General features: G+C 41.9%; 3 protein-coding genes across 9 annotated transcripts; 2 read left to right on the top strand and 1 right to left on the bottom strand.

Moving 5' to 3' along the window:
- Positions 1-2413: 2413 nt before the first annotated feature.
- LOC134626738 (E3 SUMO-protein ligase ZBED1-like) lies at positions 2414-4053 on the top strand. Its single transcript, XM_063472675.1, has 3 exons — positions 2414-2699; positions 3099-3727; positions 3817-4053. Exons 1-3 carry the CDS (start codon positions 2414-2416, stop codon positions 4051-4053), a joined length of 1152 nt encoding a protein of 383 aa, XP_063328745.1.
- A 6017-nt stretch (positions 4054-10070) lies between these two features.
- On the bottom strand, positions 10071-21683 carry LOC134625416 (centriolar coiled-coil protein of 110 kDa-like). Its single transcript, XM_063470638.1, has 14 exons — positions 21524-21683; positions 20594-20804; positions 19853-19981; positions 17258-18416; positions 16972-17093; positions 16531-16708; positions 13207-13316; positions 12431-12547; positions 12176-12277; positions 11980-12096; positions 11549-11622; positions 11401-11466; positions 11222-11281; positions 10071-11077 (listed from the first exon to the last, which is right to left on the bottom strand). Exons 2-14 carry the CDS (start codon positions 20756-20758, stop codon positions 11002-11004), a joined length of 2475 nt encoding a protein of 824 aa, XP_063326708.1. The 5' UTR covers positions 20759-20804; positions 21524-21683; the 3' UTR covers positions 10071-11001.
- Positions 21684-29734: 8051 nt separating this feature from the next.
- Positions 29735-56313, top strand: sun1b (Sad1 and UNC84 domain containing 1b). 7 transcript variants are annotated; one of them, XM_063471821.1, is made up of 23 exons: positions 32565-32908; positions 35283-35380; positions 44104-44310; positions 45494-45741; positions 46911-47186; positions 47318-47452; positions 47898-48026; positions 48712-48795; positions 49481-49591; positions 49740-49859; positions 49962-50055; positions 50770-50828; positions 51345-51535; positions 51642-51917; positions 52009-52101; positions 52468-52559; positions 52663-52807; positions 52920-53234; positions 53384-53468; positions 54586-54701; positions 54807-54974; positions 55068-55160; positions 55271-56313. In XM_063471821.1, exons 2-23 carry the CDS (start codon positions 35304-35306, stop codon positions 55385-55387), a joined length of 3231 nt encoding a protein of 1076 aa, XP_063327891.1. In that variant the 5' UTR covers positions 32565-32908; positions 35283-35303; the 3' UTR covers positions 55388-56313. The 7 variants fall into 7 exon arrangements, with proteins under 7 accessions (XP_063327896.1, XP_063327891.1, XP_063327895.1 ...); XM_063471820.1 differs by lacking the exon at positions 32565-32908 and adding an exon at positions 34757-34876; XM_063471826.1 differs by lacking the exons at positions 32565-32908; positions 35283-35380 and adding an exon at positions 29735-29826.
- Positions 56314-57933: the final 1620 nt, after the last annotated feature.

The following is a 57933-nucleotide window of genomic DNA, read 5'->3' as shown; positions in this document are numbered from 1 at the left end:
ATGGGAGTTTGCCCAACCAGTCTACATGTGTTTTCTGGACCTGGAGAAGGGATTCAACTGTGTCCCTCAGATTGTCCTGTGGGAGGTGCTTCGGGAGTATGGGGTGTCTGGCCCATTGCTACGCGCCATTCAATCGTTATACTGTCCAACCGTTGCAAGAGCTTGGTCCACATAGCCAGGAATAAGTCAGACTCGTTTCCGGTGGATGAGGGACTCCACGAGGGCTGCCCTTTGTCACCGATTCTGTTCGGAATTTTTATGGACAGAATTTCTAGTTGTACCCAAGTGATGGAAGGCTTTCACTTGGGTGGTCTCAGAACCTCATCTCTGCTTTTCGCAGATGATCTGGTTCTGTTGGCTTCATCAAGTGATGGCCTCCAGCTCACACTGGAACAGTTTGCAGCTGAGTGTGAAGTGGTGGGAATAAGAAGCAGCATCTCCAAATCTGAGGCCATGGTCCTCAGCTGGAAAAGGGTGGAGTGCCCACTCAAGGTCAGGGACGAGTTCTTGGCCCAAGTGGAGGAATTTAAGTATCTCGGGGTCTTGTTTGTTTTTTTTGTTTTGTTTTTTTTTGTTGTTTTTTTTGTTTTTTTTCACCTGTCCCGTTTGGTTCTTTTGCCATCAGAATTATTGTCTAAAGGCGAAGAAAGATGCCCAACGGATTTACTTTACCAAATGGACCATCCCAGCCTTGCCGTAATGGTCCATTTGATTCACCTTTTATGTTTATTTTATTTTCACTTGCTGAATACGGGACAGACTTGACTGGTGGAAAGAAAGGGGAGAAAGAAAGAGGGAAAGAAAAAATACTGAGAAGAGGGACGGGGAAAAAGGGCAAAAAACAAAAACCAACAGAATAAGCAGACAAAAAATACATATATCGATCACCTGGATCACCTGTTGAGAAAGAAAAAAGAAAGCAAGCAGAAGAAAACGAGTAATAAACAACATCACAATGATATATGAGAATATGACAGTAAATACTAAATATTAAACATTATTGTGCAGCACGTGAGATCGACAGCGCACAGTGTGCTTTGAGGTAGGAGCCAAAAAGGGTGTAGTTTGTGTGTGTGATCACCTGTGTGTACACCTGTGAGCATGAGCGCGCTTGTTTGTTTTTTTTAAAAGGTTCCTTCATGTAATGATCTGCTAGAGGGTGTGGGGGGCCACTGCCCCGTCCTCCAGGGCATGAAGCAGGTATGGAGGAGATCAAAACTCCAGACATCCAGAGGCCCCCAGAACACAAGAGACCAAGGAAGACCAACAGAGGGGCAGCCGCGCCACTATCCCAGAAAGAGCTGAGGAGAGTCCCAGATGAGGGGTCACTCAGCAGCCGCGGAGCAGAAGCCAGGGGGGGTTGCAGTGACATGCCCGTGAGCTCCGCCGGCAGCCAGCTGCGCCTGAGTGACCGAGCCCCGGGCCGAGAGGCCGAGGGCACCCCATCTCCGAAGTGGCCCGAGCGAGCCCCAGGCTCCAGGCCCCGATAAGCAGCTGCCAAGGAGTGAGCCGGTGGGTACCTGGGCGCCCACCCCCGGACACAAAGAACCACCAACGCACCGATGTCTGAGGGCGTCCGCCACTGGCAGGGGAAGTGGTGGGGGGAGATAGGTAGGGCTGAACGATATATCGCATTTGCGATAATATCGCGACATGATCAAGTGCAATTTTCTAACCGCAAAGGCTGCGATTATACTCTGTTTACGTGACATGCGCGAGTAAAACATGTGATATGATCAAACGAGATTGTCTAACCACAGAGGCTGCACTCTGGTCACATGACACGGGGAGCAAAGTTTTGAAACAGTCTACCGAGAGTGAACTAGCAAGCAAAGCTGTAGCCTACACAATGGCCTCAGGTTCAACAGAACCAGAGCCTGCGGGGATGCTAGTACCAAAGAGGAACTGCACATCAGCCGTGTGGGAATATTTTGGGTTTAAAAGAGATGATGTCGCACAGAGTCAGGTACTGTGTAAAACCTGCCTTGGTAGAGTTTCTACATCTCGGGGAAACACTACGAATTTGTACCAGCACCTTAAGACTCAGCACAAAACAGAGTATGATAGATGTATGGCTAAAAAATCTAGTAGTGTGCAGAATAAACCTAGTAAGGTTACTCGGCAAGGATCACTGACCGAACTGTTTGAAGGTGTTATGCCATATGAACGCACTTCAAAACGGCACGTGGAAATCACCAAAGCAGTAACCCACTGCATCGCGAAAGACATGATGCCCGTCAATACGGTGACCAAGCCTGGGTTCAATAATTTGGTAACTACACTGGATAAGAGGTACAGAATGCCCTCCTGCACGTATTTCAGTCAGACTGCAATACCCGAGCTACATATGCAATGTAGGCGGAGGGTTGCAGCGGAGTTAAAGGCTGTTGAGTTTTTTGCGGCGACAACAGACATGTGGTCAAGCCGTACAGCAGAGCCCTATCAAAGTCTGACGGTGCATTACATTACCGAAGACCTCCACCTCGAAGCTCGCAGCCTACAAACGGCCTACTTCCCCGAAGACCACACAGGGGAAAACATTGCTGCTGGCCTGAGAGAGGGGCTTGCGTGTTGGGATCTCCCTGAAGACAACCTTGTCTGCATAACGACGGACAACGCGTCAAATATGGTGAAAGCAGCACAGCTGAACGAATGGACCAGGCTCCAGTGTTTCGGACACAGATTACATCTTGCTATTGGTAAGTTACTGCCGTGAGAGAGAGAGAGAGAGAGAGTGTGTGTGCGTGCGTGTGCATGCATGTATGCGCGAGCCTGTGTATCACTCTCTCCCACAAACACACCATACTATTATTTATCTTGTTCTTTACTGCTGTTAATTCTAGATATGTTATGTCAACCCCACACTGATGTACCCACCTCTTCTTATGTATTTTCTTTTTTGTTTTTGTCTTATGGTCTTATGTTCTTGTATGTCATGATGTATGTAACAATAGCTTTGGCAACACTGTTCCCATAGTCATGCTAATAAAGCAACTTTGAATTTGAGAGAGAGAGAGAAATGGTGAAACCTTGCATCATAACTGCAATTGTATGTCTAACACTAATTTTACTTTTTACTTTATTTTTTTTCCCTCCAGAAAATGCAATCAAAGATGGTAGAGTATCAAGAGCAATTGGGCTGTGCAAGAAGTTGGTGGGGCACTTCTCGCACAGTTGGAAGAAAAAGGCAGCACTCACTGAGGCACAGAAGGAGCTTAAGCTTCCTGAGCACTCTCTCATTACTGAGTGCCCTACAAGATGGGGGTCCAAAGAGAAAATGATTGCAGGAGTGCTGGAACAGATGAAAGCCATATCGCAGGTATTGACAGGTGACCGACATGCACGCTCCCTCATCCCAACCTGGCAGGATGCTGAAGTGTTGGAGTCCATTCATAAGGCACTGCATCCTCTCTCCGAATTTACTGATGCTCTTTCTGGAGAAGAGTATGTGAGCATCTCCTACCTCAAGCCAGTTCTCCATCTTCTGGCAACATCAGTCTTGGCTGAAGATGCTGAGGACACTGATCTGACTAGATCAATTAAAACCAAGGTCCTGGCATACCTCAACGACAAGTATAGTGACCTCAACACCCAGGAGCTTTTGGATGTTGCGTCGTTCATGGACCCTAGGTTCAAAACGCAATACATCAGCGCAGACAACCTTCCTGCCATTAAGGCCCGACTGAAGACAGAAATGGTGGAATCGGCTAGACGTACACATAATCAGGTAAATCCTTGAAAATTATATTTCCACAAACACATAATATTTATATATAAGCTAACTGCAAAACTAATGTCTCTCTTCCCATCTGGCAGGAGAAGAGGTCTCGCACTGAAACTGCTCAAAATTCTCCAAGTGCACAGGCCTCTGGGGGAAAGGCAAAGAAGACTCTTGGTAGTCTTTTTAAAACCAGTGCGGCCTCTTCAGCTTTGCCTCTGCCACTTGAAGATGTCGTGGAGGCAGAGTTGAATAGTTACCTGTTGACCCCTGTCATTGACGGAGAGGATGATCCCTTAGCCTGGTGGAAGGTGCACAACATTCACTTTCCATGACTGTGCAAGATGGCCCGCAAATATCTGTGTGTGCCAGCCACAAGTGCCCCCTCAGAGCGTCTGTTCAGCACTGGAGGGAATATAGTGACCTGCACTCGCTCATCCTTAAAGCCAGCAAAAGTAGATATGCTGGTCTTCCTAGCAAAAAACCTGTGAGCTAGGATGATTATGGCTAGCTGAGCCATACTCATTGTGCACTTTAGTTTGTGCTGTGTTGCTGTTACTTACTGCAGATAATCAAGATGTTCAGCCAGTTTTAATTTAAAGGCGTGTTTGTGTGTGTGTTTATACAATTGCTATTATGTTTGCACTTTATGTGTAATGTTACTGACTGCAGAGATCAGTAAGATGTGTGTATTTTTTATTTATTAGTTTTATTTATTTAATATTATTTTTTAATTTAATGACTGTCTAGTAGTTCACAGATGTCGAAAAACTGAGTGTGGTAAAGCCACTGATTTTTTTATGTATATTTCTGCAATCTGCACATTGTACTGACTTTCATTTTAATGTTTACACCAGGGTTCCTTGTCAGCACTTTATGCTCAGATGTTTGTAAGCTAAAAATAAACTATTGTGTATGTTCAAATATACTGTTGTGATTGAAGAAGTTAAATAAAAATGTCAGTCATCAATTCATGCATCACCTCATGTCATCATAACAGAGGTCTGTCTTCCAGGAAAGAACAGTTTAAAATTAATGTAATATAGTATTGGCCATACTATATGATGTATTGCTTGTCTTTGTTTAATAATACAGAAGACAAAGACCTTAAAAAATAATCGCATATCGCATTGCAATCGCAATATTGGGGCAAAAAATCGCAATTAGATTATTTTCCATAATCGTTCAGCCCTAGAGATGGGCCTCCAAACCTTGGAGGGCCTGAGATGTCCCCAGAGAGGTGGCGTCTGATACCCAACCTGACATATAGACACAGACATACAGGCACACACAAATACAAACATCTATTCCCACCCTCATGCTCTCATATACAATTACTCAACACTCACCCAACGTGGAGACAGACATAGAGAGACACTGTACACACAATCACACTCCCCAAGCGTACTCTAAGCCCCGGGTCTAGGTACCCTTGCCCCTGGAGGGGGAAACTGCACCCAGACCCAGGTGGTGTTACCCTTTTCCCTGTGGTGGGGAGAAGCAGACCGCCCCGACTCCGCAGCAGCAGGGAGGCCCCACATTCCAGACCCCAGTCAGACGGCCAACTCCTCCTCCTAGCCCCCCCGCTCCAGCAGGCCGCAGAGAACGGGGGTGTAGGAAGACTCCAAACCTCCCTCCACCCGCTCATATGTAGTGTTGATGTATGTGTGTTCTAAGGTGCATTTAAAACCCAGGAGGGCATGGAGCTACCTGCCAGAGCAGCAGGTAAGCGTATAGCCCCTCCTGATAGCCCTCAATGTATACGTGTATTTAAAATTGAGAGGTGGGCAACGACGCCAGGGGTGAGGTGTACACCCTGATGGTAATTTGGATCCGTGTAGCATGCCCACCCCCAAGTTCCTATATGTATGTGTAATGAGAGTGTGAGTAATGTGAATGTCTAAGTTGTGGGATAAAATTGAGGCGGAGGCAGCCAGAAGGGGACAGGGGGGGGGATGCCTCCTCTGCACCCTGGTGACACACCCCTACTCAGGGTCTTGTTTGTGAGTGATAGGAGAGGGGAGCGGGAGCCTGACAGACGGATTGGTGCTGCGGCTGCAGTGATGCCGAAGCTGTACCGATCCATCTTGGTGAAGAGAGAGCTGAGTGTATTGGTGTTAGTCTTTCTCCTGTGCTTCCTTAAAGAAAGAGAAACGGTCTTTTAAAAGATTAAATTCATTTCAGCACTTGAAGTTACAGCAGGCCAGACCTCGATGTGAACCAGAGGTCTGCTTCACAAAAATGATGAGCCTGTTAGCAGGTATTACAATTTTATACCACAACAAAAACAAGCGTTATTATGACTACTTCTGGGAAACAACGTGTCCGGTTCTGCTGTCTCCCGAGTGGATCTTCTCCCCCACTCTATCGACATCTGACCTTGTCTGCATCTGCTCCTTGTTGGGTTTATCTAGGCACAAACCCTGCTGGAACACGAGACCAACTAACTGCACGACAAAACAAGGCAAGACAGAGCTCTTTGTCTTTGTGGCTCGCGAGGGAAGTCAGTCAAAGTTGAGGAAAAGATTCCTTCACCTGAACTCAACCAACTTCGACTGATTCCTTCGCTACAGCCCTTTTTATTGTCAGCAAGCAATCATTCATGAATATGCAATTACAAATACACGTGACATTCTTAAACAGGCATATCTGAACAACATCAGTGTCTGTATTCTGTGTGTGTGTGTGTGTGTGTGTGTGTGTGTGTGTGTGTGTGTGTGTGTGTGTGTGTGTGTTTCCAGCCATACTTATACATAGACATACGACCTTTCAATGAACTTAAACTGTATGCAGAAAAGCAGAAGTAAGTGTCTTACTAAACTATAAAAACAGGAACTTGCAATAGGTCATTTAAAGGTGTGAACTCTTGCACTTTTAAGAAAACAGAACATGGTGCTTTCCGAATGTATAACACAGCTCATCTCTGGACTAAGCTGCACTCTAAATAAAGAAAGCACATTTTGTCAGCACAGACACAGATAAAGGAAATGTTAGAAGGTTTAAAATAAATCCTCTGACTGTCTGGCTTTTTCTTCATAATGATAGCCATATTAGGACACATAAAGGCAATGCTTATATATCTATATATTTTAGCACAAATGACAATATAAGAAATATCAATTCCAACACTCCTTTTCCTAGAAAAAAAATAGAGAAAGAAAAACACCTTGCTCCCTAGCCTTGCTGTATTAATATTAGCTGGCAATTCGCTGCCTATTGACTCTCCTTATTATCTAAGTCCGGGACATTCTGTTCAGACTCCCTTGGCCCAGAATTTTTGCATGTTTGCAAATCCCTCTACAGCTCTTTATGTCAGTCTCAATAATTCAATTCAATCATAGCACTGAATTGATGCTTTTGACCCTCATTACACAGAGTGCCAACTAATTAATGAGCAGAATTGCAATGTGTACATAAGAATCACAATAACAACTTTATTTAATAATTTTATTCCTAAGTGTAAAAGTGAAGCTCTCAATTTCTCTCAAGCGGACGATCCATGTCCCTACCCTCACCTATGGTCACAAGCTGTGAGTTATGACCGAAAGAACGAGATTGTGGATACCAGAGGCGGAAATAAGCTACCTCCGAAGGGTTGCTGGCCTCTCAATTCCGGGAGGGGCTCAGAGTGGAGCCGCTGCTCCTTCACCTCGAAAGGAGCCAGATGATGTGGTTCGGGCATCTGACAAGGATTAGTGCAAGTCTGGGTGAGGTGTTCTGGGCATGTCTCACCAGGAGGAGGCCCCGGGGCAGATCCAGGACACGCTGGAGAGATTGTATCTCTTGGCTAGCCTGGGTACGCCTTGGTCTTACCACAGACAAGCTGGAGGAGGTGGCTGGGGAGAGGGAGGTCTGGGCTTCTCTGCTTGGGCTGCTGACCCCACGACCCGGCCCCACATAAGTGAAAAAAGATGGATGGAGGGATGGACGGACAGACGGACGGACAGATGGATGGATGATGCAGAGGGCAGCTAGATGATTCCTGACAGTGCATCACAGAATATCTTTGTGGAAGTGAAAACTCAACTCAAAGCCTTCTTCTTGAAAGATGGCTGTTTTAACTACAGGAAACTAAAAACCTTTATTTATGCTGACGACAGTAGATAAAATGAAAAAAAATATTTCTTGCACAATCTTAGAAAAATGACAGTTATGTAACTTTTTTAAAGCAGTTTGGAACCATTTTGTTCAAATGTGTGCGAGATCTGTGGCTTACGTTTTCTTTTGGTGTGACAGTGTGGACATAATGTAGTCAGTGCAATGTAGGATTATATCACTCTTATATGCATATTACTATATGCATATTTTTTGTATATAGAGGAGACAGACGTAGATTATGCAATTATTTGTAAACAGCCACAAGCTTGCCTTTTTTAACTTTGTATTCACCATGTATTTATAATATATAGCAGTTGTGCCTCTTTTCGAAATGAAATGCATATTATTGTGACATAAAAACATTTTTTGCATGTAGGCTAAAAATCCAGGCCAACTGGATAAATATGGTTTAGCTGCATCCTGACACAGATTACTATTACTGAGAAAATGAATCATAAAGCTTCATATTACCTCATTTTATTGTGTAATGGCTGATGAGACTTATTCTGTTTAATGTTGTGTGCAAATCTGTTGAATATAATACAAATTGATTTGCTCAAGAATGTTTGTATCCTGCTACATAAAAATTATTATAATTAAAGTCTTACTGCTGTAATTATGCTTGGAAAAATCTGTTTGGTCTCCTTCTTCACTCTGGATTTGTGGTGGTATTCAGAGTAGATTAAAAAAATAGTCAATTTCCTCAAAAAAAGGATGTGTAAATACAGTAAATTATTTTTAGAGATTTTTGAGAAATAGACATAACCACTGTTAATATGTGGCTTTATTACCTTATCATAGGCCAGAATTAAATATCTAAGTAGGATCCTTGTTTGAAACCATGCTGAACATATTTACTGGGTCATAAAACATCGGTAAAGCAAACAACAGAAAAGAAGCTCATGTCAAAAACTTATGGCTAAGTTATAGTTAGGTTAGTTTAGCTAGGTTATAATCAGTGTTGGGCAAGTTACTTTGAAAAAGTAATTCAATTATAGTTACTAGTTACTTCTTCAAAAAAGTAACTGAGTTACAATATTCTAAAAGTAATTAATTACTTGAAAAGTAACTATTGCGTTACTTTAAAAAAAAAAAAACGTTTAACCCTCTGGGGTCCAGGGTATAATTGGCCATTTTTAACTACTTTTGATTTTCCCTCCACATTTCACCTTTAAAAACTATTTGCTTTGCCTTGTTTGGTATCATCCTTTTCAGCACAACCAAGTTATTTGCATCCATTTCCTTTTACCTTGATTTTTTAAATAACCATTTCAAACTATTTACAGAACAATCAGCTGTTCTGCATTCAATAAGATGCCACACAAATTATTTGTGCCGCTCCAAAAAAATAATTTCTGTCCACTATAAAGGAGAACATCACAGCCTGATACCTGCAGATCTGACAGCAGCAGGTGTATCACTCCTGTTTCTACCTGGAGACAGCAGTCGCCTCATTGTTCTGACACACAACACAAAACTATCCACAACACTACACACTAACTACAGAAGACAACACATTAACTACACACTCCAAACACGCTAAATGTCACAAATCTCTCACATCTCAACTCGCTCTCTCTCTTTTTCTGCTGTCTTTCTCTCTCTCTCGCTCTCTCTCGCTCCTAAAACTTCCCCTGGTTTTTTTTTTTGGGGGGGGGTCATAAGCAGAGAGTGCTTGCTAGCGCTGTCCTTAGACAGTAAACATGATGAAACTATTGAGGAAAAACACGGCATATATATTGTTTATCATGACTCTGGTTTTACGTGGCCTATCAACACAGTTTAAAAACTGGTATATGTCACCTTGTTGCTTTGTCTTTAAGTGGTCATCTGATTGGCTTACCACGACTACTTTATTCTTCCTCAGCCAAACAGCAGCACTCATGCCATTGTTTTGCCCCCTTAGCTCCAGGTGTTGTGCTAGACAGTGATCGTGATTACCGTCCGCGGGAGCGTGCAGCTGCTTAAAGCTGTAGTGTCCAGATTACTCATGTAGTCAGCTACAGCCGTGCAACTGACATAAAATGCGGTAAGCTGAACACAGCTTCAACCGTCTGTTTGTTGAAAAGTAGTAACGGACTGCGGTTTCTTGTTAGTAACTGTAACGGCGTTGTAACGATAGGAATAGTAATTAGTTAGATTACTCGTTACTGAAAAAAGTAACGCCGTTATTCCCATCACTGGTTATAATTTAACTGTATCGTGAATTAAATTCCATGAAAATTTAAATAATTTCAGATTTTATTCTGGACATTGAAGAAAAAAAACAATCTGACATTTTAAATGAAATAAATCATCCTTTAAAAGACACACACAGCAATGTGGGAGAAAAACATCAATGCTGAATGCTACAAGTGCACAGATATGAAGTCAGCATGGTACTGCAGTGAACGCATCAGTTCACACAATATTTCAGAAATACTATTTTATTAAAATGCCTTATATTGTTTCTTGGTCTTGTAAATTTATTTTTCTTCAGTCATTTCTGAAACAAAGTCCACACTGAATGCCGGCTGTGCATCTGTGGTCGTGTGAAACTACATTAATGTAACAGCATGCCAGAGTGTAAACAGAGATATTTATCTTTTTTCCTTTTCGTTAGGCATTTAAACCAAAGACTAAAACACCCTGATACGACTCAGAGTCAGACTCAGAGAACTATACATTTTATAGTACACTTAGCATAAAGAACGAAACAATGCACGAACTGGTAATTAAAGCCCTTGAAGGAAAACTTAATCATAAACATTAAAATATTGTATTTTCAGGACAACTACATTATGTGACTGTCTGTGTGCAACTTACAGCTATAAGCACTTGATATTAAATATATGCATGCTAAAACATGACAGACAACAAAGGCAGAGTACTTAGGCACAGAAATGTTTTTATGTGTTTTCAATTGAGCTTCTTGTGGCTTACATTTAACTACAGCTACTTATTCTTTCCTTCATCATAACAATCAGCTGTTGAAACTAATTATTTTGGCAAGTAGCAACAGTGACCAACAGAAACCAACAGCGCTGTGATCGTGTTTTTGTCTGTGAATACATTCATGTGAATTTCCAAAGCTAACTGAAGGACAATCATGTGGTTAGCAGCGCTGACTAAAGTTCAGTGGTACAAGGTTTATATTAAAAGACTAAATATTCAAGTTCACAGGTCGGGGCATGTTGTGTCATGCTTTAGCCCAGCGAGTGTTGCTTCTTCAGGTTCTCCGAGCGCTTCACCCTCTCCTCTGGGGTCTTTCTGTACCAGCTCCTAAGAGAAAAAAGTCACACTGTGATGACTTTAAATACGTCAAAAGCAGGGTGTGCCTGAAGACTGCTGTTTTCATGAATATGCGATTCAGGCAATTGGTGTTTTATAAAAAGTGTTTTACAATCTGTACCAGTACAGACTCACCCCTGACGGTTAAGCTGTCCTGGGACAGAGGCATTTTGTCCTTGGCTTGGCTTCAAGACTCTAGGAAAGGAATAATGAATTTATCTAAACAATGTCTGGGGATAAAAATCTAGAAATTACATAGAGGGAAACACAAAATGAATTAAAAAGTAATAAAATCCCACAGATGTGTCTCACACCTGTTGGTAGTGGGGCTTTTTGGCTTCTGCTGCATCTTCCTAGTCTGTGCTGGAGATTCACCAACCCTAAAGAAGTACCACATACACCACTGATCACTGGATCTCAACAGCATGAACGTAAAACATGTGCTTTCATTTCTTGTCTTACTTCTTTTTCCTATCCAGAGACCTCTGTGTGGCAGCAGAAAGAGCCACTCTCTCTTTGGGGCACTTGGCTTTCTCCTGTTGGAGTGAGTATAGTTTATATTTTATATAAAAAAAAAAAACTCACAATACTGAAAAAGTCAAAGACAGTCACAAACCAATTTCTTACAATGATATATTAATCACTGCTTTTGTGAGAAGGTGCTATATTACAAACAATGCATTAATAACAACAAGATAAGCCACGAGTGTCTGGATGAACCTTTCCAGACACAGAATGCATGGCTTCATACAACTTTCTCCAGTGTTTGAACAAACTAAAGCTTAGTTTATAGGCTCTAGAAGGACAGAGGGATATTTTCAGTGACAATAACGGTCACGTTCTCTTGATTAAATCTGGATACTTGATTATTTACTTGACTGTGTTCATGTTACCATGTCTCGTAGCTTCCTCTCCACACGGAGCTCTCTGTCCTGCTGCAGTAATGCTAAGCGATCCTCCAAAGGCATTTCAAAGAAGATGTCATGGATGTCATACAGGGCTGCACGTAACTGAGGGAACAACAAACAAGGAGAAACATGAATAAAGATGGCCCTCTGCTGGCTATAGAGGTTTAGTACACAGCCATACCTGGGCTCTAACTCTCTCCTGCAGGGCGAGATCTTGTGCTGTGTAGGTGCTTCTCTTCTGTAGAGCTTCAGTTTGAAATGAACGGATGAACTCCTGCGTATCCTTAAGGCACACATATAAATATATGTATATAAATACAGAGAGAGAGAGCACAGTTAGACACAATCAGTGTCTAACTGTGCATAATCTAAAATGAAACTTTCTTACACTCATGTAACCCTTTTATTGTGTATCAAGGCATGAAATTGAACTCACCATGATGGTTTGGTGGAGGTGTTTGACTTTCTCTGTTTTAAGCAGTCTGCGTGTGAGGAAGCCGCGAGTGATAGCACCAATTCTGCAAAATGTTTTCTGCTGATCGGCTGTCAGAACCTGGGAGAATGTAAAGAAGAACATGGAGAAAATGTGAGATATTAAGATAAATGATATCAGTCTGCACCTACATACACGTTTTCTGATTTAATGGACAAAAAATAGACTCAATTACAATAAAAGGTGGCCGCAAGACTGCATACCAAGAAGACTTTTAGCTTCTATTTGGTCTTTGCTTTGAAGGCTTACAACAGTTCACAGCGTTATGGATGTAACAGAACAAAAGAAACAATGGTACTTACAATATACATCAGATTTATATAAGATTATCTAGAAACTGCAATTCATACTTTTATTGTAATTATTTATTTTTGTGGTAAAGGTGAACACTCCACATACACAGTGAAATTATATCATAGTTTTCAAGAGCACACAGCTGGTGAACACGCATTGTACATAATGTGGCTGCACATTAATCACATATTGTTTGTGCTGGTAATATTAATAGCTGTTAGGAACATTCCATGTTCATCGAAGCATGTGAGGTCAGAAACAATGTTTTATTTTGCCACAGCTCAGAACTGTTACAGACTGATAGTGATAATCAACACTTTACAGTATATATACTACATGTACTTAAAGGTTTAATGAGCTCAGCCAGTGTGCTGAAGTTTGGATTTGGCTGCAAATGCTATTCCTGTTTTGCAGTGTTTACACACCAGACTTTGCCTCGCCCGAGGTTTGTTAGCCCCCCACGTGGAACCCCACAGATAAAGAGGAGGCTGAAGACATGGAGAGGATGCACTAGAAGGGACAGGACTGGGCAAACCTGGAGAAAGAAACAGCAGATATTTTAAAGACACAGCTGAAACGAGCAGCATATCCCATCAACAAACACTAGCATTTTATTGATTTATTGATTTACTGATATTATAGAATTAGACACAGAATTTAGAAGGCAAATAACAGACAATAACAGTGATCGAAAACATTAAAAAGTAATCACTGTTGTTCTTCAGCGACTAGTCAGTGTATCTGATCTGTTTCTCTACTCCCTGACTTCAAAAGTTGATATTACCTCTAAGCTATATTTGTGCTGATGTGTGAAATGCTGTTTGTATGAAAAACAAAAGCTCTAACAAGAAAATGCACTTCCAGTTTAGTGAGGAAAACACCATCCTTATATTAGTAAAAAAAATTATGTCTCTTACTGTCTTGTATATAATTAAGGGACAGTTCTGGTTCATTTAAAAGGTCATTTCACCACCCTTTTTCTGGTAGCCTATGGTAGTAACTGTTAGGTTGAGGGACACATGACGCTGTAAACAATTCAGCCACAAACTTGGCCTGATCACTTCCAATGATGTTAACCTATAATTTTCTTCCGACCGCTGCATGTGGAAAATTGATCCAGGTCTGCTTTTCACCTACAAGTGACAAAACTAAGACATTTTCATTATTCTCATTACTGCCTAAACAACACACATCTCTCTCTCCTTTCTTAAAAACAGAAAATGAGATTGTAGTTGTTCTTGGCTGAGAAACACAAAACCGTTTCCTATTATTGTTTTTCAGCTACAATGTAAATTTTGTTTCTTTTTTTTCTTTTTTTTTCACTCACTACGATAGCTGGTGACCTGCAGAATCACCTCTCTCATAGTTGGAGACAATTACTATTACACAGCGCACACACACACAGCGACGTCAGGCACATTCACACTCACTTTTTTCATCTGCATAAATAACTCATATGGCCAATGGTATGTGCCATGGTGATCCATAAATATGATCACAAGTTTATTTAGTTATTTTTCAACCCAACAAAACAAATAAGCAAAAACATGATGCTGATGCTATGAACGCTCTACACACATGAATCTAGATGCAAGAAAACTGCTGCGCATCTGAGGTGTGAGGAAGAAACTGAACTCTCAGATAGCTGCATGCTCGAGTTATCATAGCTCTGTTTCCCTCCCTCTGATGCGTTCTCAGCCAGCTCCTGCTCTGATAATGTGTAACCTGCTCATCAGCTCAGAAGTGACCGCAACGCAACCTCACACAGTGGTTGCGTGCTTTGCTGCACACAGTGGCAAAGACTTGCACAGTGACTTTCATATTTAATTCAGCTTCTCCATCTTGTAATTTTAGCTGTTGCATACAGGGTTTAGCATATTAGTTGTTTGTATAGGTGTGCTCTATATCTCAACAATGGCTCATATTAGGATGACAGTTTTTCAAACATTTCAAGTGCCTCTATGCACTTCATCAGTTTAAATATTTTCCTAATTTACTTCATCTCATATGTCATTGTACTGAATTTGAGCTAACCTTAGCTTAATGCAGATAACTTTTAACAATTATAATCTAAACATTTTGTTTCAGCAAGGGGTGGGTGAAAGCCATTCACCAGAGCATGTCTCAACTGCTGCTGATGTGGGCTGGCCTCCTCAGCACATTCTTCAAGGCCGCCGTGCTTTCTGAAAACTTCTAACATTTCCAGCAACCAGTTTACCCTCAAAATCATATTTTTTGCGCCAATGTTCTAAATACTTTGCGCTTCCGGGAACGAATTTCACCATAAACTTCTCGTCATCCTCTGACGCATTCTTGGTTGCTTGGGAACCCATGATAACAACAACAGCTGGCGTCACAGACCACGTGTTCTGCTCCGCACCCAGTCACACAAACACAACAACAACAACAAAGAATAGGCCTATTGTCCACCACAACTGGACCCCGCGGAACTTCTCAACGCTCGACAAAGCGGCGGAGAACTTACTACAGTACCCCACAAAGCGGTGTGTACTTATCGCTCCACAATGCAGCGAAACACACCAAGTTTAGCCCCACTGAGCGGCCACGCACATCGCCCCACTGAGCGGCGAAGGCGCACGGTTATAGAGTTGTACTCTCTCAACTTACTTGGTGTTGCTTGCGTGTAGAATTAGCCTCGAATCCCGTCAATCGTCATTCATCGAGGAGAAAAAACAGACAGCTAATCCACCGGTCCGATGACGAATTCTCACGTCTCGGGACTTTACTGCAGGAACTTCTATAATTCCTGGCTGATGTCAGTCTTTCAGCGTGTCTCTTTTCCCCTCGGTGAATGTCGACTCCAGGGATCCGGCTCGAAGGACCAATAAATGATTGGTCTGTCTAGCACAGACCCACTGCTGGAACGAGACAATTCAACTACAACAGCAAAAAGCAAGACGCAAGTCACCAGCTCTGGTGACTCTGGTCAAGATGTGACCCTGTGAACGACTTCCCTAAACCTGCTGGCCTGGAAGTCCAGCAGTTCATCTAAACAAAAGGCACTTATACTAAAACAGATATACGTGTGTTTGCTATACCATACATCAGAAGGAGAAGATACGACCTCTCTCAGGACCCTAGGAGGTGGGTGATCTATACCAAAACACTCTGAAGAGGAGTGAACGCACTCCCCTCTTCACACTACACAGAGTTGTTACAGACCTCCTAGGATGAGACATTCTTTCAATCTACAAATGATTATATATTTCTAAGCATATATAAATATATATTTCTAAGCATAAATGACAATCCAACAATATAAACCTAACAGTAACTCTCCATTCAAATCATTTTAAGATCTGAAGAATAGTCTGAAATTTCTGGTGTACCATGGATCAAAACATTTTATGTATATTAATTTCTCCGATATATACAATTCTCTCCACAATTTTAAAGGAAAACAATGTAAAGAAAAATTATAAAAGGTATTCAGAAAAATATATGAATATGAAATATGAAAGTCTTCCATATCAACCGTTTTGTTGGAGTTTAACATCAGATAGCTCTGTTCCAGTTCCACTGAAAATGTAATGGTTAAATGTCAACAAAAGAATAAAATAAAAGTATTCAGTATTACATTTGGGGCTTCCAAGAAGAGCAGCAGAAAAAGAAAGTTATAAAAGGAACAATACATAAAAATTTCTCTCGAGTAAATGAACCATGACATTCATGTGTCTTTTGTAAACACTTTTTACAATCCTGAGCACAGAAGTTTATTAAAACGATACCTATACTGTGTCCAGGTGACCGTTCTGATGGTGTGTGGACAGGACTTAGTCCCGGGCACGAGGGGCTCATGATAGGATGGCAGTCATTCACAGACCTACGATTCCAGCCACAAGCATCTGCACTTAGAGGGCGCACAGACCCCTGCTCCTTCAGCCTTCTCTCTGTCTCCTCAAGCTCCTAAACACACCGCACACAACATTATTTGTATTTCACTAATGCTCTGCTCATAGTCTTTTTAAAAAGGCATATAAAACTCAGATGTACAAACACACACACACACACAAAAAGAAAGCAAAATAAAATAAAGAAAATAAAGTTTGGCATTGTAGTTAAACATATTAGGTTTTGGTGTAGCTTTTCATGGTCATTTTTAAAAAAGAACACTTTTTTTCTGATCTACTTCTATATAAAATGGTGACTGTTGTATTCCATGTGCTGACCAGGTGGAGGCGCTGTTGCTCTTTCTCCTGCTCAGCGAGGAGTAGAGACATCTGCAAAGCATGCTCCTTCTCAAGACGTCTTTGCATGTCCTCCAGAGCCTGCGCTCGCCACTGGGTCTCATCTGTTGATAAGCACAGATGCATACCAATAAATCATTTATCTTTTACCATGTCACAGTTTACTCACTTAACATAAAATATATAAATGTGGGAATCAGAAATCTCAGTGGGAGTTACACAGTTGTAAACATAAAAAAAATAAATAGCTTACATCAAAGGCACTCACCTGTCTTGCGGGCCTGTGCTTCAGCTGCATTTCTGAGGACAGTCGGTGTTTTCCTGCCATTGTTTGGCCCCGGAGATTCGTCTGCAGGAGTCACACAGGGCCTCAGCAAAGGCAGTGAAGGATTTTCTACATCATACGACTGGTTTAAAGGGGCTGCAGGTGTGCGCCGACTGGGAGCAAACAGTGTAACTCCTGCCATGAAGCGAGGGAGGCGTTCCTGGCTGCGGTCTATGCGCTCCGCTCCAGAATGGTAGGTATGCAGCTGGCTGTCCATAGTGTGGCAGCGCCGGCGAAAACCTGCAGACAGGTGATCACCCATTGAGCTGGGCACTGAGGCACTGACAGGGTTACAGTTCTCCTTCACTGGACTGGTTCCACAGTGGCTGGATCGACGAATGCCACTCAGGCTGACGCCCTCTATTCCCACTGAGCTCCAGTGAGATGGAGACGTTGAAGCATCTCCCCAGTCTGCCACACCAATGGCTTCCTCTGACCGTCCTGGGCTTCGAGCGATAAGGTCTGCTGGGCCGATAGGAAATGAAAAATGGATGTTGCCTGTGGAAACTGGGCGTGGTTTGCGTCTCTGTGGACGAGGACTTATGCCGGTCTCTGGATTGGGGAGACAAGAAAATGGTTCAGGTAGACTAGGTGAGAGGCAGATGGACTTTTGAGGACTAGAGTCACGCAGTACTTGATGCTGGATTTGAGGCGGGCCGACAGGGCTGTGGTGCAGACTGAATCCAAACTGAATGCCTGTGTCCGTCACAGGGCTGCAGCTCTTCTCTTCACTGACAGAGTCAGTCTCAGGTGGGGGAGACTGGGTCATTGCGCGGACAGCTTTTGATCCCTGCTGACTCTGCTCTTTCTTCACATACTCCCTTGATCTCTTAAGAAGGCTGTCCAAACTAATGTCCTCTTCCTCATCCTCTTCCTCCTCCTCACTCTTCTCTTGGGCATCCACCTTCACTTCCTCCACTGCCTTGTAATCATTAAGCACAGGAATCTCAGAGCATGGAGCAGCACAGTGACTATTTGTCTGAACCCCAAATCCAGCATCTTTGGGGAGCCCAGGCGAGTCAGTGACCAGAGTGTAGCCGTTGACTGTTGCAGATTTAGAAACTGGCAACTTGTCAACCTCTTCATCTGGCACTTTAAGCACCTGTGAAACATAAAAAGCAGTATTTCACCAAAGAATTTCATTAAAACGCATGTAACATCAGCATACAGGCAAATCAAGTGATAATTATGGTCTGTAAATAATTAGCTTATTTGTTGATGTTAATTTTTTAATGAAAATGTGATTACATGCTTGAGCTTTGGTTGTTTCATTGTGAATGATAACAGACAAAATCTTCAGATCACATTTGTTCAAAGACTGGGAATTACAAAAGTAGAGCAAATCTGACACTGAGTAAATGAACAATACCGCTTTGAATATTGAGCTGTTATGAAAACACGTCATCAAGTAAAAAATAGCACGGCACACTGGGGAAAATGTTAGGCCAGATAACCTGTATTCAACTCTGAGTATGTCACCAGAGACACAGGACAGACTGTAATTCACTTTCTGTGCTCCATTATGGGACTGGCACACAAACCTATTTAATATATACTATAGGTCAAAAGCCCCAAAACTATTTTACATTCAGTAAAAGCAGGACGCGATGTCAGCATAATAATATTAGCACGAGAGTCCAGCACTTTTTCAGAGTGCCTACATAACATTATACAACCCCAATTCCATGAAAGTTGGAATGATAGGTAAAAGGTAAATAAAACAGAATGCAATGATTTTCATATATGTCATTGCCAACAGAACATGGAAAACATATCAAATATGTAAACAGATATTTTACTATTTAATCAAAAATATTAGCTAAATTTGATAGCAGCACCACACCTAAAAAAAAGGTGGGACATGGGACCAAAGGCTGGAAAAGTGAGTGGTGCTAAACAGAAGGAGGAAAGAAGGAGAAACAGTTTACAACTAATTAGGTTAACTGGTCAGTAACAACTAATAACATTAAAAGGTTTAGAGGAAGGTTTCCAGAAAAGCAGGTTAAAGTTCTTATATGCAAAGAAGAAGCTTTATATGTACATGGTCATTTAAAATAGACTGAGGCAAAGTGGAAAACAATTCTGTGGTCAGACATATTGAAATTCTTCTTGGAAAACAAGGACACCACACCTGGACTAAAGAGGCAAGAGACCATCTGGCTTGTTATCGGCACTCAGTTCAAAAGCCTGTATCTCTGATGGTGTATGCAGTTCTTACAGCAACACACACTCCTATCTGTGTATTTTGGGGGAAGGTCTTGCACATTTCTTGCATATTTTAGCAAGACAATATGCATGCTGCGTATAATACAACATTACAGAGTGGTAAACATGGCCCTCTCACAGTTTTTGAGACTTGTTACTGCCATCAAAATCTAAATAATTTCCTTTTTTTGCTTAAAATGGTAGACCTTCATTTACATTTGACAAAGTGTGGAACTGGGTTTGTACTCACAAAGCATGTTTTGATCTTATTCTAAGTAGGCCTCTCACCCTATCAGATGACACCCAGACCTGTGACCATAGTGTGCAACTGACCTGAGCCTGATCCAGTATGCCCTGAATCCTGGCCAAAAGCTTGTTCCTCTGCTGGTTCTGTCTGTCCACTTCCAGTTGGACCGCCCTCTGTCTGTAGCCACACATCTCGCTCCGCTGCTCTGCATTCAGCTGGAAAATGAAAATACATTCAGTTGCGGCTTGTGTTGTTTGTTTTTCAGCATTTAATTTTCAAAAATACGCATGTTTATTCAGCTAAAAGAGGCACAGGTTTTCACTTTGTACCTAAAAATGTTATTACAGATGAGAAATATACTGGAAGAATTCAGCCTTCTTCCAGTATATTTTGTGTATCTTCTTCTGGATGGAAGAGAGACTGATGCTGGACTCTTTCTGCAAACTTATTTAGTCAGCAATCACAAGCAAATGGATTTTTCTAACAAACATCAAACAGCCCTGATGTTCCACGTTCGCACTGTTTCCCTTTGCCAGCTGCTGACCTAACAGGCTGTTCCCACAGCAGAGGCTTTGGCTTGTCTTAGCAGTAAATGAAATGGATGCACGAGCAAGTTTACCTAAATGGAATGCATTTTACAGTTTTATGGCAAGCCAAAAAGTCTCTTGTGAGAAGCTCTGTTGTCATAAAGCAGTTCATATATTCATTCATCAGATTTGCTCACAAACAGATGTTTCATTCAGTTTAAACTGTGAACTCTCACATGCATCTACATCTTGTGTAATCCATTTAGCATGGGCTTCCAAGCCTGTCTATCTCTTCCTTACCAGAGGTGAAAGCGCAGCTTTTCCATAGAAGTGGATGACAGAGCGAGCCTTCAGGGAACATGATGGCTCGCATGTAGTCTTCTTGAATTTCCCCTCCTCCTGCAATAATGCCAGACTCCGCAGAAAGAACTCCTCATAGCTTTCCATCTCTGGACACCCGCACATCCACACTCTGAGTAGGACACACACACCATGTAGCCTTGTGGCCCAGCTGTTAAATTAAATGGAGAGCGAGAGATTAAAAGGGAGGGTCCGTGTGAGGCTGCACTACACTGGGGTTTGACTGACGAGACGAAACCATGTGGGTAAATGTGACAAATCACCTACAACAATAGCCAGTCTGTCTGTCCTCGGTGATTTTATCACACTCATCACATTCCTGCCATTCCTTTGCTTTCTGTCATACTTTGCTGGTGCCTGTCTTCCGTTTCCATGTTTTGTGGAAATGCAAAAGGGACTCGTGTGTCTGATCAATACCGTTTCTATTTCTGAAATGTCTGTCAGCAAATGACAGCAGTCTGCAGACTACTCACAGACAGGTGGGGCGTTTGCGTAAGCAGATAGCTCCTGTGTGGATTCAATTAAAACAATGTGCCTTTGCAATAAGCGTGAGTGTCACTGGCTCTGTGCAGCATATCTAATCTATCGGACAGGTTTGAATTCAACCAGCAGGTCCTAATGATGCTGCTGCTGCTGGTCTTCAGCCGCCTAATTACAGTAGCCAATCCACGCTTGATCTTCCATCCGGCAGAGCAGAGGTGGGGATCGTTTTCTTTGTGTATCTAGTATTACAGAGAAAGCTTAATTTCGGCAGCTTTTATGTTAATATTTAAGCATTATCCAGTTTTGCTGTCTTTGGAAGCTAAAAAAGACGTCTTAGTGCAGATACCCCCTGCAGAATGACAGCGGATACCCGGCGCTTATTCTTACCCTACTCAGTGGAGAAACACTAATATCGCCCTCCTGTCTTCCAGCGGGGACTGTCAGACACGGACAGATGTCTCAGGGAAACACAAATTGGCGGCTTTATCGGTGAGCCTCACGTTTCTCTCCTCAATCTCGGTTCGATCATCTTCATCACCATGCTCAACTCTTCCGGGCTCCAACAGCGCCTCCTAGCAACAGCACGCGGGCCACGTTCCAATCTGATCCCCCGAGTAAGTCAAAGGCTCTCGTTCCAATAAGCTCAATGCGACCTGCCCCCTCTTCCCTTCATTTCTCAATGAATGCAATAGAATTAGGCTATAGCCTAGTAGTGCTATTTTATCACACGCTCTTTGTTTTACTATGTTGTTATCTGCTCATAGCCTCGAGTTAACAGTGCTCAAGAGGATAACGAGTTCTTGGCAAATGAGTCTACATAAATATCATTAATATGATCTGCTTGCAGCTATTCTCTACTGTTAAACAAATCTCAATTTAGATTTTTATATATGTATATAATTTATTTATTTATTTATTGTTATGAGTGATTAGACAAATTATTTAATGTGCCAAGTATTAAAAAACAGGATGATCTTGGGGAAAAATAATGTAATTTATGTACCACTCTCCTTACTGTACATTGTGCAGTGTGTTTTCTAGTCTTAAACTTTATGAATGAATTTATGTGGTTTAAGTCCTATTTTAATCACCCTCTTCTGCAAGACAAGCACTAAATATGAAGTGACAAAACAGGTGCGCCTTCTAGTAATGTGTACAACAAATTTACCATATTTTACATCCAATTATGTGCATATAAAAGGGGTGGGAGCCAAGAAGATGATCTGTTGTGTGTATTACACAAAATACACTGTCCTCCGAACCACATAAAATAAAATATTTTTATGGATTTTACATATGCATTAAAACTGTAAGACTGCATAGTTCAGTGCATAGGTTGTCACAGCTAAAGGTGAACAGCAAAATAGTCAGATGTGTATACTAATGAATGCAGGACTAATTTATCTGATGGTTTTAGGTGGTAAAACAAAACATAATAATGAGTTTTTCATTTGGTATAATGCTAGTATTCTTTCTTCACCACGAAAGCAAAGGAAATTATTTTTGATTTTAGGGCTAGCAGGAAGGCACATCAACAGGTGGCAGTCAGCGGTGACTGTACAGAGGATGTAAAGGAGTACAAGTACTTAGGGACAGTGACAGAAGAAAAACTGTGACAGGATTACAGAGAAATAGATTACAATGATTATACTTCAAGAGGAGTTTGAGACAGACATATACTGGTTCTTTTTTATTGATCTTTTGCAGAGAGCATTCTAACTTCTTGCTTTATTGCATGGTATTTTTCACTATCTGTAATTAACAAGAACAAACTGAGTAGGATTACAAACATGGACAGAAAGATTGGCGATCAGCAACAAAAAAGTACGATGCAACTTTGGGAGTCCTGAGTGGTGGATAAGTGGTGACACATCCTTAGCAATGTGTCACACCTTCTTAGTCGTGAAGACACCTTGCTAACATCATGATAGAAGTACAGGGTGCCACTTTTGTAGATATCGTGTGTCCAGGTTCTGGTTCTTATATAGCGCTTGTTTACTCTATCTGAGCACTCAAAGCACTTTATACAGCTTGTACATTCACACCCATTTGCACAAGCACTTTTTTTCTATGCTGTTTCTAAGTGCTTTATATCAAACATTCACACCTCCAGTGGATGCATCAGAGAGCGACATGGGGTTAATATCTTGCCCAAGGATATTTGGCATGGAGCAGACTGGGATCGAACCACCAACCTTCCGGTTAGTAGGTTACCTGAGCCACCTGAGTTATAGCCACCCCAAGGTAACTCTGCTGAACACATCCAGCTGATATAACATGGGTGTGATTTGCACAGAGTTGTGCTTTGTTTTTACTATTACAGCACTTTCTTGTCGTTAATGTCTTTATTGTTGTGGTTGTATTTGCCTGGCCTGGGTTTTTAGTGTCCAAAAGAAAAACTACTTTTCTGAAGAAGATATTGAGTCTGCACACTTGTGAGGAAATTGCTTACAGTGCAATAATACATCCTTATGTCTTCCTTTGTGTCCCACTTATATTTTTTTATTTTTTGGAGTTTTGCTTTTTTCTATGAATTTTCTGAAAGAAGTGCATTAGAAATTGTTGTTGGTTTTATGGTTAGTAATATCCAATGGGTCTGTAGACCTTGGTCTAAAATAAGAGGCTGTATGAGGCAAAGGTCAACACCGCATAAGGTATAATTTAAGGACTAGAATAATGGTTTATGGGTTTTTTTCAGTGATTTATTTATTTTAGTGATGTCCTGAATTTACAGTAGTAAACAGTAAATGATGCTGCAGTTCTCAGAGATCATCTCCTGTGTGCACAGGGGAACCTGAATGCATGGGTTGAGCAAAGCGAACGTTTTCCTTGTTGTCCCGAAGTAAAGAATCATTGTCACTTTCAGTAAAAGTGCCTTTAGAATCCTGCCACAAAAGCAAAATGTTAAGAGTAAATTTGTGTAGTTGAAAAACATGAAGTTCACGTTTCACAACTGGCTACTCGCTCATTGGCAGCTTACCTCAAAAGTCTGGCGTTTGACCCCCACACATGAGTTGGACTGCTCATAACACAGAGCTATATCCAGATTCTTCGGCTCTTTGTTCACCAGAACTTCATAGAACTGGTCACGGTGAGACTCTGGATGGCAAATCCAGAATAAGCTTTTGAATACAAGATAAATTACTTGACATGTCTGATTTTACCTTACCTAACAAGAGTCTGCAGGCTGATGTCAGTTTATCCTTAGAGACATGGTGATTGTGAGGTAGAGGCTTCTCACACAACGCCCCACTGATGAGGTTTTTAACCACCGTCTTTCTGCTCTTAAATGGGGCTTCCTTGATGGATTTCTCAAACTCTGTAAGGTATTTATAGACTGTGACTTGCTTTCCCCTTTGCTTTTGTCTTTTTTTTTTTTGTTATTTTTATTCTTTGCTGTCCCATTTGTTCAAAATGTGCTACTGGGTTGTCAGTAACCATTAAAACAGCTCTAAGTCAAAATTAATTATTTTCCAACATACCTTGTGCCACTATTAAACAAGTCTCACAGTAGGTGTCTGTTAAAAATAGAACAGTTAACAGAGGCACTCTCCAGCAGAAACCGAACTATATATTATCTGATGACTGAGGAAACCAAGGTGACTGTAGTGTTTACTTACAGTGATCTATCTCTTCAGGCTGCACAGGAAGAAGGAGGCACACAAACAGCACAAAAATAGCAATTTTCATGGTGACTGTACACCAAACATGTAAACTGTGAACACTGTAGCAGCTATCTGCACACTACAAAACAGACAAAAACAAGTCAACTGCACCCAGGCTCAGCTGTCTTCCCTTTCATAAAATGTTGTCATGTGATCTTAGGGACAATGGGATCACATCACCACCATTCCACAAGTGACAGGTGTCTTGTTTTTCAGGTTTTCATTTTCTAAAAATAATGCCCAGAGTCTGAGTTCTGCTCTGGATAGGGGTCTGTGGGTCTGTAAAGAACACAGTTTAGCATAGGCTTGATAAATGCATGCATCATTAAATGACAAAAGATGAATTAAGAGGTACAGTACTTTTAATAATGGGTGTGGGTTGGGTGCATTTGTTCATTGTTCATTTGCCATTCATGTTTTTATGATTTTTTTTTTTACAACAACATAAAACAGTAAATTAAATTCTATTAAAAAATGAGTTTCAACACTGATAGAAAATGTAAATTTTAAGTCTTTTCATACAGAGACAAGATTAGAAATGAACATATCAAAGGGATGGCTCAGGTAGAACAGACAGTTAGGCTGGGTTGGACATGTGCAGAGATGGAATGGTGGATAAAAGATAAGTCTGTATTTGTCCCATGGTTGGGAAATTCACATTATCATAGCAGCAAAATGAATACAGCAGGAATGAAAAATAACCTATATCAATAATACTATACAACAATGGTGAAAAATGTACACTATACAAGGTATATATATGTATATGATGCAAAAGTTTGCTATTTTCAAATGCCTAATAGCAGCAAAATGGAATATTGCATAGTGCAGTGGTTGAATGTTAATAGTAAGACAGAGAGTAGAGCACTGCACAGTCTGATTAAAAAACTACTGCACACTGAGATATATCAGCTATATCAGCAGCTATATCCGCGGCGCCATGGCGCCGCGGATGGCAGCCTCGGTACTGCGCTCTCTCGCACTTTTCTTGTTTTTGTTTATTTTCTGCGCTTTTGGTCACTCAGACCACATCACTTTCTCCAGAGATGAACTGCTAAACATCAGGCAGTCGTCTCACTATAGTTCTTATCCATTTTTCACAAACCCGGAAAGTTTTTTGGAGATTTTAGTTGGAGGCGCAGCAGCTCTCTGTGGCTCCTGGAGGAGACGCAGACGGGGGACCCGCGCTGGTGCACTGGTGAAACTACGTCGGCGAGGATTCCGCACGGCACTCCCCTCCATTCACCTCGCGAATCTCCGCTCTCTTCCAAACAAAGTCGACGAATTACTGCTCTTAAACCGGACTAACAAGGACTTTGCACGCTCTGCTGCCCTCTGCTTCACTGAAACCTGGCTCAGTGAGCGTGTCCCAGACGCTGTCTTAAATCTGCCGGGCTTCCAACTTCACCGGGCGGACCGCGAAACGGAGCTCTCAGGGAAAACAAAGGGTGGTGGAGTCTGCTTCTACATTAATGAAGGTTGGTGTACTGATGTCACAGTGTTACAGAAACACTGCAGCCCACACTTGGAAAGTCTTTTCATCAATTGTAAACCGTTTTATTCACCGCGGGAGTTTTCTTCCTTCATGCTGGTCGGAGTTTACATCCCTCCTCAGGCCAACGCGAACAACGCACTGTGCGAGCTGGCTGACCAGATCACCACCCTGGAGAGGAAATTCCCGGACTCCTTTACAATTATCCTTGGGGATTTTAACAGAGCAAACCTCAACCACGAACTCCCTAAATACAGACAGCATATAGACTGCCCCACCAGGGACAACATCATACTGGATCACTGCTACACCACTCTAAAAGATGCCTATCGCTCTCTGCCCCGGGCAGCTTTGGGACATTCTGATCACTGCATGGTCCATCTTATTCCAGTTTATAGGCAAAAACTCAAACGTGCCAAACCTGTAGTCAAAACTGTGAAGAAGTGGACTAACGCAGCAAAGCAGGAACTACAGGACTGTTTTGACTGCACTGATTGGACTGTTTTTGAAGCTGCATCTGATAACCTGGATGAGCTCACGGACACTGTGACATCATACATCAGTTTTTGTGAAGACGTGTGTGTGCCAACAAAGACCTTTTGCACATACAACAACAATAAACCATGGTTCACTCCTAAACTCCAAAATCTTCGTAAGGCCAAGGAGGACGCCTACAGAAGTGGTGACAGGGCCCTGTACAAGCAGGCCAGGAACACACTGACCAAGGAGATCAAAGCAGCTAAAAGGGTCTACTCTCAGAAGCTGGAAGAACGGCTCTCAGCCAACGACCCTGCGTCAGTGTGGAGGGGCCTGCAGGAAATCACCAGCTACAGACGCCCCCCACCCACTGTTGAAGCAAACAAAGACCTGGCCAACGAGCTAAATACATTCTACTGCAGGTTTGAGACGGACAGACTCCCACGCCTCATCCTCCCCTCCCCAGAGACACTGCTTCAGACAATGACCCCCAACACACCTTCCACTTCTCCCCCCTTCACCCTCCCCCTCCCCAATCCAGTCTCAACGACAACCCCCACCCTCCCCAATCCAGACCCAACGACCACCACCACCCTTCCCATTTCAGACTCAACGACCGCCACCACCCTCTCCAATCCAGACTCAACGACCTCCATCACACCTCCCACCCCCCTTTCCTCCTCCCTGGAACTCAGAATACACACTGAGGATGTGAGCCGACTATTTCAGAAACAGAAGCCCAGGAAAGCCCCCGGACCAGACGGTGTTTCACCCTCCTGCCTCAAGACCTGTGCTGAACAGCTGGCTCCCATCTTCACTCACATCTTCAACAGATCCCTGGAGCTGTGTGAAGTTCCATCCTGCTTCAAACGCTCCACCATCATCCCTGTTCCCAAGAAACCTACCATCACAGGACTGAATGACTACAGACCTGTCGCCTTGACGTCTGTGGTCATGAAATCCTTCGAACGACTGGTGTTAGCCCATCTGAAGGACATTACAGGCCACCAGCTGGACCCTCTGCAGTTTGCATACCGGGCAAACAGGTCGGTGGATGATGCAGTGAATATGGGGCTGCATTACATCCTGCAACACCTCGACCGCCCGGGAACTTATGCCAGGATCCTGTTTGTGGACTTTAGTTCGGCTTTTAACACCATCGTGCCTGAACTTCTCTCTTCCAAACTCTCCCAGCTCAGCGTGTCTCCAGCTACCTGTCAGTGGATCACCAGCTTCCTGACAGACAGAAAGCAACAAGTGAGGCTGGGGGAGATCACCTCTGAAACTCGGTCCCTCAGTACTGGTGCCCCTCAAGGATGTGTCCTCTCACCACTACTGTTCTCCCTCTACACTAATGACTGCACCTCCAAGAACTCGGCTGTTAAACTCCTAAAGTTTGCAGATGACACCACCGTCATTGGCCTCATTCAGGATGGTGATGAGTCTGCATACCGGCAGGAAGTTGAGCGGCTGGTACTCTGGTGCAGTCAGCACAATCTGGAGCTGAACACTCTTAAAACTGTAGAGATGACAGTGGACTTCAGGAGACACCCCCCAACTCTGCCCCCCCTCATCATATCAGACAGCCCTGTGTCGACTGTGGAGATCTTCAAGTTCCTGGGTACCACCATCTCCCAGGACCTGAAGTGGGAGACCAACATCAACTCCATCCTCAAAAAGACCCAGCAGAGGATGTACTTCCTGAGACAACTGGGGAAGTACAGTCTTCCACAGGAGCTGCTGATCCAGTTCTACACTGCAGTCATTGAGTCTGTCCTGTGCTCCTCCATCACAGTCTGGTATGGTGCAGCCACTAAACAGGACAGGAGCAGACTGCAGCGGACTGTACGGGCAGCAGAAAGGATCATCGGTGCCCCCCTGCCCTCCATCCAGGATCTGTACCTCTCAAGAACCAGGAAACGGGCAGGGAAAATCGTCACAGACCCCTCACACCCTGGACACAGACTTTTTGACCTGCTGCCCTCTGGCAGACGGTACAGAAGCCTGCAAACCAAGACCACCCGACACAGGAACACTTTCTTTCCCCTCGCCATCTCCCTCCTAAACAGTTGACCTGTCACACTGCTTCCCACTGCCAGACTGCAACTGCACCTTATGTACATTCTGTAGTATTCATTCCACCTCATTTCATTTCTGTATTTTATGTACATAAGTTTAGTTATTTATAGTTGGTTCACACAGCTTTGTGTATGTATGTGTATGCATGCGTAATGTACATATAGGTGTGTGTGTGTGTGTGTGTGTGTGTGTGTGTGTGTGTGTGTGTGTGTGTGTGTGTGTGTGTGTTTTTACATTGCTGTGCTTGAGAGCCACCATCTACCGGAACCAAATTCCTTGTATTTGTCTGCACATATACTTGGCCAATAAACACGATTCTGATTCTGATTCTGATATCAGATATCAGTATATATCAGATCTGATATATCTGACATATTCAGGACAAATGATGTTGAATATGGTGCTGCTAGGCAGGAGGAAACGAGAAAGCCACAGAAAACCTCAGAAAAATTTAAAAATAATGCTTCTTTTTACCACATACAACATTAATGGAAAAGAATTTGTCCAATTTTTTAAAAGTTATATGTTGTACTTTTTAGGTAAAAGTTGCAAACTGTGTCACTAACAGTTCACCTTGAAAAGGTTAGTATTAACCACCGATTTAGTTAATAAGTTACTCAGTAAGTTGCTTGACAAGCTAATTCCTGCAAACTAAACAGGGCAAATCTTTGCTACTATGTGACAGCTTTAACTTTCTTATCCACGCACGTGGCCACTACGTGACGCTGTTTTAAATCGAAAATCATTCAATGGGCGGTTGAGTGGGCTCCCATATATGGTCGTTCTTACCATATATGGAGTGACGGTGGTGACGCGCGTGCTGCAACGGAAAAAGTGACCGTGTGCGGGAAAGGCGAACGTTAGAGCTGGGTCCACTTTTCGAGAACCTGAAGCTACAACTGTAGAAGCTATAAACCGGCTGCATGAATCAACCATCCACGAGTTTACCGTCAGTAACCCGCAGTCACTCTCAGCTTGTGAGTACAGTCTGCCCTGCTAATGATGTCCTGCTTTAGGCGTGCTATCCTCAGCTGTCATGGGAAGCTACACAGATGATCTCCAGTATTAAACTTGCTGTTGCTGTTTTTAATGGTTTCTTCCGTGTTGTGCGGAATTTTACTGGTGGGAAATATTTAGTCGTAAAAGGAAAATAATAATAATACAAATAATGTAAGTGACGCCTCCGAGCACTACTGACTCAGGACATCAGGACAAGCAAGGCTAACTTCTTCTTTTCATTCCGTAATGGTGATTGTAGGCAGTTGGTCCGTGAACTAAACACAGACCAACTGCCTAACGAGGAGCAGTCCACGCAGGCGTGGTTTAACCAACACTTCCATAAACCTTTAGCAGAGGTTGAGGGTCCATGTGAAGAAGCGAGAGACTTGACAAGTGTACACTTCCGTTTTCGTAGGAAGTGGCCACACACTCGGACTTTGTTTTGTCTTTTTTGTGTTAAATCCCCTTTATTTTTTGCGACAGCCACTTTTGTCTTGCTCATGGGTCCTCCGCACTCACATTTTCTACAAGGTTTTTTTTCTCTCTCTCCTAATCTCAAACGCGCTTGCACGTTAATAATAATTCATCATTAATAGTTAATGATGAAACCGGAAGTGGATGGGCTTGCTGTTTAGTTTTTGAGCCCACCTTCTGTCGCCCTTTAGGTCAAAACTTACAATAAGATCGTATCGAAGCTCCTATGAGGTGAATACACTGGCGCTGTTCAGCAGACTGTCCAGCAGATGGCGCCTCTCTAAAGCACGCCTGTTCAGAATGGGGAGAGATTTTAGGTGTCTGAAATGCCTCTGTGGGAACTTTCTCCTTTAGCTTATCGTCTGCAGAGATAAGACGATGCTGTTGAATGATAAGTGCCACTAGCTTCCAAAACATGCATTATACAGGTAGGCTGTAGTTTTAAAAAATCAAAAGTAAAAGTGCTTGTCGTGCAAAATCGCCTCTTTTTGCACAGTTATTATTTAGCTTTTGAGGTCCTTGAAGATGATGTCTACTTTTTCTTCTATCTAACTCAGACTCCTATTGGACATGATATGAAACTTTGCTGGCTTCATTCAGAAACATAATAATTCTAGTGCATGTTGACACACAAAATTCTATGGCTCTGAACAGCTCTGACGAGAGTAAAACTTATTTACCAACCATATTTACCAACATGGTTATGTAACATGTAGTATAACATCAAGAATTGGACTAAAACTAAAGCATTACACTCTGAAATATGGGGTAGAAGTACAATGTAGCATAAATTTGACATGATAAACTCAAGTAAACTTCTTAGTAAAGTAGTGATATTACTAATCTCTCCTTTTATAGAAGGCTGATCTGTCCTCTGCTGCTCTTTCATGTGGTTTCACCTGTTTGTTTGTTTTTTTTGGAGTGGGGGATTTTTGTCTTATACAAACTGAGAACCTACAGTGTATATCGTGCAAACCTGACTCTTTGTAGTAATCCCCCTTACAGTAATCTTTTGCTGTGAATTACTGTGTTTTATTTCCTTTCTTTGTCGCACGCCTAATTCAACGAGGTTCTTAGCAGTGTAATTACTCATGATCCGGATTTGATTGTAAAGTGGATTGTTTGATTTGGCAGTGTGAGTGACTTTATTGGTAGTGACAAAGCTTACGTCTCTGTTATTAACAAATTATTTGTAGGTTTTCTTGCCATATTCTCACTTCTCTTATTCTTTTACCTAAAATGAACCACACCCTTTCACTTTAACTCTGTAGTGTATGAGACTTGTGAAGTACTGAGCTTCATGAGGCTCAATAAAGTAATAAAAATCGCTGATCTTTGATTTTTGCATGTAGAAAGGGTGGTTGGGTTATTTTGTTTAGTTCTGAATATTTTAATAAGTTTATTTCCTTCCATACATTTACAAGCCTCATGCATTTCTTCACTGTCTTTATTACGCCTATGAGGCAAGCTATCAGTGGATTTTCACTTGATAGTATTGGTTTGGGTGAATGATAGATAGATTAGATAAATTCAGCTACAGATATGCAACCATACAGACTCTTTCTTTTAGTCAGGGTGAAATATCCTGAATAGAAAACCCGTGCAGACATGCAGGCTGTTATAAGCAGTGACATTATGCACTTAATCATTTACTGACTAACGCTTTTTTGTGTTGGCTTTAGTCATTGTGCTGTTTTCACATGACTGAATGCACAAAAACACCTTAATAACTTTGGTGTAATCCTGCTTTAGAGGGTTTGTAGTAACAGCACAGCAGCAAGTGCCAGCTTTTCCCTTTCCCTTTACAAGTTTGTTAATGGTGCATAAAAAAGACGGGGCTTCTCAAAAGTCTGGTGCTTTTAAATACAATTGTGAAGATCCTCATTTTCTCACTTCCTTCATCAGCCTCGTTACGATTGGCTCCCCCCCTCCCTTGTCACCTGCTCATTTCCACTCTTTTACCCTTCACATGGAGCACAAAATACCACTCTTGGAATAAAATGTTAAACAATAACTTATATAGAGGGCAGTTAAAATGAGCGAGTCTTATTTTTATTTCATATTATAAAATTATTATAAAGACACCCTCGGCAGCGCTGTCATAAATGGATCGAGCTTCCTTTAAGCGGCAGGTGTCATGCAGGGATTTCTAGTTGAAACAAAAGCGTGATCTCCGTTAGTCCACGGAGCACCCAGCAGTGGCTCAGCAGATGCCGTTGCAACGCCGCTTTTCCTCCAATAGATTTAAAGTGTGCGCTCTGGCCGACAATGGATGGTCTGGGAGTGGGAGGATCAGCTCAGCAGCGATCCTTCTGGCTTTGTTACGCCCGGGAAGCCATTTTGGAAATCTGCTTGTTGTGCACTAGCACAGCAGTCTCTCGCCACTTGTAAACTTTGGCGTATTTCTGTGAGAAAATAGCGTTGAAGGATTTGTGGATCCGCAGTCATAAATAACCCTTTTGGGGGTTCCGCGCGTCGGGATGCTGGCAGAAGTTTGCGCATGTTCCCTGATAGTACTGTGTGGATCTTACTCATTTGGATTACGCTCCTAAAGAATAACAACATAAATGGAGCCTAACCACGCGGGCAAGTTGACCTGCTGCTTTGAAAATCATATTAATGTAGAAACTGTTTTTAGTGACAGTGTGTCTGCAATTTTTTTTAAATTCGGATCTTCGCTGCGCTCCTTTGCCAACAGTTTTGACAGTGTGCGCAATTTTAGGCCTGATTTTCTACGGTCGTTTTATTACATCTGCGACAGTATCAGACGTTAGACGCGTTCTCGGTGGTTAGTGGTGATCAGTAAGTGCGTGTTGTTTTTACAGATAAATATCAAGTTAACCTGCACGATGAGCGGTGTGATTAGCGCGTCGTTGCACAAGCCTGTAAGTCGGTGACGGCGCTGTCTAAATACATCCAGCTTCTAAATTTAGCACGAATGTAACGGGGCTGATATGTCATCGGGCCTGAGCGCAATACAGTTAGAACAGGAGTACACATGTGCTGTAAACAGTATTAGTGTATTACTGTGTTTTGACAGTAGCAGGAGCAGTCACAGGACTCAGCTGTTTGCACTGTTCGTCGCACACAGTTTGCGTAAAGGAGGCAGCAAAAAAATAAAAAGGGAGATGTGCAATAGTACTGTGGGAAATGTGTAAAGGTGTCACTGTGTTGTACGTGTTTGTGTCTCTGGTTTCTCTTGTTACTGTTCAGCTTGTCTCCTGGTGGATTAATGCGCCGTAGGGGAGATTAGTATTTAATTTCGGAGTGTCCACATTCAGCGCCTGCGTCATGATTCAGCGCAGTGCTGACATGTTGCAAAAAAAGGAAAAAACAACCCAAAACTAATCTTGGCTGAATTTAAGTAGTCCCCTTGGCTTTTGGGTATTTGTTTCCTTTTATCCCGCTTTTCGGCTTGTAGACTTGAATGTGGATTTGAAATCATGATTAAGATTATGGTTTGGTGCTGGGTTTTTAGTAATGGCCATCTGTTTTATTCTGCTGCTCTGTCTTTGAGTTGTTGAACAGAAGTTTGAGTCAGACTGCCACATCCACAGAGTGGCATCTAGAATAGTTGCTCTGTTGTGGCCAGAAACCTCCAATCGGACACTGTTATTGCATCAGTTATCTCATTTAAAGCTGCCTGAGGCAATATTGTCTACCACTGTATACTCTGCATGTAGCTTTGTGTGATGAGGTCGTGGAAGTGATCCATTTGAGCCAAAATCTCACTCTTCAGCCTGCTTAAATGCTCTGTTGCAGGCAGCTCTTTCTATCCTTGGCTCTATTCGATATCATTTAGAGCTCATATCCCTACTACAGCAATCAGGGACACTCAGCAGTCCCACCCACTTGCCAGTCATACATTTCGTATGCAAGTGCGAGGCCGTTGACGGAAAGCAGGCTTAAAAATGGAGCTAAGATGGCTTGTTTCAGACCATGGATGGACTGCAGCTTTTCATCACAGCCCAGTATTTGAATTCTGCATGATAATGCAAATCTAAGCTACGGAGCTGGGAATGAGCACATTGGGTCCACTTTATTATTGAGTTGTCATTACATTTGCATCCACATGCTCGCAACAATACGCAACTCTTCAAACTGTTCACCAAAGTAGGAATATTTGCAGAACTGCTGTGTTGGCATGCATTAGTCTTACCTTGTTTAACCTGAGAAACTTTCAACTGTGAGCATGTGGAACGAAGTATTTGTACAGCAGTTCACACAATGCAGGTTTCACTAAGAAGACCAGCCCTTTGGCTTTAGGCTTCCCGCCCATTGCCTTATAAATCAGCCCCACCCCTTTGTGTTTTACTGGGTTTCATAATACTCAGCTTACTCAAGTGCTCACTGTAGCTGTAGCTGTGTTGGTGAGGAGTCCTCCTATTACAAAGGGGAAGAGGATCGTCATTCTCTGGCCTGTCTCTACCAGCCTTTTCGATCAGCTGCTTGTTTTCTTTGTGTCCGGAGGAGAAGAGACGAGTCATTCACTACAGCTTCACTGGTGTCCGTAGCTTCTGTCATCTACCAGCGTGAGCCAGCATGGAGGAAGAGGTTGGCCAACTCTCAACCACAGGCAGAAACACAGTAGTATTGTTGTATTCCAGAGGAAAAGGAATGTCCAGCAGCTCTCATTAGGGTCTTGCCCGCACATGGCTGTACAGCACAGCACTTACTGGTGGTTGTGTTTTCTTGGAGAACAGCCCAGTGAATGGAGCTTGAATTGATTTGGGAAGAGGCAGGAAATTTGCTAGTGCTGTGTTATTTTATAAAATATAGATGCAGTTCTGAATCTGTACTCAAAATGCAGTTAAGCTGTGGCGCAACTCGAGCTCATCATTTCTGCCAGAGACAAACTGAACAAAGCGTTTTGCATTTTGTTGTGTGTGTCTGTGAAGTTGGTCTGTTCTTGTTGTCCTTGTCTAAAATAGTCCTTTGCCTTGAATCCTGACTCTTGCAGTCTAAACAAAGAAGTCTGAACATGGATTTTTCCCAGCTGCACACATACACGCCACCACAGTGTGCTCCAGAGAACACCGGCTATACTTACTCTCTCAGGTGAGACCTCAGCGCTGCGCTGCCATAGACGCGCTGCGGTAGTCTCGCTGCAGCATCAAACATTCAGGCCCACAGCATTTCATTCACACCTTGCATGTCATTTGTGGCTGCTGAGATCCTGCTGGTGCATTTTAATCAGAGTTGTCCAAATACTCTCTCTTCTGTTTGCTCTAGTCCATGAACAGAATATGCTTGAAGTCAAACTCTAATTCTCATGTAATCATTTTTCTGTCTACTTGGTTATGACTTGCATTTTATCCCATTTATTTCCTTACTGAAAATATCCATCTGTCCCTCAGCTGTTTGAAAGTTGAGATTATGCACATGATTTGCTTTTCATTTAAAATAGAAATGCCTTCATTTATAAGAACAGCATGAGATTTTCAATTGTATTTGCTCCTCAGTACATTTCTGTGCTTGAACTTGAGGTTTTAGTAAATCTGTAGCTGTAAAAATATCTTGTGGTTGTGGTTTTGATGAGTCAGCCTCACAGTTCAGTTGTGCATTTCGTGCTTGGTGAGCAGTTGGGAAGCCTTGCGTAGAAGTATATCCGAGGCTTGTCTGTACGCCCTTTCGCTATATTGCAAAATCAACGTGCCAGTTTAAAACTTCTCAATGATTTTTAGAAGAAAAGAGAAGAAGTCGTGGTGTTTTGAATTTATTGTCGGAGAAGATGCTGTCCATACGTGTGCATGCATGTAACACCAGCCTCTCCCATCGTGGTCCTCTTCCACACCTTGTTTCTTGTCAGTCATCCTGGCTTGGGGTATGGGCGTGGTCGACATTACATCAGCAAGGTATGTGGAGGAATCTACGACTCATTGCTTTCAGAACAGAGGAGCATTTGCAGAGCAAGAAACTTCATTGTGCCTTTCCTCGCTTTAGGCAATGGGAGAGTGATTGCATGACTTTTAGGAGCTTCTTATTTGAGTATGAGAGTATGAGAGAGTCTTGTAAAAATTCAAGTTTGTAAAAAGTCAAGTTTGAACAAAGACCCCTCATTTGGTTTACAGCTTCTCTTGCAGAAATGCAGATCACATGGTGAGAAGTGCACTAAGCAGATCCATGTGCTCTTTCCCAGCCAGCAAGACAAAGTCAGACAGCAGCTTCAGCAAATGTGTGTCACACTAAGTTGTGTTGTTTTCATTATGTATTTGATGTGTCAGCAGGTGGGATTGGTATTTATGGACAGTAGTAGTTGGCTGACTAGATGTTTTTTACGTTCAGCTTTTAGAGTAGCAAGTAATCTCTGATGCTGTATTATAATGAAAATGACAAAATATTAACATTCTTCAGATTTCAGGTCAGGATTGTGGCACACAGGGTGTGTTTTCAAGCTGTGTGAAATCCATTCCTAGTAATAAGTCTCATGAGTCACAGTCTCTAGACTGAGGCCAAATAAGAAGAATGTACAAAAGCTTGTTTGACTCCTCACCCAAGTCTGCAAGGTAGACTTGAAAGGCTCAAACACGCTAATCATGTTCCTTTGAATGCAGTCAGCTGGGGAGCTATTAATGAACCTCCCAGTCAAAGCCGTGCCCGTGATCTCAGGATTAGGCTAACAGTTTATGCTGCTTGACTAGCTAGTTGACTGATCTGTTGTTTTTATTAGCCTGTGTCTACTGCAGCTCAGAGGCACTAAATTTTGGCGCTTGCAAATAGCTCCTCATGTGTTCAGTGTGTGTGTGTGTGTGTGTGTGTGCATGGTGTACAGTGAATGCAAGAGAGTAGCACAGAGAGGGACAGGGTCAGGTGACAGAAACCGTTGGCCCATCTGTTGTCAAAACTCAAAAGAGCAGAGACAAGTTTTGTAGCAGTTGATAGTGCTAGAGGAAGGGGCTTCCCTCTTACCAGGGAGAGACTGTTACGACATGGACCCTGCAGTCTGAGTAATACTGTATGTGCTCCCAATGAGAGAAATGCTCGTACGATCTAATTTATCACCAGACAAGGTTTAAGTTGGGGAATTCCCCTGTTCCTACACAGCTGCTACAATGTAGAGTGAGCCTCAGTCCAGTAAAAAGAGACTTCTTAGTCTTTTCTTTTATGTTCTAAACAAGGATACTTTGATTCATGCTCCGTAATCCTGATAATGATACCTCAGAAAATTGGTTCCATTCTTTTTGACACTGTTTTAGATGATCAGAATCAACTTCCTGGAGAGTTTAACCAGGGTTTTCCTGCTGTCATCAATATTAAAAAATGTAAACAAACATTTGTTCAAAAAAAAAACAGAAAAAACATCCATCCATATAAAAATGCAAAAATACAATTGAAGCTTAGAGCATGCTGTTAGGAGTGACACAGCAAAACAAAACCACAGCTGAAGGACTTTTTAAAAGGTCCATATTCAGTGTCCTAAAACTGTTGAAGAGGGAAAAAGATAAAGGTAAGCTTTAACAAAAAACAACTTTTGCATGTGTGACCAAGGCTGAAATACAAAACACCACAGACTTTGTGTTATGTCTTCTCTTGAAATATTGTTTAGAGTTGGGTGATATTTATGTGACTAGGCCAGGAATAGTGATGTAGACTCAATCCTCTTTGTTATTTCTGAAGCCTTTTCAGATAACTGCATATTCTAAGCTTGAAGGTTTAATATCATAGATTGTTTTTGCACATTTTTTTAACCTTTTGACTTGATAAATGGCAAACAAGAACAATTGCACTTTACAGGCTGTGACTGAGAATTTAGTTGCACCACCTCCAGAAAAATGCACTGAAAGCAGGCGTGTTTGCCAAGTGTTGACTCTTAGAGACCCTCCATATTTTATAGAAGTGGAAGTAGGTCAGTAGGGCTGGGGCTTCTGTTTGGGGGCTTTTTCTCCATCAAGTGATGATTGAACTGTGAAAACCGTAAGCAGCAGGCTTGATTGAGTACTCTGATACTATATAGTGCTATCTGCAAACATTAGCTACACATAAGCGATGAAAAATAAATAACAGATAGAAACTCAGCCTTCTAGCCATGGAAACATTTTTTTAATACAGATTTAAACAGATTTTTTTTTATTATTATTAATTTGGTTAAGCAAATTGACTCAAACATAAATCTGCAAGAGCATACAAAGCACATTTTCTCATCAGATTTGTACCTGCTAGTCATGCTCTGCAAGACCAGGTTCAGGGATACAACATGAAAAGGGTGGGGCCGAGTGCACTGAGAGTCAGCTGGACAGTTGTTACTCACCGTGCTGCCGCAGTTGTTTTTACATGTGGTCTGTTTTGTTTTGTTTTTTTACATGCACTGCTGCTCAAGTGCCAAGTAAATGACAGCAGCTGGATTTTTAAGGGTTTAGCTTTCCTCTTTTCTTGTGAGTGTTATCCAAACATTTCTGTTTCTTTAAAAGGTTCCCACTGCCATAAAAGTAGAAATTTGAACCTTAAATCTTAAATGTGTGATGATTATGATGAGGGATTCTGCATAAAAGAAGCACTTCTGTTGTTTTTGCATCACAGCATCTGTCTGTGGACGTGGTAAATATCTAGCTTCTGCTTCTGATGAGTCTCTCTCTCCAGCCAGAGATTTGTTTAGGATGGTCTCCGTGGCAGCAACAGCAACATAAATTGGCACACTGTGATGTTATAGCACGGATAGGAAAAGGACACCACACAGCAGGGCAGAGGGAGGTACTGTCTGTGGGTGGGCTCAAATGATCCTAATCTCAGTGCCAAATCCAACCCACCCAAGCATATTTGGATGGAAATTTGAACACTCTCAGATCCTGGATTCTGGTAACTATAGGCCTTGGCACTTAAAGGGCTCAGTTGAACAAAACAGGAAGACAGAGAGGAGCTACAATTGTGCTCTGATTTCATATTTTCCCCACAGACTTTCGAAGGCTCGCACAACTGAATTTCCAACTGAAAAAACTGAGAGGAATACAATTTAAGCACAAACAACACAATCCCGTAATATCACAGGGAGGAGATTTGAATAATGGAAACGAAATAGAAACGAGCGTCAGCCAAATTACAGCATCCCAAGTCTCTAAAATAGTTTTCTGTTGGCACCAATCTAATAACCCATGAACATTCAGTAGTAGAACTTTCAGTAGGTTCAATTTTCTTGGGCTTGCAGCATTCCCATATAACACATTTTGTGTTGTTTACAAGAGATGTAATGTTTAGCTGTGATTAGATTAAAGTGCCAGCCAAAGAAATTTTGGTTTATGAGATTGCGGATGGAAAATTGGGACAAATTCAATTAGAAAATCTGATGTCTGAATCCACCTTTTTCCTTTTGAAAGTGATGTTCTATGTAAATGGTTCTTTTACGTGGTAGGACAGTACTTAAGACTTTCAGGTGTGCACTGGGCAACTAACAAAATATTTGTTTGGACAACTTTAACTAGGACTTTTCATTTTTCTAAAAGTTTAAATCAGGTCAGCATGCCCCTCTTATTATAGAGTGTGTGTGTGTGTGTGTGTGTGTGTGTGTGTGTGTGTGTGTGTGTGTGTGTGTGTGTGTGTGCGTGTGTGCGTGTGTGCGCGTGCGTGTGTGTTGGGGTATAAACCTCCTGGCAAGCTTTTGACAAAGCTTTGCAGCCACACCTGTGGTTTCCACACTGAGATTTACAACCCAAATGGTTTTTATAACCTCTGTTGAAGATTTGTGTGTGTGTGTGTGTGTGTGTGTGTGTGTGTGTGTGCGTGTGTGCGCGCAAGTGTGTTAGTATTAGACAGAGAGGGTGCAAATGGTAGCCATCATGGGGCAGGGTTCTTACTAACTGGACATATTGTAGCAGACTTCAGCTGACTTCCTGCTGTGTTTAACTGTTTTTTTTTCTGCACTTATCATAATTGCTTTGATGTCTTTTATACTGTGTTCACATTTTCTCCTGCAGATGAAACTGAGATATCTTTGAGGTCTGAATGCCATTGGTAAAAATGACATTTTTTTTTACTTTTAGAAAACTACAACTGTTACATTTTTATAGTTTTAATGTCTTACAAGCTAACCGTTCCTATAAAGGCTCATAAAAACTATAAAGAAGTTTAAAAGTGATAAAGGAACTAGGCAAACGTTACAGTATAATACAACTTTTAGCCCTTAGCTTACATCTGTTCACATATGTCCCTTAAACAAGGTGGGCTAAATCATTCAATGCTGGACTTTAAACAAGGTTAATGAAAAATGAAGGGAAAAAACTAATTAGTGCCTCCCAGCTGATCTTTTTTAAAAACCCCATGTTCTCCAAGGGAGAACATGGGGTTTTTAATGGGTTTATACGTTTTGGGGTTTTATTTATGTCATTTTTTATTTGCTGCCAGCATTTTTGAGCCCTCATAACTTCTTTAGTAGTGAAGATGGCCACATTTACTTACAGACATTTACTTGCTGTATGTGAATGCATGATGCTTGATCACAAAAATGACTTTATGTATTCATTCCAGTATTCAGTATTATTATTTTTATAATAACTGAATGGATATGCTCATTTTATTTGCTTGGTGTCAACAAAGTGTCTCCTTTTGTATTTTGTATGATGGGATTTCATACTTTTGCATACACTATGCAAAGCAGGCTTCATGTGGGAGGCTATTTAGAGAAGGGAAACAAATTCTAGCACTGGGGGTGTAGACTCACCTGAGGTGATGTCACAGGAGTAACTTTTTTTCTGTTGGTGTGGAGGGATCATCTGTCACTGGATAGGTGAAGATGAAACCAGAAATGACAATTTATTTTGGCAGCTGCTGTGACTTCTGCGCTGTCATAAAAGAAAACAAAAAACCCTAAAAAAACAATTGGTTTTCTGTTTCAGTTGGTTATTTTGATAAGTGGGATCAGTGGAGACCTGTCTTTCGTCCCATGGACAAATGCTTCCTGTATGAGCTGTCATTTCTTTGCACTGATCATGCATAGTAAACAGACTCACTCAGCTACATTTACACCCGGATGAATGAATGTCATCATTTCTTGTTTGTCCCCCCCCCCCCCCCCCCCCCCCCCCAAACAGATGACATAAAATATATATTTTGTGATTTTTACTTGATTGTAGGCTGAGCTTTAGTAATCTATAACAAATATAAACAGTTCAACTGCATAAGAAATGTCCAAAGTAACAACAAGGCAAACTTAAGCTGGTTAAATGTAGATTCCAGTCTGATCAGATTGGATGTGCAGTTGTGCGCTGTAAGAAAGTTTGGCTGCGCCCACTGAGTGTGGGAAGATAAAGCTTTAGTGTTATGTAAGGAGAGATTCCAGGAAGCTGAATGTCAGGATGGAAGTGTCTTCTCTCTGTAATGTACTGCATGGCTCTTCATCTTTGTCTTCTTTGCTGTGTCCATCTCTATTTTTGTCACCGATGTGGGCCGTGGAAGCCGCCTGGGAGAGAGCGGCACATGGATGAATTTGGATACCCGATGAAACGAATCGCTTGTTTTTAAACTTTTTTTAAATTTGCTAAAGGAGGGGGTGGTAACCAGCTCTGTTGGGAGGTAAAAGCTTTGTTTTTATAAAAACCCAAATGGTGTTTGTTCTGTTAAATTATGCCCACATGGGGTTTCCAGGTAGAACAGAAGGTTATTATGATGCTTCTACCTGGCTGTAGGCTATGCAGACAGTTTCCTCGTGCACACACCCTGATCTGCCCTGTAACACTTGCTTCCACACCCCATAGAAACGTTACTAATCAAACCTGAATCATTATGCTTTGGTATGAAAAACACACTTCTGTGTGTGCGTGAGTTCTTGTATAAATAGGAATGAAGTTGTGTTTTGATAAGAATGTAACCTGGAAGCAACAGCTATTACATTTTATCCACTCTATGTTGCAGCTGTTGACGTGTGGCATTGAGACATTCTCGCTGTGGACGGAAATCACTGGATTAACTCCTTTCGGTCAGTTTTGGATCACTTTAAAAAAGAGAATTGTCAGAGTTTGGGACTCGCAGTTGATTTGGAAAGGCAAATGCTCGACTGCCACGCAGCTGTTTCCCAATATTTAAATTTCAAATTTGAATAAGATGAAAAGAGGTGCAGGTGTGATGGAAAACTGATTGTTATTTTGATATTCAGCCTACCTGTGTTACGGTACGCACTATTTTCTCAGGCCTTTGTTTAGACAGTGTCCAGCAGAGTCCTTATAGTGTCCGCTGAAGCTCTGTTGGGTCTGTTTTTTGGTAATTTTCACAGCACAGATGCTTATTCAGGGATATCAGTGCTGTAGGCATAAGTGGACAATGATTTGAGACAAAAATGTTTCCAACTTTTGATTCTAGTTTGGATTTTACTCAAATGTAACTGTACACAAATAAAACTGTAGATTTTTATCTTGCCTCCTACTAATTAGTGCACTAATGACGGTGCTCATTCTAGCATTTTAAAACCTATTTTGCTTTGAAAGATTTGTAACATTTTTTTACTTTTTGGTGTTTTACAGAAACCTCTCCTTGCTACCAATCCTGTGTATATGCTTTGCAGTAGAAGCTAGGTTAATTTCAGATCAGCAGGATACTGCCCCGGTGGTCATGTGTTCAAAAAAGGGCCAGTTGGATCAGCAGGCGAGAGGCAGAGTGAGGACGAAAGCGCTTAATTGGCTCTCAGTGGGAGTGTGTAATCCTCTGGGTTTTAGAGACCGAGGGAGGGACACAGAGCAACCTGCACAAGATATAAACGTGCACAAATGCATGCACATACTGCTGGCTTGGTCAATCTCCTCTGAAGTCATATGATGTGTGTGCTCTGCAAGAGATATGGACAGGCCATAAAACTCGTGTTTACACATTTACAGAGTTTCCTTGTTGAAGTGTAACAGGAAGTTTATTCCCCGTCCTCCATTGAGAGGCTCAATCCAGATCTCCAGCCTCCCCACTTGTGGACAGACATTACAGATCGTGCTGTAATCAAATACTTAATTGATTATCCCATAGATTAAAGGAGAAATAAAGTGCTTTTTTTCTTCTTTAGATATAGCAAAAACTTTGCACTGAGGGTTTTGTTATAATCGAGTTCCTTGATGAGTCATTCAGACCCTACAGTCATGTTTATGGTGCTTGTAAAGCATTAGTGCCTCTACTATTGCAGAGAAAGATGGAACAGTTGTACTTTAAGGCATTTTCTTTTCGCACCAGCCTAGAGGCATTAGCAAGTTCCATAGTGTTCCAGTGTAGTCTGCAGTTGTTTGAATGTTGTCCTGGCTCAGTGCCTACTCTGCCAGGTGGGTGTGGCCCTGTGAGTCACAGCGAAGCACGGCAAACAACATTCATAGTGTGTTCTGACTTTCAGTTGGTTTTACAGGGAGGGGAGTAAGAGTCTCGTGTTTAGCCTTCTCGCATACTTTGGATGTTTACTGGGTTTGTTTGTCTAATTTTACTTTCAGAGACACTCTGTGCCTGTTCTTATATTTCTCTCTCCGTGGTGAGTGAGTCACGTCCTGTCAGGAGCTCTGCCAGTTGCAGGGAACAAAAGCATCATGGCTCTGTAAAAAGGACTGGGTTTGTTTTTTTTAAAAAGTGTCTCTAAGTTGACTAACTGAGGGACAGACATGAGTAAAAAGGCAGGATATCCCCATTTAGTATTGATTTGAAGCATAAAGGCACTCTCAAGGCTTGTTTGTCTCCAAAAGGATTCCCATGCAGTGGATGAAAGAAACGCCCTCTTTGTAATTAACTATCATGCAGTGCCTTCTTTCACAGAACAGTTTTTTTTCCTTCCCAATTTTCTAACATTCCGGCTCTTTCTGTTCTTCCTGCTTTTCTCTGTCCGCTCTCACTCTCAGCTCCAGCTATTCAACAGCAGCGTTAGAGTTTGAGAAAGAGCACCAGATAGCTCCTGTGTACGAGTCGCCCAGGATGTCACGACGGAGCCTGCGTCTCCAGACCAGTGCCAGTCACTATGGAAACGAGAACCTGGCTGATTACTCCCAGAACCACCACAGCAGCAGCAGCAGCAGCTACACCAGCACCAGCACCAGGAGAGAGTCACGGTGAGACCAGCAATGAGCGCTTTTCCTCTTTGACTCTAACATTTAACTTACCAAAGAGTAAAAGAAGAATTTTGATTTATTTATGTTGTTTATTTACGTTTGGTCATTCTGAATACCAACACAGACTGATTTGTCTCATGGCTTAGCTTCAGAATAGTCTGCCACTCCATCTACGTTAAGCTGACTCTGTAGACTTTTCTTATCTCGTAATTTTTATTATCTGTATTTAATTTGTTTTCTAATGCAGTTTTGTATTGCTGTTAGCTGTGTTTTAATTTTCTATTGGATGTCTCTTGTGATTATTATTGCTGGGATTCTTTAGTTTTATTTTGTTCTGCAGCACTTTTTGACTGCATGTCTGTAAAAAGAAACCACAGCTCAGTTGTGGGTTTTCTTTATTCCCACGCAATTACCACAAATTGAACAAGCGTGCAGTGCTACAGTTCTGTTAATATGGTTCCCCAAAAAAGCAGGTTTGAATTTCCTATATTTACCTATTTTCACTTTTTATAGAAGCATTGTAGTTTTCAAAATCATTGCTAGTGATTCTAGATGAGCTGAACATTGGTACAGTGGTTCACTTACACCAGTGTCTGTCGTATCGCTGACCAGATGTATCAAGGACCAAGCTGAAAGACTTTTTATGATTTATTTATTTTTTTTATTAAAGAAGAGTTTCTTTCAGTGATACAAAGGATCAAATAAAACAAAAACAATAATGGTCTCTGGTGGTTGCTATTTTAATTACTCTCATGTCTTTGAAGACTGCTTTCCCGAATATTCACATAAGCATCACCTAGAAACACAGAAATCTCATTCTGATCAATGCGATTGATTATTCTAAATGATAAATGTGGAGATTTGGTTGTAATGATATTCAGCGTGTTATAAACTAAATAAATCTAGGTACAAAATCAGCCAGGAGCGAAGTGCCACCTGGATTAGTGTGGTGCAGTAGACTCAGAGTAGCTGTCACCACTTCTTTAAAGTGCGTTTTAGAGAAGCGTGAACTACATGAGGTTTAATTGTATCGAGCACCTTTTCCGATCACATGGCACACTCTCTTGATGAGGCTGCATATTGGGACGGCTCTTACTGTGTGTAACTTGCGTACAGTGCTTTCAGCGTATTCTTGTTTACACCGCGACACTCACAGCTCTGTTTCCCCTCTCTGCTAACACAGGACGCTGCGGAGCAGAAAGCAACAGTCCAGTTCCAACTCCCTGTCTTTATCCCTGAGCCAGGCCGCCACACCGAGGAAAACCCTCACCTTCTCAGCTGCTAATACCCCTATTAACAGCAGCAGCAGCTTGCTGCAAAGCAGCACAGCGTCTGATGCCGCTCAGATCACAGCCATCGTGGAGCAGCCCCATCTGAGGCAACGCACTGTCACTACCACCACAACAACAACTTGTGTGGATGGACACTGGGGTAAGTTGGAATAAATAACTACATAACAATAAAGACTCAATCGTGAAAGAGAATAGTTCTGAAAAATCTCCATTAATTAAGCATTTTAATTTGATTCCTCAGGGCAGAATATACAACTGAACTTCCTCTCTGAAAAAATAAAATGACAGATGTTATTTTTTTAGTTCCTAAAGACTCTATCAAAAAGAATTTAAGGCTTATCTTGGGTAACCAGGCTTATCTTGGGTAACTGCTCTTTGTTGACCCTATATTAGATAATCTTGCATACCCAGAATAATTGCTCAGGAGTGGAGATACGGCAGGATGAAGTGAAACTGCTGAGTTGGTTGAGAAAATGAGGCGGAGTAATGGTAAAACAAAATGTTCAGTCAAGTAAAAGATATGTTATTACAACACAAATGAGAATATATAAAATAAATATTTATGTTTGGGTAATTGCAGGGGTTTTTTTGTTAGTTTTTTATTTATTTTTTTACTTAATTCAGACATTTGAGTATCAGTTTTATTTTTGAATGTGAACATGTTTACCCGCTCCACTTGCGCACCTGAGATCCTCTGAAACTCCCTCAAAAGCAGCTGCACACAGATCTATGGATGGTATCGTTTCAAATTTCATTTTTCTACAAAAACTTCTCTCACAGAGTGAGGCACATTTCTAACTCCCTTTCTATTGTTCAGCGAGCTAAAGCATCCAGATGGAGGCCGCTTACTGTGCGAGAGAATAACAGGAGACATTGTGTTGCTTCTAACTTTCTCTCTGACTGATCATTTTCACTCAGACATCTGACGTAAAATCACTTTCAGACATTATCATTAATGCTTGCTGAAGCTTCAGATATTCACTATTGACTATCACTAAGTCTGAGGGGCCCAAAAGCCTGTAATCTGGAGAGCCCTGTTTTTATTTTACGATGACTTTTCCAGAATTCCATACCAAAAAATGTATCTTAACAGCAGTGTACTCCAGTACACACTGCAGATTTATGCAATCTTGTAAGAGAGAGTAAAAGATCTTAATCCTTATTCTGCTACTGTAAGTATTTAAGGTTGCTGTGTGCAGTCAACTACCTTAACACCAGGAAAATAATATGTAACTAGTGGTTTAATGGTTTCCTTTGTGTTTGTTAATGAATGAATCATAAACATGTGAACACGCTCTCCTCCTGCAGGGCAGACTCCCAGCCACAGTTTATCAAGTGTCAACGGCGATGCCAGTACGTCAAAGTCCCACGCCGCGCTCTCCAATGGCTACATTTGCAGAGACTGCTCTGTACACTCTCAGAAGATGGACTCCTTTGTCACACAGTCTTCATCATCATCATTATTATCGTCATCATCGTCGTCAACATTTCAAGCTGCCGAACCTTCCACGGATGCCCTCTCGTCAACATCATCACCTTTCACCAGTATTTACAGCAGAGACAGGAGTCGAAGGAACAAGACGGGTGAGAAATGTCGTACTTAAATTGCAGCCATTGTTTTTATTGCTTGGATAACTGAGCTGGGAGGTTAAATGCATGTTTTCACAAAGTTGTGAAATGATGAGAATGTAATCAGTAGTGGTGTTTCTCTACAGGTGTCCTGGCTTCTATGTCTAACACGTGTATACGCTACAGCAAACAAGCCTTGGCCCCCATAGTGTCCTTAGTCACTGTGCTCTTCAACAGTGTGGTCTGGCTGGGTTCAAGGGCCAAGAGCCAAACAGGAAAAGGTACACAAAAAGAGACATTCTTTTGTTCTTCATTCTTTTCCCGTCATTTCCACATTTTCCTCTCTCATTGTTTGTCCCAACTTCCTCAGCCGCTCAGAGTGAGACTCTTGGTGATCTTGAGAGAGAACTGACTCCAGGAGCTTTTAGAGATGTGTGCAGCTAATTTGAAACCTCCTCTCCCTCGTGATTTCTACCTCAGCAGCCCTGTCATCATCACTCTGTGTCACTCTCTTTATGTTTCATGTGTAACCTTATTACCTTTTCCTCTTGCTGGACTCTTTCCATAGCTTCCTGTTTTTATTTTTATCCGAGTGCATCTTTGGGGAAACTCCTCTATCATTAATGTCACTTCTTCCTCGTCTTATCACCAATATTTATCTGTAGCTTTTTGTTGAGTGTGTGCATTTTTGACTAACACTAAGAATGCGGACCGGTGTGTCACCAGGTGCCTTGACATCGTTTTCGGACTCGGTGAGACAAGCGGCGTCCTCAAGTTTATCCCAACTGTGGCTATTAAAGCAGACCACTCTCCACAGGATGATGGGCCACGGGGCTAATGGATATGAAGGACAAGGTACCCACTGTTACTACTAAGGGCAAAGGTTAAAGGTCGCAGCTCCTGACATCTTCACCTGCTCTTGTGTTAATAAACTTTCCTGTTATAATTTCTTTTTTATCACTTCCTTCCTTCTTCAGCTCTTACTGTTTTGTTTGTTTAAGGAGAAAGGCGCCTCAAATGGAGATTTTTCTTTTGAAGTGGGCTTGACGTTCAAGAATCTCTTCCTCATGTGTTTATGTCTCAACTTTCACTTTCACACTTTTGGCTTCTGTTTCTGAAGGAGGAAGTAAACTAAACACAAAATTAAAATCAAAACAACCATCGCCTGATTGTCAAGTGTCGAGTATATGGCTGGTCAAGCAGAACTAACAAGGCTCTTTGACTCCAGCCACTTTATCAATGTGCAATCAAAAGTTTTAATTAGCAAAAAAAAATTATTTCCAACTCTGCTGCTGATTTAAGCTGTTTTTTTTTCACAGCTGCAGAACTTTATCAACTGTGACCTTTTCACTGCACTCTTGCAGCATCGCTATGTTTCCTCACTCTTCTATCTACTGCTCTTCATTTCCTTCACGAGGACTCCTCATCGTCACATTAGTGGCGTGCATTTTGCCATCCTCACACTCCGCCTTCCTTTTCATCATAACTTTCTCACACAACTGATAATATTGCTAATACATGCCTTGTGTGTATGTTGCAGCTCACTCGAGCTACTGTGGAAGCATGAATGTGAAGGATCTGGTTACTGAAGATGCGTCACATCTTAATCTCAATGGCTCCCTGTGTAAGCAGGCACTCACACACACTCACACACATGCATGTGCTCATTTTCTCACACGTAGCCATGATTGACAGAGTTAATTATATGTGTGACCTGTGTCAAGATCAGCGAGCAAAGGTTGTGTGAACTGATTTAGCTGGTTTGAAGCCCGTTGACCGACGTGACCTGCAGATGTTTCTTTGTCTTAAATGTGTGCCTCAGACTAATGTCGAGCCGTCAGTTTACACAAAAACGTCAGATTCCACACGACTGAACATGATTCTAAGAAGTAAAGCAAATTTCTGGTTGAAAAGCATCTTGTTTTAGACTAGTAATAGGTGAAGTAGCTGCTGGATTTCACAATGGTCTTTAAAATTAAGAATAAAAGAAACAAATATGACAAATACCATTTTCAGTTGTTCTTCTGAGCCTGAATAAATTCTTAAATAATTAGAAACAACCTTTAAGTCAGGAAACGCAGCTTTGCATGGTGCAGCATCTCATGCATTGCAGAGTTATATGGAATATGCATGCTCATGGCTTTTTTAAAAATTATAATATAATTTGTTTTTAATTTTCTTTATTTTAATTTGCTTTGCTTTGATAATTTGCCCGACTACGTTTCTTATTTTTTTTGTATGAGTTCATTCACACATGCTTTTTTCTGTTCATTCTGCGTGCCTGCTGTCCATCATTTGGGCTTACACAGGTGATGACTGTAAAGGGAAGCAGGTCTCTGAGACACACACCGTCCTCCTCAAACAGTCCTCTAGGTCCCGCCGACTGGCGGGGGCACTGTGGAGCGTCCTAGTTTATGCAGGTTAACCAGCACTTCTCTTATTGTTGATCACACCGTATAAATTTACACGAACATGTATGTTTTGATCATTCAGTTGCAGCTCGATCAGTTTATTGCTTTAGCTGAGTTTAGTGAATTAAACATTTCCCTTTTTTACCCTGTTTTCCAGGTCACTGCCTCCTCCAGCCAGGTTACTGTGTGATGAGAGCAGGCAAAGCTTTAGGTTCAGGTGTAGGGACGGCAGCACAAAGGGTGCTCTCACTGTTCTGGATGCTCCTGGCGGCTCCAGGTCAGTGGCTCTTGTTTTTATTTCACCTTTTTAGAAATGTTCATCCTCTGCTTCTTTCTTGCCCTCTCATTCTGTGTGTTTTGTATTTTTCTTTCTCAACAGTGAAGGCAGGCAAAGGACTTCTGTGGTTTCTTGCAACAGGATGGTACCAGCTGGTGTCTCTCATGTCTCTGCTCAACGTCTTCTTTCTAACCCGGTATGAGTCGTCCCTCCTCAGCTGTCTTTCAGAATCTCGCAAGGAATAGAAGAGAGTTTAACATTTAATAGCTTTCAAAGTACTAAAATATCTACATTTGATTTTTCTAAGATAAAACTGCAATAATATAATGGGATGGATTCCTGCATTTTAGCTGTTAAAGGTGAACTTATTTCCATCAGCAGTTAGTAGAGGCCAAACACGGTGTTAAAAGAGAGTGAACACTGGACTTTCATCATGCAGCCAGAAACAAGACACCAGATAAATGCTAATGATGCCCTGTAACTGCTGGGTAAAGAGTTTGGTCAAACAAAGAGCTGGCAGGCTCAACTGAGAATCATTATAGTGAGTACGATCAGTTCTGACCTCCACTAGCAATTAAGCATGTGACAGTTTTACCCTAGGCTTTCCTCAGCAGTGCAGATACACGTTGCATATCTAATTGAAAGCCTGGAAGTTCTGCTAACAAACTCTATGAACTCTCTAAAGCCAAGTTAGGTCATTATGTTGTTATTTTCACTCCCATCGAGTGGCCACAGCTCATAATCTTCAAGCAGTAGTGACTGCACTGAGTAAGACATTTGCAGTTCTCGTAAAGCCACATTTCCTGAACTGTGAGAGCATATTGAGTTATTACCCTGGGATTTGCATTCATGCCACATGTCCTCCTGTCAGTTGTGCATTGCTCTGACGTATGTACGTTCTGTGTTTCAGATGCCTTCCCAAACTCTGGAAGCTCCTGTTGTTGCTTTTGCCCCTTTTGCTCCTCCTTGGTGGGTGCCTTATCAAATATCTAACCTATTTAGCGAGCACATATAGAAAAAAGTGATCGTGTGGCGAAGCAGTAGATGTTATAACCAGCACGCATCCCCAGAGTGTGGGACAAATCAAGTAGCAGATTCAGGTCAGCCTTTTCAGGGCTGTGCTGTGGTTGAGCTCTGCTCACAAAAGCTCTACTCACATAATAAATCACAAACACATTTCATTAATCCTTTGTTTACTTGCTGAAATACTCCTTAGTGTACATGGCTTAGCCCTTACATTGTCATCATGATGGTCTTGCTTACTGCTGCTTCTGTAAATGAGGGAAGGAAATATTTAGACACTGTAGTCTTGCAGCTTCACTTATAAATGTGAATATTCAAATATCTCATGCCTTGAATTATACACATGACCCACAATTTAGACTGTTTTGTATCCTCAATGTTGATATGTTGACTCTGTAGGGTTTAGGCTCATATCAGTGTGTTGAATAAGATTTAACAGTGTTATCTGTGATTTGTGTGCAGCTTTGTGGTTGTGGGGTCCGTCCACTGCTGCCCTGTTTGCCTACCTACCAGCCATAAACCTAACAGAGTGGCGTCCTACGTCACCCTTCACCTTCTTGTCAAACTTGGTACCAGTTCCTGCTTCTGTACCTGGCCCTGCACCAGAGGCTCCAATGGAGCAGACCCCAGCCACCCCAGTCTCACAAGTACCGGTAAGAGAGAATGATTATATATCCCCCCTTTTACTATAACATGATTATAATCACTGATTGATTTTCTTTTTTTACATGATGTTCATTGTTTTATTTCCCTCCTCAGCCAGTCCTTCCCCCTGTGGCAGTCTCCAGTGTGGACATGGAGCGTCTTGAACGCGTCGAGCGCCAGCTAGCCCTGCTTTGGGAGCGAGTCCAGCAGGGTGACCAGAAGCAGGAGCAGCGCCATGATAACATTTTGGGTCTCTACAGCACCCTGAGGGAGCAGCTCCACACGCAGACTGACAGGGAGAGCCTAGGACTGTGGGTGGCCTCCTTGCTGGACCAGAGAATCGGTGTGCTGCGAGGAGAGCTGGAGCAGGAGAGCACACAGAGAGCGCAGGTAGGTGGATGACACAGTGCCAAAAACACAAGTTAGTGCTGAAAGCTCAAGAACAAAGTTACAAGAGTTACTTTTTTTTTTTTTTTTGCAGGGTGCAGAGCTGCAAAAACAACAACAAGAGAGTCAGGCAGCACGACTGGCTGATTTAGAGTTACTGCTCAAAGCTCTGTCTGCCAAGACTGAGGTATGTACTGCAGGTTTGCTGCTTTGCCACTGAGAACTTATAAAAGAGCATTAAACACTAAGTGACAAACAGTTAAAATACTATGATATTTGTATAGTGTTGGAAAAATGGGTTAGACAGCCAAGCTAGTATGACCGCAGGCCTGGTGTTAAGTCTGTATAAAGGGAACAGTGGTGCAACGTGAAATATTTAAACTTGCACTTTCTCACTGTGAAAGCCAACAGGACAAAATCACATGTCCTCCTTGACAAAATAGTATCCAGTATGTATCTTGTCACTTGCAGTTTTTTAAAATATGGAAACCGAATCCTCCTGTTTTTATATTTTCTTCACTGCTTCCATAACTGTTTTATATGTGTGCGGCAGGAGGTGCAGCAGAAGCAGCAGCAGTATGAACATGAGAAGAAGAAAAGAGAGAAAGAAGCTGTCACTTCAGCAGCAGACACGGCTCCTGTGAGGTACAAGGAAAAAAAGGAGAATAAATAAACCTTACAGTCCACTTTTTTCCCTTTATTTTGTTGTTTGTGCTGTTTACATTTTGAGTTTCTGTCTCCCGATCAGTGTGGGCGTGAAGCAGGAGGACCATGACGCTCTGCTAACAGAAGTACAGAGACTTGAGGTAGAGCTGAGTAAAATCAGACAGGACCTGCAGGGCGTTGCAGGATGCAAGGGCAGGTGTGAGCAGCTGGACACGCTGCAAGACACTGTAAGTCAAATATTGACTTTTGTTTGGCTTTGTAAGACAATAAAAGCTTAGCCTGCCTGTTCTGTGAATCCTCTTGTATGAGTTTTTAAAATTGTCCCCGTCCCGCTCCCAGATATCAGCCCAGGTGTCCTCTCAGCTGCGTAAGGAGTTGCAGGCTCTGTTCTTTGGTGTTGGTGCTTCCGGAGAGGAGCAGGGCGAGGTGCCTGAGTCTCTGATCCACTGGCTGTCCCAGCGCTACGTGAGCACGCCTGACCTGCAGGCTTCTCTGGCCTCACTGGAGCTTAGCATCTTGAGAAACATATCCCAGCAGCTGGAGGTCAGCCGGACCCAGACGGTGGTTGAGGCTGAGTCCAGAGCCAAGAGCATTGTTCAGACAGTAACCGGAACTGTCCGGCACGCTTCTGCTGCCGAGGGACTGACAGAAGAGGTAATGTGTGCACACTTACCATCAGCATCATCAGTTGCATTTACATAATCCTAGTTGAGCTCAGTCTTCAAGACTGTTACTTTGCAATGGGTTGTTTTTTTTTTTTTTTTTTAGGCTCATATGTCATTTTTATGTCTGCTTCTTATTAGCAAGTGAAGCTGATTGTGCAGAATGCTCTGAAGCTCTACTCCCAGGATCGGACAGGCCAGGTGGACTATGCCCTGGAGTCTGGAGGTAAGAAGGAGGAAATCTTTCCATCCTTTACACAAGTCAGTAGCTAAGCCAGTGCGGCTTATCAGGCTGGTTATTACATAAGTCACGTCTGTGCAGTAATGTATCAACAAACTAATGTTTGGTGCATGACTACTCTTATAAAACTTTAGGTTGCAAGGTAAAGTACACTGTAAAATCTGAATGCTTCATAAATCACATTACATTCAATTGCTACACGTCTTTTATGCAATAGGAGTGCAAGCATTAGCAAGCTCTAGGACACCAGGGTATTAATGCCAAAATCTCCATTGTGAAATGTGCCACTAAGCAGAGTGTTGACCTATATGGGCCGGTGACTTCAGCGCATGTGTGTGTGTGCACTGAAACATTGTCGCACTTTCATAGAAGAAAAATACACAATATTTAATTGTAATGCTCTAGTTGCATAGAAGTAATAGCGATCAGTAAAAGCAGTCCTGGTGTTGTGTTGATGTTCTGTTAAAAGTGGTATTGCCAAGACTGAGTCGCAGTCCTCAACTTTAACTATAGTGCTCTTACACTGTGCAAAGATTTAAAGTTCACGCAACATGAGTGGTTGGAGAGTTCCCCCGGGCAACTAGTTTGCAGAGAGAATCACAGTCCTGCTGGTGATTACTGCAATAAATTCATCCTGTTGTCTCGCCATACAAGAAGAGCAGGTTTTCCTCACACATTGCCTCCTTAATGTGCATGACTGGCATCTCCTTTTTAGCAAACATTTGGGAAAGAAAATCATAAGATTTTTATTTTTTTATTTTTTTTACCCAGGATTGCAACATGCCAGTATATTAAGTTGTGATCAGTTCCATAAATGAGCTCAGACATGTCTGAAATAATTGTTACCGTCACCACTAGTTTGCCTTAAAGCAAAGTAGCAAGACATTTTTTTAAAAGTACAATTTTAATTGCAGTAAGCTCCACGCTGTTTAAAAAATTGTTAGGAACTGACAGCAAGGTTTGGAAAGGTTTAGGTTTTTCACAGCACTGTGTATGGTGTATTTTAATATTAATGATTTTTTTGTGGACGTGAGAACGAAAACTTCCGGTTTAGTATAATTTCTGATTTTGTGTGTGTGTGTGTGTGTGTGTGTGTGTTAAGGTGGCAGCATCCTCAGTACCCGCTGCTCCGAGACATATGAAACCAAGACGGCCCTCATGAGTCTGTTTGGCCTGCCACTCTGGTACTTCTCCCAGTCTCCACGTGTTGTCATTCAGGTGAGCCTCGCCATGAGCTGAATAAAGTTGCGTTGCACCAAATATAACCAGTAAATAGATAGAATCTGCTGATCTAAAAGCCTGTCTCTCTCACTCCTCCACTAGCCTGATGTGTATCCTGGAAACTGCTGGGCGTTTAAAGGCTCTCAGGGGTATCTGGTGATCCGGCTGTCCCTGAGGATCCTGCCCACGTCCTTTGCTGTGGAGCACATCCCCAAGACCCTCTCCCCAACTGGAAACATCACCAGCGCCCCACGCAACTTCACCGTCTTTGTAAGAAACACACCAACGAAAACCATGCAAAGAGACACCTTTTACTCTAAAGCAAACATCCCAGGTGATCACAGGCTGCTTGTTTGTGTTCAGGGTCTAGATGATGAGTACCAAGAAGAGGGAAAGCTGCTGGGACACTACACATACCAGGACGATGGGGAGTCACTGCAGATCTTCCCGGTTATGGTAACTTTAGAGGCACTTCTTAACATGATTAGAAATGTAAAAATAATAATAATAATCACCTCAATGTTTGTCAGCAGTTCCTGAAATCTTCCACTTTTTTTTCCCCTCAGGAGGAGAATGACAAGACGTTCCAGATAATCGAAGTGAGGGTGTTGTCCAACTGGGGTCACCCCGAATACACCTGCCTGTACCGCTTCAGAGTCCACGGAGAACCTAGACCTCACTGAACCAACCACCACCACCACCATACTCACTTATATATGATGCACCACCCCATCTGTACATAGCTCTCACTGACTTAAACCCTTAAAACTGAAGGGACTCTGCAGGAAGTTTGTGGATGTTTTTGTATGAAAAGCAAAGAAGATGTGGATTGTTTAAAGCATTGTGCTCGGACCGAGTCATGAACGTAGTTTTTTGCGTTATTTGAAAGAATCACAGGAAAGTTTGGATGAAGACTGTTAAAGATTGAGAGAATTTGAACCACAGAAGAAGCTAAGTCCCACTGCTACCCTTTTCAAGGCCTCTTGCACTGAATCAGCCCCCACCCCTGAGGGCACCAAGGCTCGCGGGAGCCAACAAACCCATCAGTCCCTCCTCAACACCTTCTAAGAGAAGGTGGATGCTTGACATAAGGAGGGGGGCGGGGTTACAAACTCATCTCCACCAATTCTTCACACACCGTATCTGTCTAATTTTTCTTCTTATCTCTGTTTAACTTTTATTTTTTAATGTTTCACATCAGAGTCTACTATTTTCAGGATGAAGACCACTGCACCTTTGCCTGAGATGATATCCAGGCATGTCACTTCCATTTGTTGTCTAGTCTCCACAGTGACTCCTACAGAACTGTTTTGGGCAGTCTGCAGGTCTGCACTCGACGCGTTATATCCACTACATTCTAATCTTGGCTTCATGCTTCCATATAGCCATAACTAAGACTTTTATTTTGGAACTGAACATGCTGCCTATGGATAAGCGCTGAATGTTTTCTGAAGCGGCGGCTTTGATGCAAGTTTCCTTTAACTACACAGCAACATTATAAAACCACTGACCTGAGCTCTATGTGACTAAAGTATTAGGAGGATACTCACTATACGTCTCATTATGTAGAGACTCGAGTGTTAACTCGTAGAGACTCGTAGTTTTTACACCATGAAATTACCAATGTTGAACTACTCCTGTCAATAATTTTGCTTTTTCTGTTCTGCTTCTATCAAGAAGAGGTTCACTGTCTCCCTCTAGCTCAGTTAATCGTCCTCCTCACATGAGCTCCCACTATTCTGAAAACCCTGAAGGAATGTAATCTGTATATTTTATTGTTGATAGCTGATGCGCTGATCCTTTATAATATCTCCTTTTGTCAGTGTTGCTTTATAAAAAAAACCCAACATCCTGTCATTATTATTGTACTACTATTATTTCTTCTGTTACTCGTGGTGTTCTACTTCTTTCTTGATTTGATTTTTGGGGGTGTTCATTTTAGCGGATGCTCTGCAAGAACTTGTTAGACAAATGTTTGTGGCACGGGTCTTCACAATTTCTTTAAAATTAAGGGTTCTGTCATCAATTTTGGTTCAAAATATGGGAAAGTCTAAATTATGTGTAAAAAGGAAAAAAAAAAGACTTTTGTTCACAACATTATTTATTAACAAGTCAATTAGTGGCTGCAAGGTAAGACTTCCTGCAATGTATATTTTGTTAAAAGCTGTTCAGTGCATTTTGGAACCATCTTAGTTCTTTTGTTTGTTTGTTTGTTTGTTTTTTTAAAGATAAATGGCTATTTTTGTTCAGTCATGAGATGACTTAACTGCTTTGGAATATATTCCAATAAAGACTTTAATTTTGAAGAAATAAATACATCATGGCTAAAAATTACTACGATGAGCTCTAACTTTTCCTCTTTTATATTCACAGCGGAAATGGTTAAGTAAATATGTTGTTTGTTTGATCTTTTACATCATCATTTAGCAGCAGCATCTATAAGCAAAAAAATCTGAGGATCAACAGGCCTGAGTAATTCTGAGTTAACCAAAAATAATATGCATGTGTTTTACCTTAATACTTTTGAGGCATATATAATCACGTACAAAAGTCTTTATTGCTCATCTCTTCATATTTTAAGAGGAAAATTAGAAATGGATGAAATGCAAAAGTAGAGTATGTGGCAAAAACAGAGTTTGTACAGTTCTAATTACCTTGAACGTCAATATTTGGTATGACCACCTGAACTCTCTGAGCCAAGCTTTCTTGTAATTTTGTTTAATCAGTCTTCAGGAATAGTTCTCCAGGCTTCTTTAAGGACATTCAAAGTTTTTCTTTGGATGTTGGCTGCCTTTTGTTCTGTTATCTATTGACATGATCCCACACTGCTTCAATAATGTTGACCTCTGGGCTCTGGGGAGGCCAATCCATGACTGATAGCGTTTCATTGTGTGTCTGTGTGTGTTTTGGGGTTTTTTTGTCCATCAAAGTACGCTTGTACTGCATTGGCAGTGTGTTCTGGATCACTGTCATGCTGAAAAATGAAGCTGCTGCCAAGTTTTTTCCAGATGGTATTGCATTGTAGATCAAAATCCGATTGTACTTTTCTGCATTCATAATTCCATCAGTTTTGACAAGATCTTCATCACTGGCTGAAACTGACCCCAGACTGGGGCAGAGCCTCTGCTGTATTTTACAGATAGAAAGTTTTGGCCAGTTGCTCTTTGGGAGTCACCTTGCTGGTGCAAAAATGTTATAAGCTGTGTTATCTTTGGCATTTTTTAGATTC

Source organism: Pelmatolapia mariae, linkage group LG4, assembly GCF_036321145.2.
Source record: "Pelmatolapia mariae isolate MD_Pm_ZW linkage group LG4, Pm_UMD_F_2, whole genome shotgun sequence".
Lineage (NCBI taxonomy): Eukaryota > Metazoa > Chordata > Actinopteri > Cichliformes > Cichlidae > Pelmatolapia > Pelmatolapia mariae.
Note: the sequence above shows the minus strand (reverse complement) of the source record. Positions and strands in the feature narration are given on the sequence as shown.

Coding starts and splice junctions, on each gene's coding strand:
- LOC134626738 (XM_063472675.1), top strand. CDS start 2,414: ATGTGGTCAAGCCGTACAGCAGAGCCCTATCAAAGTCTGACGGTGCAT. Junction 2,700..3,098: donor CAGATTACATCTTGCTATTG/GTAAGTTACTGC, acceptor TTTTCCCTCCAG/AAAATGCAATCAAAGATGGT. Junction 3,728..3,816: donor CTAGACGTACACATAATCAG/GTAAATCCTTGA, acceptor CCCATCTGGCAG/GAGAAGAGGTCTCGCACTGA.
- LOC134625416 (XM_063470638.1), bottom strand. CDS start 20,758: ATGTGCGGGTGTCCAGAGATGGAAAGCTATGAGGAGTTCTTTCTGCGG. Junction 12,278..12,430: donor ACCTCCACCAAACCATCATG/GTGAGTTCAATT, acceptor GTGTGCCTTAAG/GATACGCAGGAGTTCATCCG. Junction 11,078..11,221: donor GGACAGCTTAACCGTCAGGG/GTGAGTCTGTAC, acceptor TTTTTCTCTTAG/GAGCTGGTACAGAAAGACCC.
- sun1b (XM_063471820.1), top strand. Junction 45,742..46,910: donor TTGTGTGGATGGACACTGGG/GTAAGTTGGAAT, acceptor CTCCTCCTGCAG/GGCAGACTCCCAGCCACAGT. Junction 51,536..51,641: donor CCCCAGTCTCACAAGTACCG/GTAAGAGAGAAT, acceptor TTCCCTCCTCAG/CCAGTCCTTCCCCCTGTGGC.